This window comes from Pipistrellus kuhlii, unplaced genomic scaffold (genome assembly GCF_014108245.1).
Source record: "Pipistrellus kuhlii isolate mPipKuh1 unplaced genomic scaffold, mPipKuh1.p scaffold_m20_p_23, whole genome shotgun sequence".
Classification (NCBI taxonomy): domain Eukaryota; kingdom Metazoa; phylum Chordata; class Mammalia; order Chiroptera; family Vespertilionidae; genus Pipistrellus; species Pipistrellus kuhlii.
In genome coordinates this window covers 9,449,813-9,521,315 of record NW_023425522.1, presented here as the reverse complement: position 1 = coordinate 9,521,315, position 71,503 = coordinate 9,449,813, and the positions used below count along the sequence as shown (strand labels likewise).

The window sequence follows — 71,503 nt, the reverse complement described above, 5'->3', positions numbered from 1 at the left end:
CCGCATCACCGTGCAGGGCCCGGGAGCCTTGGAGGAGGCCGCCTTCCCCTGCTACCGCTGGGTGCAGGGCGAGGGCCTGCTGACCCTGCCTGAGGGCACCGGTGAGGGGCCGCCTCAGGGAAGTGGGTGCAGGACCTAAGGACTACTGGAGGTGGAGGAGGCAGGGGTAGCATTGAGGAAGGTCCTAAGTGTTGAAATAGTGCGTGCTCAACAGGTTAAAGGTAGCCAAGACGAGAAATGAGGGGAAAGTTATACATACAATTACAAAGGCTGGAAGTGGGACTGGACAGGGAAATGAGTGATGTGTAGATCCCACCTCTCAAAACGGTAATCACAAGGAATGGGAGGGGCAGCCGTGCTGGGAAACAGAAGAGCCAAAATAAAGGGGAAATGAAATCTCCATGTGACTGGGAACAAGTTAGGGCAGGGACAGGTAAGGCTAGCACATGGGACCCCTGAGAGGAAACAGGGGAAAGAAGTAATAAATGATATGAGGTGAAGAGCTGGCTTGACTGTGAAAACATGGAAGACAACTGTGAGGGCAGGGAGCGCACTGACTGAGGTGGGGGTGAAAGAGGACACAGCAAACATCGAATCTGTTACTTTAAGAATTAAGAATAAGGGACAATTGAGGTAAAATGCAGGTAAGAATGGAAACCTGAACTAAATGTCTTTGAGGCACAAGTTAGTATAAGTATAGATGTGGTCAGGATTAAGTCGGGATACCAACTATAAACTATGTGAAGCTGAGGATGAGTGAGATGAAGCCAGGTAAAGTAGCAATGTCAAGCCATTTCTTAGTTTGTCACACATAGAGTATCTTATCCCAGGGGAGTTGCGACAGTGGAGATAGGGAAGGTCAGAGGAGGTAAGTGTACCTAACTGAAATATGTCATTTTGGAGTAGACGCTAAGGCATTGACAGGGGGAAACTAGCACATGGGAAATTAACAAAGTAACAAAGGATATTGTTGGATAGGTGTTGACATTTCAGCTCATTAAGAATGAAATTCATGGATCATGAAGAATAGGGATAGACAGGTAAATTTGAGTTAAATGTTATAATAGTGTCAATAATGGGATTTTCCTCTCAGGACAAATATGTGATCAGAGACTGGTGAAATAAAACAAAAGGTAGTGGGTAGTGAAGATTAATGATGATGGAATTAAGCAGATCCAGAGAAAAAAGCAAAAGAATATGATGCCATATAGTTAAGAAACAAGAGACTGCAATCTCACTTCCAGGAATATATGCTAAGAAGCCCTACACACCAATCAGAAAGAATATATGCACCCCGATGTTCATTGCACTATTATTTAAAATGGCTAAGATTTGGAAATAACCAAAGTGCCCATAGTTAGGTGAGTGGATAAAAATACTGTGGTATATTTATACAATGGAATAATATGCAGCTGTAAAAAAAAAAAAAAAAGGATTTCTTACTCTTTGCAAAAACATAGATGGACCTGGAGAATATTATGCTAAGTGAAATAAGCCACTCAGAGAAAAGCAAATATCTCATGATCTTACATTCAAGTGGAATCTAATGAACACAAAAAAAAAACTGATTAATAAAAAAGGTCAGGAGGCATGGAGGCACAGAACAGACTGACAACTCAGAAATGGGGTGGGGGAGACATGGGAAGAGATCGACCAAAGAATTTATGTAGTACACACATAACCAATGGATATAGCCAATAGTGTGGTGAAGGCCTTAAATGGGTCAGGGGCTCAGAAGAAGGGAGGAAACAGGGAATAATTGGGGGACACCTATAATACTTTCAACCACTTTAAAATAAAAAACATTAAAAAAGAAAAATGGAAAAAGCCAGGGTGTAGCATGAGACTGGAGAAAGCATTGAGGAGAATTGCTTTAATGTCTCCCCAGCCCACCTGGCAGGAAACTCCTTGGATGTCTTCCAGAAGCACCGAGAACAGGAACTGGAGGAAAGACAGCAAATCTACCGGTGACCACCCTATTACAAGCCTCCCAATTGTAACCCCTTCCTCCATCAATGACTTCTATCCCCTTCATTAACCTTTGTCCCCATCTTCTAGCTGGGCCACCTGGAAAGAAGGGTTACCCATGACAATTGCTGCAGACGGTATAGATGACCTGCATCCAAATATGAGATTCCATGAGCAGAAAAGGCTAGACTTTGAGTGGTCAGCAATTGCAGGGTGAGAAAATTGTCAAAGTGGAGTGGGGCTGGTGGATCCAGAAACGGGTGGGATTTGATAAATTGATGGTTTCGTTCTTGATATCTGTTCCAGGATTATGGAGATTGCCCTCAAATATGTTTACACCCTCCCAAGCCCCTGGAAACGCTTGGAAGATTTTGATCAGATCTTCTGGGGACAAAAGACAGCCCTGGCTGGTCAGTAGTTTCCCAGGTCTCCATAACACCTTGATGGCCCTGTTAATGAGCTGTCATACTCCATAGTCCCCAAAATTGCTTGCCAACAAAGAACTTACACCTGGGGATCTCACAGAGGCCTCATGAATGAAAACATGTGGGCTGGGTATGGAGGAGTCATGTGACTAAAGCCCTATAATAGAGCCTAACGGAGAGGAACATCAGGTTGTGGTGAATATCCTCTCCCAACCTCCACTCCGACCCCACAGAGAAGGTTCACCAGCGCTGGCAGGAAGATGAGCTTTTTGGCTACCAGTTGCTCAATGGCGCCAACCCCATGCTGCTGAGACGCTCCACCTCTCTGCCCTCCCGGCTGGTGCTGCCCTCAGGGATGGAGGAGCTTCAGGCCCAGCTGGAGAAAGAACTCCAGGTACAGCCTCCAATCCTTTAATGTCTACTTCTTCTCTATGTGAGGAGGTGAAGTGGTGAAGGGGTGGGACCAAAGTTGAGTCTGGAAAGGGAGGCTATAGTATCCATTGTCCATAGGTGAAGAGTCCTCTTCTAGAAAAACCTAGAGGTAATAATGTAGGAAAAGCATCCATAGTGAATTCTGCCAATAAAGTAGACCATTCAGAGATGTTGGGTAAAGGAGTTTGAGCAGCCTGATAAGGGGAGAGCTTGGCATACCTGTGGTACAGAATTAACTGGCATAGTTAACCCTAAAACTACTTCTGCCAGACATGAGCCACATGTCTCGTGGGAAGACTCCTTTCATGGGGTCTTGGCCCTCTGTGCAAAATAAGGGAACTTGATGCTCTGGTACTTCCTTTAGTTCTACAACTGGTACTTATGTAGGATAATGGCAAGAAAAGAGAGTGAATGTCTTTCCCTTTGCCTTGGCCGTGTAGAAGAATGCTTTCAACTCTAACCATGGGTGCATTCCACTTTCCTTAGAATGGTTCCCTTTTTGAGGCTGACTTCATTCTACTGGATGGAATTCAAGCCAACGTGATCCAAGGAGAGAAGCAGTACCTGGCTGCCCCCCTTGTCATGCTGAAGATGGAGCCCAGTGAAAAGCTGCTACCTATAGTCATCCAGGTGAGGTGTCCTGGGCAACCTCCTCCCAACACTGCTCTGTGTTCATCCCCAACCTCTTCCACTGGACAAAGACAGCTGGTTCTTGTCACCCACCCCTGCATCATTCAGTGATACCTGCCCTTGTATTCAATCTCTCCTTTATACCTTACAGCCTACTCACTACTCACCTGGAATTGCCTTTTTGAGGGTCATAATGGTCTCTGTTGGCTACCAATCTCTTTCTGACCTTTTAGTGTATGGAATACACTTTCTTTCTCAGATGCATTTTCTCCCTTGGTTTGATGTCTTTCATTCTTATTGTTTTCATCAATCAGTTGATGAGAACTGTCAGGATCTCACATGTCTAGCTTCTTCTTCCTATTCTACCATCTTAATCCATACCCTCATCAGGGTTCTCTCAGCCACACTGGAAACCTCTTTCCAATTCCTCCAGCTTTGAACCTGACCATCATGGCACTGACACTTCCCCCACAGCTAGTGAGAGCATGAGTGGAAGGGCTTCATTCCTCTTATTAGTTTATAACCCTCTGGAGACGATAATCTTAGTGTTTCCCTCCAGAATAATAAGCATAGTTTCTAAATAGGATGAAGTCAATTAATGCTTAGTTCCTCTTTGTTTCAGATCCAACCTCCCAGCCCCAGCTGCCCCATCCCACCACTGTTCCTGCCCTCAGATCCTCCACTTGCCTGGCTCCTGGCAAAGATGTGGGTCCGAAGTTCAGATTTCCATGTTCATGAGCTCCAGTATCACTTGCTGAACACTCATTTGCTGGCTGAGGTTATTGCTGTGGCCACCATGAGGTGCCTCCCAGGACTGCACCCTGTCTTCAAGGTACATTCTCTACCTACATGTCCTATCTTTCTGATATCACAGAGAAATGGAAAAAAAAAAAAAATTCAACAGCTACCTAAGATTTTAGAAGCCTGTTGAAACCAGTTTGGCTCAATGGATAGAGTGTCAGCCTGTGGACTGAAAGGTCCCAGGTTCGATTCCAGTCAAGGGCATGTATCTTGGTTGTGGGCACATCCCCAGTAGGAGGTGTGCAAGAGGCAGCTGATCGATGATTCTCTCTCATTGATGTTTCTAACTCTCTATCCCTCTTCCTTCCTCTCTGCAAAAAAATCAATAAAATATATATATATTTTAAAAGATTTTAGAAGCCTAAGCCTTTTAGTTGGTAACATGTTAAGAAAGCTTCTTCTAATTGAATATGCCCATGTTATGGTAATTTAAAAAAAAAACTTATAACAATTTGTGAACAGTGAAGAGAAGATTATTGTGTCAGGATCTTAAGTCTTATGACTTTATTTAATGTTTAAATTATTTTATTTTTAGATAATCATAGATTCTCATACAGTTTTAAGAAATAATATAGAGACATGCCATCTACTGTAATAAGTCACTTAGCATATATTCAGCACTTATTGTAAGGCAGCTCTTATATTCTCCAGCAGAGTCTGTTGTAGAGCAGGAATATAATTTGACAAACAAAACTATTTTTCTGTTTTCATATAGTTAGTATTTAAATGGCAACACAAATGGTACACATAAAAAATGATCAGAAAACAATCTCAAAATAGAGTTTGAAATCAAGAGAGAAAGCAACAAACATCATATTTTTTATGGAGAATGTTAAACCACAACATTGGATCCATTAAGTAGAAGGTCAAAGGAATAAAAAAGCATCCCAAGCAGTTATTTATTCTTCCCAATGAGAGGTGATGGCATGGTACTAAGATAAATGAAAAACAGCCGAGACCATTGTGGTAGATCGTTGGTCTGCGGACTGAAGGGTCCCGGGTTCGATTCCGGTCAGGGGCATGTACATTGGTTGTGGGCAAATCCCGGATAGGGGGTGTGCAGGAGGCAGCTGGTCGATGTTTCTCTCTCATCGACGTTTCTAGCTCTCTCTCTCCCTTCCTCTCTGTAAAAAAATCAATAAAAATATATATATTTAGATAAATGAAAAACAAATGCAAATACTTTGTGATGAGAGGAAATAGTTATTGCAGCATGCTTAGGTACAAGATTGGAGAGAAAGCTCAGAGGTCTAAGCTGCTGAAGCCTCAAGAAGCCTACCAGGTAGATATGGTTGTACTGATCCAAAAATATTGTAATTTTATAAAACAATGAGCCTAGAATATACTGCTAGCTAGAAAGCAGCAAAAATAGCCTTATGCTTGCTTTAAAAATGCATGTTTTATTTTATTTAATTATTTTTAAAATATTTTTTTATTTATTTCAGAGAGGAAGTGAGAAAGAGAGATAGAAACATCAGTGATGAGGGAGAATCATTAATTGGCTGCCTCCTGCACATCCCACACTAAAGATCAAGCCCACAACCCAGGCATATGCCCTGATCAGGAATTCAACTGTGACCTCCTGGTTCATACGTCAGTTCTCAACCATGCCAGCTTCACACATAGCAGCAGGAGCAAAAATGATACAAGTTTATAGACCAGAGCAAAAACAATACAATCAGGAAAAGCCAATCTGAGGTCAAAGACGAGATGTTCAGTTTTAGGTACATGTAGTTGGAAGTAGTAACAAGATATGAGTGCATGATGGGTAAAACATCTGAATTTTATTTCTTCCAGAAGCCCAAACCTTTATCCCCAAACCTGTCCATTGGTAGTGATGACCCCTTTGGGTTCTGGGGTAACATAGACAAGGTAGACACAAACAGAATTCATTGTTGTTGGATTTCATTGATTTTATGATGCCTTTGCATCATCATCTCCTGTGTATCTTAGTAGTTAAATCGACTTTTACACTTCAATATCCCCTCTTCACAGACTCCTTTACACATATCTCCCCTCACCATAACTCCCTCCCCCTGTAAACAGTTGAGTTGTTATCAGGCCACCCAGCAGGGGTAAGCTTGCCCACTCATAAAGGTTACCTGTGCAGGCTCTGCATTCAGACTGCTGGTGTCTGGATCCTGAATCCTGGCCTCAGTTCTTATTAGATGTGCGCTAAGGGTCCTCATCTCTAAATGGTGATAATAGAACAGCATGACACAGGCTAAATGTAGCAAAAAAAAAAAAATATATAGTATTTCTTGCCATTATGAATAGTTCTTTGTCTTCTGATATTTCTCTCCTGAAGAAGACTTCGGGTTCTCTCTGACACTCAGCATCTTTTTCAATCTTTCTAAAGTTGCAGAAATATGAGAGTTGCCTTAATATGTTAATTCCAATGAACTTAGTTGGGTCTTTCCCTCTCTGCAGCATCACCAGCTCACATAAATATCAATATTGCATGAATCCTCCATCTCAGGATAAAACAAAATTATCTAAGACAAAAGGAAATGCACATCAGGATCAGGTGGCCTTTTTTAATGGACAAGGGAAAGCAGGAGAGAGGGGCTCTACGAAACAGTGCCTAACTGGGGATGGGAGGAAGTTTGACAATGGCCCATCAGCTGATAAAGAAGCTAGATCAGTATGGCTCCTTTAATTCTGACTAAAAGTAACCTACCTACCCCAATTCTGAAATTTAAAAAATGCAAGAGAAAAACAACTAGAGATTAAAGGATTAGCTTTGAAAATTAGTATAAACTGTAAGGGTATGCATAATAGAAAAAAATATTTTTACAAAATCAAAAGTTATAGGACTGATTCTTAAAGGACATCTATCCTTAAGGTGGAAATAATAAAGGAAATTATAACAACTATTATTCAAGGGTATCTGTGTGCTAGGCAATTATTAAACACTCTCATACATAATACACACAAGCATCACCACAGCATTTGTGATGAGACCCTATTGTCATTCCCTGTAAACAGATAAAGAGATGGACCCTTAGAGGGTTTATTTTCTTGGTCAAGTATCAAAGTAAGTAATGAAGTGTCAATTAAAATCACGATCATTCAGACTACAAAGCTCAACTGACAGGGCCATATGAGAACATGAGAGTAAGACATCAGAAAGGCAAGAGGGAACCAACCTGCAAAGACTCTAACAGGGATAAAATGGCCAAGAAGAGAGGGAGAGAAGGCTACCATGCTGAGTGCCACTCCCTAATAAAGAAGGATCCATATTTCCTCCATATACCACCCTTCTCCATCCAGCTCCTGATCCCACACACACGCTACACCATGGACATCAACACCCGGGCACGACCTGGACTCGTCTCAGATGGAGGTTTATTTGACAAGGTAAGGAGGTAATGGGGTGGCCACCTAATTATCATCTCCTGTCACTTTCAAGCTGCCATTCCCCTTGTGTGTATGTCCTGACCCTTAAACTCAGGAGCCTTGTCCCTTTATACCAATGTCATTAAATCTGAAAAGTCCACATCTGACCACTTTATATACTATGCCATGTTCTCCAGCTCTGTTTCTCCCCTCAAGATCTTTCATTTCAACTGGCTGGCATGGCTCAGTGGTTGAACATCAACCTATGAACCAAGAGGTCATGGTTCAATTCCCAGTCAGGGCATATGTCTATGTTGCAGGCTCAATCTCCAGTGTGGGGTGTGCAACAGGCAGCTGTTCAATGATTCTCTCTCATAGTTGATGTTTCTACCTTTCACTTCCTCTCTAAAATCAATAATATACATTTCTATTGTCACAGGCATGGAGCACAGGTGGAGGGGGGCATGTGCAGTTGATCCGTCGGGCCACGACTCAGCTGACCTACCGCTCCCTCTGTCCTCCTGATGATCTGGCTGACCGGGGCCTGATGGGAATCCCAAGTGCCCTCTATGCCCATGATGCTTTACGCCTCTGGGACATCATTGCTCGGTGGGTGAGAGTGCTAGCTGAGAAATACAGGGACATTGGGAACAGTGAGAACGGGGCTTTAACCTGAGTTCACCATGTGGGCAAAGGAATACAGAACAAGAAGGTTGAGACAAGAGAAGCAAAGGACTCCATCAAGGAGAAATGAGGAACAGTGAGGAGGTAGTGGGCCAAATCTGAGAATGGGAAAGCTAAAGTAGACAGCAGGCAGCGTTGTGTGGGTGAGTAAAACCAAGGGGTCTGGTAGAATCAGGGTTTTTGTTATGAAGAGTGACTATCAACCATGTGTATGGAATCCTTTTATTTACTTATTTAATATATTGTATTTGTACTGATTTCATAGAGGAAGGGAGAGAGGGAGAAAGAAACATCAGTGATCAGAGAGAATCATTGATTGTCTGCCTCCTGCCTTCCCCCATATCCCCTGTGATCAAGCCCGCAATCCAGATATGTGCCCCAACTTGGAATCAAAAATTAACCACCTGGTTCATAGGTCCACACTCAACCACTGAGCAACATCAGCCCGGTGGAATTATCAAAACTAATAATATAAGTTTTTTCTTTCTAAACTAGTGTGTAGAAAAAACTAAGGGATATCCCAAAGGCAAGTCTTGTAAGATCTGTCCGCAGATACACTGAGAGTCAAATGGATAGACACCACAGAAAAGGAATAGCAGTCAGAGGCTACAGCCTTCTACTCTTACAGAAGCTCAGCTCCCTTCTCTGGGCAGATACGTGGAAGGGATCATCCACCTCTTCTACCATGGGGATGACGTCGTGAGAGGGGACCCTGAGCTGCAGGTCTGGTGTCGGGAGATCACTGAGGTGGGGCTGTGCCAGGCCCAGGACCGAGGTGAGATTCCTCCCTAGACAAGGGAGCTCCTTGCCAGCCTTGCCCTTCTGGAAGCATGACCTCAACTCCTCATCACCCCCTCTCCCTTCACACATGGAGTACCTTAATCCCATTCCCACTTCCTAAATCTCAGGATAATTCTAGAAACTCAAGGACCCCATGCCTTTTCACAGATGCACCTAACATACCATAAGGACTTCTAAGTCCAGAACCACAGTCAGTGAGTCATCTGCCCAGGCCCTGCCAAATACTCTCCGAATGTCTGTTTTCTTACTTAAGGTTAGAAATGGGGAGGTTAATACTACCAAGGCCCATGACAGCCTATACTTGCTTTCCCTCCCCTTTCCTCCTTGTTGCTACTGTCCGGCCCTCTCCAGGGATCCAGACATCCTGTACACCTGCCACGGTGCAGAGTCATTTCTAGATGTAGTCTCAGTACTGCATATATTTTTACTTAAACCCAAACTCATTGCCATGATCCTTGGGACTCAAGTTTCTTAGGCAAACATGCCCTCCTCACAAGTAAACAACATTTAGGTCCTCTACCCCATTTTTTTCCATAGCAAAAAAATAGCCTTTCTTGAGCTCTTCCTAAGTTCATATTCCTCTCTCTAGTACACATAGGCCAAATGGGACTGTTTTGAATCATCCTTTAGCTCCTTGCCACTTCACGCCAATACCTTGCATCCCTTCCATTCCCTCCATGTGATGATTGTAGCCAATAGCTAAGAGCTATTACCTGTAACCAAGCCCTGTGGATGCAAACATCAGTAAACCACAAGCCAACCATGGAGTGTAGTAACACCTCAAAGTAGCTGGGGCTGAACCTTCCGCATTCATCTAACGGCACCTCGTCAGCCCTTCCAAGACCAAAATCTCTGTAGTATGTCTCAGTTCTGTCCATCAGGCTCCACGTGCTCCAAAAGACCCTCTCATTCTCTCTTTCGTGCTTCTCCCCATGAAATACCCACATCAGAGCACTTGTAAAACTTATTTGAGTATGAGCTTTAACCTCTTGCACCCACACTATATCTCTGGCAACTTTCATGGTTCTCTTTGTACCAACCTTCTCTCACCACCCTTATTAAAGGCAGAGTGTTAAGATTTTCTCTTCCAAGACCTATGGCTTGAGGAAAGTTATTTAATCTCTTTGATATACTTTTAATATACTTTAATATTTTATATATAATATAAATATTATATAATATTTAATATTTTAATATACTTTCTCTAAAGTGAATGTATTTCTTGTCCCAAATGAAATAATGAATGTGACAATGTTGTCAATGTAAAATGATTGTGATCATATGCCCCACTCCAAAAAATTACCTCCTCCATATGGTCAGCAACTATAAGAGGTGAGCAGGTGCTTAAGCTTCCTGAGCAGCCTCTCAACTGTAAAGTGAGTGGTTGGGACAGTGGATTTCATGCTGTTTCAGTTCCAACATCAGTCTATAACTTCTTTTTTTTTCTGCATTAGAGCCCAGACCTGAAACTACTTTCCAGGAATGGGAGGGCAATCTCAGTATTCTTAACCACTTTAGGGGAAGGTGGAAATTTTATTAAAATAATATAAACATAGAGAAAAAGTTAATGTTATAAATCATTGGCCTACAAATTGAACTTTTAGTAAGGTGACACACCTATATAATGAGCACAAAGAAAAAAAACATTACCAGCTCCTATAAAGTCCCTTGTATACTATTCCAGTCCTTTCCCATCCAAAAGTAACCACTTCATCTGCACAGGTTCATTTTCCCCATTGGAACTTTATACAAATGAAAACACAAATGTGCATTCATTAATGTCTCCAAATATGTTTGATATATACCCCTGCTGTTGTGACATGCAGCATGTGGTTCATTGTTCTCATGTATGTTATTCTATTTTGTGAATATGACAGGCTTTATTTTTTTCCTTCCTGCCATTGATGGGCATTTGGGTTGTTTCCATTTTGAGGCTATTAATGTCATTGCTGCTGTGAACAATGTTGTGTGTACAGTTCTGTTGGGTGTGTATCTAGAAGTGAAATTGATGGTCATAGGACTTGTGTATGTTCAGCTTTAGTGGTTTCTGACAGTTTTTCAGTGTGCTTGTATACATTTAAACTTCCTCTCCAGAGTATGGGGTAGAGTCAGTATCTTCTCAAATATTTGAAAAATACTTTGGTCATATTGTTAATATGTTATGTTTTCACATTATGAGTTTAAGTTGTATTCTCCCAGTGACTGGTAGAACTGAGGAACTTGTCCTAGGTTTAATAGCCACATGGATATCTTCCTTTGTGTGGAGCGAGCATGTTATTCTTTTGTAACATTTTATTTTGGGTTGTCTACTTCTCTCCTGTTGCTTTTAACTACTTTTGAACACTGGATATTTGACCAACCAACTCTTGGCCCTCTTGGCCCTGCCCACTCTCCACCTTATATACATAGCTACAGTGGACTGAAGGGCTTTACATGAACCATCAATTTATAAAGTAACTTTTATTATAACCTCTATTTTCAGAGTAAAAAAAATATAAACTCAGAGAAACTAGCAATTTATTAGTACAATTAATTAGTCAGGAGTAATCAAAGACTGGTCTGTTGGCTAACTTATTAACTACCCCTCCTCGATTTCTCATAGCTCCTTTTCCTGACTTACTTATATTCTTATCACTAACCTTTTACTTAGTTATTCTGTTTATTATCATTCTTCACTACTACAATCTGTTTTGCCCACAAACATATTCCCAATGCCTATATACTGTGTGATACATACTAGTTCATGACTTTTTAAATAAATGAATGAATGGACACTCACTAATTCTAATATATGGATGGACATGCCAAGATATCAGCATTTGGAAATGCAGTGTCTATGCTTTGTTCTTTTCTCTAGGTTTCCCTGTGTCCTTCCAGTCTCGGGCTCAGCTCTGCCATTTCCTTACCATGTGCATCTTTACATGCTCTGCCCAGCATGCAGCAGTCAACACGGGCCAGGTCTGGATGTCTGAGAGAAAGCTTGGGGGTACTTGAGGAACAGAGCTGGGGTCTAAGTTCCTGAATCAGAGTTTCTGAGTGACTCCAGATTCTTTCTTCCCCAGTTTGACTGGTATGCCTGGGTCCCTAATGCCCCAAGCTCAATGCGGATGCCCCCACCTACCACCAAGGAAGATATCACAATGGACACAGTGATGGGCTCACTACCTAATGTCTGGCAGAGCTGTCTTCAAATGTTTGCCACATGGCTTCTTAGCCAGCCACAGCAAGACATGGTAAGAGGGGACCTCTGGAATTCTGAGGGGACTGATGGCTGACAAGGAGACTTAGGGTGAGGGACTGGAGTTTGGGTTCCTTTGTCTTAGAACTAGAAGATGATTGATCCTTGCTTTCTGCTTCAGGTACCACTGGGGCATCATAAAGAAGAGTATTTCTCAGGTCCTGAGCCCAAGGCTGTTTTAAGGCAGTTTCAGGCTGATCTGGACAAACTGGAAAAGGAAATCGTGGCCCGGAATGAGCAGCTAGACCTTCCCTATGAATACCTGAAGCCCAGCCTCATAGAAAGTAGTGTTGACATCTGAGCCCAAATTGTTCACTATTCAAATACTTGAGGCCACCACCATGATTAACATCCCCCCCTACCCCACTCTTCTCATGCATCTGAGTTGCTAAGGTTCTATTTTCTCCTCTTGGGTTCCCTACCTAAATATCTCACCTGCATGAAGCATTGTCCTTACTTCCAGTTCCCTAATAGGATGATCTTTAACTTGAAACCAACTCACTTAGAGAAATTAAATAGCTACTCATATAATGTTTCCTTTCTTCTGGAAATTTTGCCTTCTGCATTTATCAATAAATCATTATATAATGATATTATATTTTCATTGACATAAGTGATTTAAAACATATGTTTTAATGGTGTACCTAATGTTTAATACAATGAGAGAGAAGTTAATTCCATATTCTTTTTTTTCCTGCTCTGGACAATCAGTTATCACAGCACTGTTCATTGAAAAGCCCATCCTCCCTAATCATCTATGATGCTGACATAGATTAAGTTGCCATCTTAGCTTTCCAGTATTTATACCACACTAACATAACTGTTACAGTTTTATACTTAACATAGCCTGCCTTTTACTTTTATGTTTAAGTTCTTTTTGTCAAGGTTTAAAAAATTTAAATACTGAAACCATTAATTGAGGTGGCATTCAGCTTCAAACAAGAATGACTCCAACAGCAAAAGAAACCATCAACAAAAGAAAACTCACTGTATGGAGAACATATTTGCCAATGTTTCACTGATAAAGGCTTAATCTCCAACATTTACAGGGAACTCATACAACATAACAAAAGGAAGATAAACAACCCAATAAAAAAAATGGGCAATGGACCTAAATAGTTTTCAAAAGAAGACAGAGGGAAGGCCAAGACGCATAAGAAAACATGCTCAAAGTCACTAATTATCCAAGAGATGCAAATTAAAATGGCAATTTGGCTGAAACCAGTTTGGCTCAGTGGATAGAGCATGGGCCCGCAGACTGAAGGTCTTGAGTTTGATTCCGGTCAAGGGCATGTACCTTGATTGCGGGCACATCCCCAGTAGGGGGTGTGCAAGAGGCAGCTGATCGATGTTTCTCTCTCATTGATGTTTCTTACTCTCTATTCCTCTCTCTTCCTCTCCGTAAAAAAATCAATAAAATATATTTTTTTAAATGACAATTCGGTACCATCTCACACCTGTCAGAATGGCTATCATCAACAAATCAACAAACAATAAATGCTGGAGAGGATGTGGAGAAAAAGGAACCCTCGTGCACTGCTGGTGAGAATGCATACTGGTGCAACCACTATGAAAAACATTATGGAGTTTCCTCAAAACTCTAAAAATGGAACTCCCATTTGACCCAGTAATCCCACTTTTAGGAATATACCTCAAGAAACTAGAAACACCAATCAGAAAGGATACATGCACCCCTATGTTCATAGCAGCACAATTCACCATAGCTAAGATTTGGAAACAGTCCAAATGCCCATCAGCAGATGAGTGGATTAGAAAACTATGGTACATCTACACTATGGAATACTATGCTGCTATAAAAAAGAAGGAATTCTTACCATTTGAAGCAGCATGGATAGAACTGGAGAGCATTATGCTAAGTGAAATAAGCCAGGCAATGAAAGAAAAATACCACATAATCGCACTCATTTGTGGAAAATAAGTAACATTATAACCTGATGAATAAAAAGATAGATACATGCCGAAACCGTTTGGCTCAGTGGTAGAGCATCAGTCTGCAGACTGAAAGGTCCCAGGTTCAATTCCGGTCAAGGGCATGTACATTGGTTGCGGGCACATCCTCAGTAGGGGGTGTGCAAGAGGCAGCTGGTCGATGTTTCTCTCTCATCGACATTTCTAGCTCTATCTCTCTCCCTTCCTCTCTGTAAAAAATCAATAAAATATATATTTTTTTAAAAGATAGATACAGAGGCAGAGAAGCATCAAACAGACTGTCAAATTACAGTGGGAAGGCTTGGGAGTATTAGGAAGTGAGGGGGTGGGGAGAGAGAGATCAACCAAAGGACTTGTATGAATGCATATAAACACAACTAATGGACACAAGACACTGAGAGGTGGGATGAGGGCATGTGCCAGTGGGTAGGGGAGGCTGGGGGGAGGTCAATGGGGGAAAAGAGAAGATATATGTACCACTATTTGTAATACTTTAAACAATAAAATAAAATTTAAAATAAATAAAAGAAGAATGACTCCAGTAGGCAAGTGGTTTATTTTTGTTATGTAACCTATCTGCAGTGAGCTGTCCAAGGCGGATGTCATGGCTCCTTCCATCTTACAGATCTATTGTCCTTTGTGGATTTCATCTTCATGATTACAAACGGCTTCTGAATCTCTAGGCAACATGTCCATATTACATGCAACTCTCAATGATTGAGCATCAACCTATGAACCAGGAGATCACTGTTCCCCTGCAGGCCTGGCAGAGGAAGGAAGTTGGGGGCAACTGGGTCTGCAGGAAAGGGCAGTTCTGAGGGACCCAGGCCTGCAGGGGAGAGAAATTTGGGGGGAGGGTGTGAGGGGGGGACCAGGCCTGCAGGGGAGGGCAGTTAGGGTTCACCAGGCCTGCAAGAGAGGGAGTTAGGGGTGACCAGGCCCAATGCACAAATTCATGCACATTGAAATGAAATTAATTAGAAGAAATATTTTAATATCACTATTTGCCCTTTATCTATAATATGTCAACCAAATTCACAATAGATAATGACAGATCAAAACAAACATGTACAATTGGCACCAGCACGAGCTTTACATGTATCGCACATGTGTGAGTCAACTTAGCCTTTTATATATATATAGAATAAACTTGCTTAATTAGGCTTCCTTTCTGATTTAGCTAAACTTTTTCCAGCCCAGTAAATCACTCCAACTTCTCTTTTAGGTAATTTTCAGCAACACAGCAATAAATATCAAGATGAAGCAGATTATTATTGTAGATCATGCAGGGAGAAAAAAGGGTGGAATACTTAACTGCAGCAGTGTTTGACTATATTCTGCACAGTGAGAAAACCTGAAACCATTTTCAAGGTCCACCATTTCTTACTTCTTTTCAGTCAGGTCAAGTTTCTAAGTTTTCTAAATCTCCGTTTTCCAGCTAATGAAAATAGGATTCCACCGAGTCTCCTATCTACCTACTCTAAGACTTCTGTGAAGATCAAATGAGTTTGAGGCACAGGAAAAAGCTTCATAGACATTTGGTTAAAGTGTAAAATATTTGCACCTGGCTATGAAGCAACTGGTTTTCCTGGGCTAAAAAGCTGCAAGGAGGCTAGTAATCACTAGAGAGAGGGAGCTGCCGTTGTAACATAATGTCATTACCAGGCACCCACAGCCACCATTTCTGGGCTGGGCTGGACTGTGGGCCACATTTTGTGCCATGGGGTCTTGGAAGCGATGGCTGCAATTTGGTGGGGTGTTACTCTGGGTTGGTGGCAGGGCCTGTGTCCCACTTGGGGAAAGCCAAGTATTATTTCATGGGCATCACGCCCGTGGTGCTGTTTCTCTGTAAATGGCCAGTGTGCACCATGGCTGCTCCTGCATTGAGTGTCTGCCCCCTGGTGGTCAGTGTGTATCATAGATACCAGTCAGATTGACACTTAGCATATTAGTCTCATATATATAGATAATTGTGACAATCACTCTCTACTTCCTTCTGCTTACAACTGCTGGGAAAGAGGTGATGGCAAAGAATTGTTAATGGACTCTCAAACTCTCTGCTTTTACTTTATGTTGCTCAAACAATAAATGACCAAATGATTTTAATTCTTCTATAAAATAAAATGGGGAGGAGAAACCAAGATGGCGGCATAGGGTAGACACCGGAATGCAGCCTACCACAACAAATTTGAATTTAGAACTGAAAAACAGGGGAGGCATTGCCCTGAAGCGCCAGACGGCTGGCTGAGAGGAGGCTCTGCCATCTGGGAAGGAGAGAGAAGGCACACTGAACCTCAGGAACTGTGAAGGTACAGAGAACTGTGTGCGCGAAAAGGCGCTGGCTTAATCCCGGTGCGGAAAGGAAGGGCCAGACCGAGATTGCTGCTGGCTTACTCCCTGCACGCAGAGAGGGCGGGCTGGGCTGAGTTCGCTACTGGCTTACTCCTGGCGCGGAGAGGGAAAACAGCTAACATGGCTGGCTTTCTTGTCCTAGAGGAAAACAGAATCACCCTATTGCTCTGATAAACGGCCCCAGACAGGGAGAGGCCAGACTGTCAGGCAGTGGGCAGAGATCTCTTGGAGGTGTGTGAAGCCAGAGGCCATTACTGCAGGACTTGGAGAGGAGCCGAAGGGAAAACAAAGTTTGTCTGCACCAACCCGAGACTCAGCCCTACCTGTGGCTGAGCACAGAAGCTCTCCCAGAGGCTGGCTTTCTCTAAGGAGGGACTTGCAGGAATCCAAAGCTTGTCTGCGCCTTTACCAAAGAGGTGCGCGCGCGCCTGCAACCAATCTTCCAAAACTCTCCATGAACAGGACTTTTCTAAGGCGAGACTGACAGGGAACCAAAGATTGTCTGCGCCACCCCGAGACCCCGCCCTATTCAAGCAGAGTACGGAAACCCTCCTAGCTGAGTCACTGCTGATCCTCACAGCCAACTGGCTTGGAGATCAACACTTCCCAGTGATACCAACAATAAGCAAGGCTTAACAACAAGACTGCACACACAGCCCACAAAGGGCTACACCAAGACTGTCCACTGCAGGTAACTGGGAAGGCTGTGCTACTGGGCTCTACCAGAACACCTAGCACACAAAGCTATTCCATCAAATCAGGGAAACAACTAAAATGCAGACAAGAAGAAGGACACAAAGGAAGGAGATGGAGGAAAAGAAAAGATTGGACATTGAATTCAAAACTACAGTTATAAGGTTATCCAACAATATCCTAAAAAAGGCCGATAAAATAAATGAGACCTATGAGGATATGAAAAGGGAGCAACTAGAAATAATAAGGGATCAACAAGAAATGAAGAAAACATTGTCTGAAATAAAAAATATTATACAAAGTCCTAAAAACAGACTGGAAGATCGCAAGAATCAAGACAAAGATTTAGAACACAAAGAGCCAGAGGACACTCCTCTGCAGAAGGGAGAAAATAAAAGAATCCAGAAAGTTGAAGATAGTGTAAGAAACCTCTGGGACAATTTCAAGCGAACCAACATCAGAATTATGGGGATTCCAAAAGAGAGAGAGCAAGATACCGAAAGAGTACTAGAAGAAATAGTGACAGAAAACTTCCCCCACCTGGGGAAAGAAATAGACTTACAAGTCCAGGAAGCCTGCAGAACCCCAAACAAAAGGAATCCAAGGAGGACCACACCAAGACATATCATAATTAAAATTCCAAGAGCAAAAGACAAAGAGAGAATATTAAAAGCAGCAAGAGAAAAGCAGGTAGTGACCTATAAAGGAGCACCCATAAGATTGTCAGCTGATTTCTCAACAGAAACCATGCAGACCAGACGGGAATGGCAAGAAATATTCAAGGTGATGAATAACAAGAACCTACAGCCAAAAATAATCTACCCAGCAAAGCTATCACTCAGAATCAAAGGATAGATAAAGAGCTTCACAAATAAAAAAAAGCTAAAAGAGTTCATCACCACCAAACCAGAATTATATGAATTGCTGAAGGAGGTTATTTAGGAAGAGGAAGAAGATAAAGATAAAAATTATGATCAACAAATACGTAGCTATCAACAAGTGAATCTAAAAACCAAGGGAATTTAAAAATCTGATGAACAATATTAACTGGTGAATATAATATAATCAGAGGAGTGGACTGACGATTTCTCAGGGAAAAGGGGAGTGGGGGTGCGGGAAGAGACTGAACAAAAACTGTGCACCTATGGACAAGGACAATGGGGGATGGGGAAAGGACAGAGGGTGGGGTGGGAACCTGGTGAAGGTGAGCAATTGAGGGGGGGAAGAGGATCACATTTGTAATAATCTGAACAATAAAGATTTATTTAAAAAAAATAAAAAAATAAAATTTCAAAAATAAATAAATAAATAAATAAAATAAAATAAAATAAAATGGGAAGAACCAATAATATTTGAAATAGAAATGTAGAGGCATTGTGAGAGTAACTTAAAATTAAAAAAAGAGTGAGAGACCTGAGCAACATGGCATCTGTGTGTGTGTGTGTGTGTGTGTGTGTGTATGTGTAAGAGAGAGAGAGAGAGAGAGAGAGAGAGGAGGGGTAGAAATACTGACAAAGACAGCAGAGGAAAATCCTGTTATCAGGAATAGCCATAAAACATTTTATAAATACCTTACAAGGTTGTCATCATCCTGGCTTTATTAGATATTGATATAATGCTTCACTCCATTATGCCAACATTTAGAAAACTTGTGTTGTTTGAGTGCATGAGCAACAACATTCTGAAAGGGGAAGTTTCTAAGTCTGGGTCATCACAGCAGAGCAGAGGCCAGCACCAGTAGGCAACTAATGAGTTAGATTGAGAAAATAATGAGGGAAAGATATTAGAACAAGAGCCAATGAATCAATGAAGAGAGTAAGATAAAAATAATAATAATAATAACACCTCATGGAACAGACAACAGTATGGTGATAAACAGAGGAAAAGGGGGGAGGTGAAAGAGAGTAAACATGGATAAATGGTGATGAAAGGAGACTAAATTTTGGATGGTGAATGCACAATGCAATGGGCAGATAATGGATTACAGAATTGTACATTTGAAACCTATATAATTTTACTGACCAATGTAACTACAATAAATTCAATAAAAATGAGCTAATGAAAATAATTATAAATAGAACTTGGAACTATAAACAGAGACTCCTTCCCCAAATTCAGGTAATCTGCCCCCTCTGCAACTTCAGTAGCTCTCTTCTCATTTGGAATTTAACCTTGCCTGTCCAGGATGGAAAGAGAAATCTGAGCAGGTCAGTGCAGCAGTTCTGGGACTGTAAATCCCTGCCTTGATCTTTCATACTTCTCGGTGCATTCTAGCCCCTCCTTTCACTATAACATCAATGTGACCTTATATTTGTCTTGCCTGAAATTCATTTATTATTTATAGTTGTAGGAATTTTTGTGTGATTTTTATGAATCACAACATTATGTTAAAATATCCTGCTGACTCGAAAGATTTGTAGTGAAAAGCAACAATCAATCCCTAGCCAACTCCCAAACATAAGATCAATGTTATGTATGGCTCATGTGTTGCAATTGTTTCTGAAGTCACTTGTATTTCATCTGTATGTCTCATGTTCTCTCTTTTCATTGCTTGCCATGTTTATGATGATGAAAGATTGTTTGTCTCCCCAAATGTATATTGATAATTATTTTCTGATGGTTTAACATGTTTCTTTATTCCCTGTACTTCCTACATGCTGGTGGTTATATCCATATGTTCCAACTCAGCCTCAGGTGGGAACTTCTGCACAGTGACTGGGGTCCCTCAGCCAGAGAACTGGAGTTATACGGGTTGCCCACAGTACTTAACTAAAATTGACCGAGCATAAACTAAATACAGACACAAGAGTTAAAATGCATGAATCCCAAGGTTTATTTACCAGAGTCCTGGTGGTTTCCAGAAGCCTACGCAGGTCACCTGGAGATCCGCGCAGACAGACACGCACACTGGACAGGAACACGTTGCTGCAGCGTCTCTGTCAGGAACGAGGCCTCAGAGGTTCGGCTCACAGGCAGAGTGACAGCTTCACTCAGGCAGAGTCTCATGCAGTATTTCGAACAGGGAGAAGAGAGTGGGAGAGCACGTCGGGTGGAGGAGCCCTTCGTGGTCTCTGCCCAGTGCCTCTAGGTCCCTTCTTTTATGGCCATTTGTGGGTGTTTCTTAATTCCTTCTGGGTGCCACCAATAGATCTTCAGTGTGCCTAATCGGGCGCTCTCCAGGTACCTTTTGTCTCAGTTTCTAACTTTTCAGATAAACACTTGTTAGGGCGTTCACACAGTTACAACTTTCCAGATAAGCACATGTTAGGGCGTTCACACAGTTAGGGGCTCAAAGTCAGTTTTAAAACTCAAGTTTTACAAAATGGATCCAAGTCACATTATATGGAGTTACTTATACTAAGCCTAAAACACATTTCAAATAATTTCTTTTACTTAAAATAAAATCAGAATAAGATCAGAAATACAATTCACACTTAAACTATAAATCACTCATAAAAGTAAATGCTTTCATTCCTATTTTAAATCAGGAATTATTTAATTATTAAATAATTACAAGTAATTATTCTTACAGTTTTAAATCCTTAAATCATCACACTAATATAACTAAACACCATAGATTGGATAAGAAACACTAACAGTTTTATATTTCAAGGTGGCTTCTGAGTTGGTGCTGTTAATGAAAAAAAAAAACATTGAAACCTGACAAGCTCAGGGGAGGCCTGTGTGGCAGTCTTGCAAACTCAGAGACCTAAAATAACCACAAAAGATTGTTTTAAAATTAAATATTTAAACTACGAACAGGTTATAGTGGGTAGTCATGTCCTAGGCAGATATTTTCCCTAACAAAGATCAACTTAGATCTTTTCTGAGCCCATTTGCCTTCTGGCCTCTAAGATAACATATCTGTGAGATGTCTGGGTAACTTGTAACTTCCTTTTTACCCCTGACCCCTCAGGGCACACAAATGGCCTTGAGACATTCCCTCATTGTTATTGTTGTCAAGTTAATTGTCAACTGTTAATTGCGTTAAAGTATTCTGTATCCATTTCTGTAAAAGAAGCACATGTCCATCATTTCACCTTTTACCCTATCCCAGAGGTTTCTCCGCTTTGCTCTGTCCCACCTCCCTAATCTATTGCCAATGAATTTCATGTAATTCACCTAAGTCCCTTTCCTTTGATTGCAAAGTATAAATATAGATGTAGCCCTGCATTCTCCCGTATCTCAATCCATTGAGGTTGTGCTTCCTGGCATATGTCGACAGTTTGGCTCAAATAAACTTACTAAAACTCTTTACAGGTTTCAATGTTTTTTTATGTTAACAGTGCCAACTACCAGAGGCACATAATCATTGGCAATATCTCTTTTTGTGCATTTACTCGTAGCCACAGAACTATTTCTTAGATCAGTGTTTTTCAACCTTTTTTGGGCAAAGGCACACTTGTTTCATGAAAAAAATCACGAGGCACACCACCATTAGAAAAATGTTAAAAAATTTAACTCTGTGCCTATATTGACTATATATAAAGTAATTCTCTTGAATAGGAATCAAATAAACACAAAGAAAGTATTTTATAATTACTTTATTATGAAATATTAAGTAAACAAAATAGTGAAAAATTATAAAATTCTTGTCTTGTCTGCACCTACGGCACACCAGGCAACATCTCGCGGCACACTAGTGTGCCGCGGAACAGCGGTTGAAAAACGCTGTCTTAGATATACTGTATTACTTTATTAAGGTTTGCAAACTGTTGGTATTTTAACTCCATCATTCCTGTGTCATTTATTAATTGGAATATACCTAAGAACTAAAATATTGGATAAAGATGTCTGGATTAGAAGTTGGCAAGAATGTGGAAAATGGGATTGGCTTAAGGTCAGTCTATTGCTGAGTCTGCAAGTATAGGTTTAAGGGACATAGCGAAGATCAGACATAGAGGTCTGGGGGAGTGAAGTAGTTGTGGTTCCACGTTGAGTCCTTTTTCTGATGGAGGCATGTTAGAAGTTCAGTGGCCATGATACTCATGCAGAGTGAAGACCCATCAGGGCAGAGAGCCTGGGATAATAGGGTTGCTGCTACAGCATTTGGTAGATCCATGGAAAAGTGTAGTTCATGCTCATCAAAACTCATGGGTTCACTATCTTAATGTATACAGAACTTTCTTCTGGACACATCTATTACTTCCTTTTTTCTATGTATTTCCTTTTCGTTACACTAAGAGTAGGTTAACCAGTAATTGTGCCAACCACACCTTGGTGAGGACCTCGGGTTTTATTTTCTATTCATTATGAAGCATTAGAATGGGGTTAAGCAGCTAAAACACTTCATTCTATTGGGGTTGGTAATCTCTAGGTCTTCCTGCTGGGTGTGTCAGAAATGCAAAGCCCTGACAGATCATTACTATTTATCTGTCAAGGTTGTTTCAGCAGGGGGGAACTACGAAAATGTTCCTGTAGACAGAGAATGGACATGGATCTGCTTACCACAGTGGCCAGTGACCCAAACTTACGGTCCTTTCCTATTGCAGCCCACTGTGTGTGCTGCCACTCACCTCGGCCCAGCTACATCACTCGCGCTGTACGTGGTAGGGCATGAGGAACTGATGTGAATGTGAACTGTGGTTACTGCTTTGCTCTGACTAATAACATCCCCTTTGTTACCAAACTAGAAGTTTTGTGTCTTCTGCTACCATTCCTCAAATAGCAAGTAGTCAAATCTTACTGGTTTTTAAGTTGGGTGAAATCCCAGACCCTTCACTGATCTTGAAAATTACATTCAACCTATTGACAATTTTTTTTTTATTTTTTTAATTATAGCTTTCTATGCTGGTGGAGATGCAGATAAAAGGGCACTCTGGTACCAGCCTTTGGGGAAGCAATTTGACAATAATAAACATTGGTCTACACTTATTGGCAAATTCATTGACTTTATACATTAATTTGTGTGGACTTCACATGTCAAGCATACCTCAAAATCATGGTTTAAAAGGAATAGCCAATATACAATATATACAAGCATTTTACTCTATGAATCTCATTTCTGGAAATCTATCCTTTGAGGGTACATATACAACAGTGTTCATTAAAGCACTCATCACAATTAATACTGAAAACCATCAAGAGAGTAATCCTTCAAGCTCATGAAGAGAGCAGTTAGACCTCCATCTATTGATTTGAAGATAGTCTCATCATGAATTGTTAACTGTGGAAAACAACTTCTAAGAAAATAAATGTATAGTGTGACCATTTTTGTGGAAGAAATTACATAAATCATATGAAACAATCTGATTAACAGAAAGAAGTGGAGAAGCAGAAACAGTAGATATTGACATTGGTTGTCTATCTAGGATGGGGGTGTGGATAGAAAGCAAAAGGGAGAAAAGTAATGCATTAGCTACTCTAGGTGCATGGGCACTGAAAGCTTATTACAGGAAATGCTCTAACTTATCCCTGACCTCTGAAGTTTCCCAAGAAGGGCTTTCTCTAGCCCGCAATGGCAACCCCAGTGCCCCTTTGGCACACAGACGTGGTAGGTGAATAGAAAGTGAGCACAGTTTCCCAGAGGCACCAGACACTGCAAGAAAGCAAAGGGATAGTACCCAGGACCCCTTCAGAAAAGTAGTACAACCAGACAGAGGGGGGAAGTGGGGTTGGAGGTAATGAGAGCCTAGAAAGAAACTCTGGTGGAATCTCCCTGCCCCTCTCCCTCTCTTGCCCCACCCAGGCTCAGTCCCTCATCTTCCCCTAAGCCCCATTCTCAGCACTTTGCAGAGAAAAGCAGCAGCCTTTCCCCCACCCTCTAACTAATCCCAGGTTCAGGTTTGTGTGGGGTGGGGCCCAGTCCTGCAGTGGGCTGGCACACGGAGTCCTGCTATATTAAGGCAGCAGAAGAAAGCCTGGCCACGGAATCTTTGGTACCAGTAACAGAATCTTTGCCACCCAGAAGAGCCCACCTGCTGCCATGGGCCGCTACCGCATCCACGTGGCCACCGGGGCCTGGCCCTTCTCTGGGTCTTTCAACCGCGTGCAGCTGTGGCTGGTGGGGGAGCGCGGGGAGGCGGAGCTGGAGCTGCAGCTGCGGCCAGCGCGGAGCCAGGTGGGCAAGGGAAGCTGGGATTCAGGACCTGGAAGGGCTGGGCTTGCTGCATAGGTCGGGCAAGAGCGATACAGGAAGCTCAGAGCCAGTAAGGGAGCATCAATGCTGGCTGGGACTCCCAATGAGAAAGGATAACTGCACCTGGATACTTGAGAGGGTCAGAGCCAGAGCCCACTAGGAGCTCAATCCCTTTCTCCCTTCCCCCTCCATTCAGCCTCAACTCCTTTGTCAAGTGACCCCAGACCAATGTCATTATAGGATCAGTGTTCCAAGGGGGAGGGTGCTCTGAGAGCATAGGAGCAGTGAACTAAGTTAATGGACAGTAGTGTAGGTGACAACACTCATTCCCCCATTCAAGACACCACTGGCCCCACCATACGTCCTTCATCCTCCAGTTGCTGTGAGGTGCAGGTGTTGGGGAAGGAAAGTTGTATTTGAAGGCCTTAACCGCAGACTCCACAGAGTACCCCACACCCTCAGTTAAGCTTCCTCTCCCGGATCCCCGCTACTAGTTCTCACCGGGTTCTGGTCCCCACAGGTGGAGGAGTTTGAGCAGGACGTTCCCCAGGACCTGGGGCCACTGCAGTTCGTGAAGTTGCGCAAACACCACTCCCTGGTGGACGACGCCTGGTTCTGCGACCGCATCACCGTGCAGGGCCCGGGAGCCTTGGAGGAGGCCGCCTTCCCCTGCTACCGCTGGGTGCAGGGCCGAGGGCCTGCTGACCCTGCCCGAGGGCACTGGTGAGGGGCCGCCTCAGGGAAGTGGGTGCAGGGCTTAGGGTGTACAGAGAAAGATAGGGGATAACACTGAGGAAGGTCTTAGGGGGTTAAAAAGCACATGCTCAGCAGGTTAAAAGTGGACAAGACAGGAAACAAGGGGAATGTTATACACAGAATGAAAAAGCAGGATGTGTGGATCCCACCTCCCAAGGTGTGCCCTGGGAATGGGAGGAGCAGCCGTGCTGGGAAACAGAAGAGCCAAAGTAAAGGGGAAAGGAGATCTCCATGTGACTGGGAACAAGTTAGGGCAGGGACAGGTAAAGCTAGCACATGGGACCCCTGAAGAGCTGGTTTGGCTGTGACAATATGGAAAGACACCTGAGAGGGCAGGGAGCACACTGACCGGGTGAGGATGAATGAGGACAGCAAAGAGAGAATCCGTTACCTTAGGAAATAAGTATGAGAGACAATTGAGGGAAATGACAGGTAAGAATGGAAACCTGAACTAAAATGTCTTTGAGGCACAAGTAAATACAGGTACGGAGGAGGCAGGATTAAGCCAGGTGACCAACTATGAACTATGTGAAGTTGAGGACAGATGAGGTGAAGCCAGGTAAATGCAGCAACATGGATCCACTATTTCGTTTGGCACACAGAGAATACCTTGTCCCAGGGAACAGGTGACAGTGGGAGTAGGCTGTGGTCAGAGAACGTAAGTGTACCTAACTTGAAATATGTCATTTTGGAAAACAGCTTAAGGTGTGGACAGGGAAGAACCAGAACAGGGGAAAATAACAAAAGAATTTTGGATAATATAGGTAGATGATGACATTTCAGCTGATTAAGAATGAAATTCATAGATAATGAAGAAGATATAGATACATAGAGAGACAGATGGGGATAGATGGGTAAATTTGAGTTAAATATTATGATCGGATGTCAAAATGGGATTTTCCTCTCAGGACAAATATGAGATCAGAGATTGATGAAAACAAGAAAAGGGAGTGGGTGAACTTGAATGACTAGGAAAATAAGCAGGGGAAACAGAGCCAGAGAAAAAGGCAAAAAGGTATGGTGCCATGCAACTCAGAAACAGGATATTGGAAGAAGCCAGAGCATAGAATAAAAGTGCAGAAAGCATTGAAGTCAACTACCTTAATGTCTCCCCAGCCCGCCTAGCAGGAAATAATACTTGGGATGTGTTCCAGAAGCACCGAGAACAGGAACTGGAGGAAAGACAGCAAATCTACTGGTAATTGCCCTATTAAAAGCCTCCCAAATGTACACCCCCTCCCTGACAACTTCCTCCATCAATGACTTCTACCCCCTCCATTAACCTTTTTCCCCCGTCTGCTAGCTGGGCCACCTGGAAGGAAGGGTTACCCTTGACAATAGCTGCTGGCAGTGAGGATGACCTACCTGCAAATATGAGATTCCATGAGCAGAAGAGGCTAGACCATGAGTGGTCAGCAAATGATTACAGGGTGAGGAAATGGTCAGAGTGGAGTGGGGCTGGTGGATCCAGAAACAGGTGGGATTTGGTAAATTGATTATTTCATCCTTGATGTCTGCTCTAGGTTTATGGATATTGCCCTTAAACATGTTTATTCCCTCATGAGATCCTGGAACAGCCTGGAAGATTTTGATCAGATCTTCTGGGGACAAAAGACAGCCCTGGCTGGTCAGTAGTTTCCCAGGTCTCCATAACACCTTGATGGCCATGTTAATGAGCTATCTGTCACACTCTCTAGTCCCCAGAACTGCTTGCCCAAAAAGAACTTATACAAGGGAATCTCACAGAGGCCTCATGAATGAAAATATATGGGCTGGATATCAAGGAGTCATGTGACTAAATCCTTGGGGTAGTAGAGTCTCAAGGAGAGGGACATTGTGCTGTGGTGAATACCCTCCTCCTAACCTTCACTCTGACCCCACAGAGAAGGTTCACCAGCGCTGGCAGGATGATGAGCTTTTTGGCTACCAGTTCCTCAATGGCGCCAACCCCATGCTGCTGAGACGCTCCACCTCTCTGCCCTCCCGGCTGGTGCTGCCCTCGGGGATGGAGGAGCTTCAGGCCCAGCTGGAGAAAGAGCTCCAGGTACACTTCCCAGCCCTTTATTGTCTTCTTATCTATGTGAGGGGGTGAAGAGGAGGGACCAAAGGTGAGTCAGGGAAGGGAGGCTGTAGTAACCATTGCCCTTGGATGCAGAGTTCTCTGCTTGAAAAACCTAGAGGTGATAAAGTATGTAAGGAAAAGCATCGAGGCTTTATATTGCCAATAAAGCCAGCCATTAGGAGATGTTGAGGAAAGAAGCTGACAAGGGGAGAATGTGGCATACCTGTGTTACACACTCAACTGGCATACCCACTTCTAAAACTACCTGACACCAGCAAGCCCCATGTCTCTAGGAAAGACTCCTTTCATGGGGTCTTAGCCTCCCGGTAAAATGGGAGCACTTGAACCTGATGCTCTAGTTCTTCCTTCACTTCTGCCACTGGGACTCTGGTGCTGATGTAGAATAATGGCAAGAAAAGAGAGTGAATGTCTTTACATTTCTGCCCCTTTCTCTTGGCCATGTGGAGGTATACTTTCAACTATAACCATGGATATGGTCCTCTTTTCCTCAGGGTGGTTCCCTGTTTGAGGCTGACTTCATCCTATTGGACGGAATTCCAGCCAATGTGATCCAAGGAGAGAAGCAGTACCTGGCTGCACCTCTTGTCATGCTGAAGATGGATCCCAGTGGGAAGCTGCTGCCCATGGTCATCCAGGTGAGGTGTCCTGGGTATCCCATTCCCAACACTGCTCTGTTCATCCCCCACTCTGCCAAGGGACAAAGACAGCTGGTTCTTGTCATCTATCTCTGCCTCACTCAATAAGACCTGTCCTCATCTCCAGTCTCTCTTTACAACCTTGTGGCCTGCTCAATACTCACCTGAAATTGCCTTTTTCAGAGTCTTTGTTTGTTCTCACCCTAAGGCTACCAATCTCTTCTGACCTTTGAATCTCACCAATCAATTGATGAGAGCTGTCAGGTTTCTCACACGTCCCCACTTCTTCTTTCTATTCTACCATCCTAACTTATACCCTCATCAGGTTTCTCTCAGTTCTACTGGTCACCTCTTTCCAATTCCTCTGGCTTTGAGCCTGGCCAGTAAGGCACTCACACTTCCCCACAGCTATTGTAAGGATGAGTAGATTATAACCCTCTGGGAGATAACAATCTTAGTGACCAGTGTTTCGCCCAGAATACTAAATGTATAACATATACTAAGGTTAATGAATGCTTAATTTATCTTCATTGCAGATCGAGCCTCCCAATCCCAGCAACCCCACCCCACCACTGTTCCTGCCTTCAGATCCTCCACTTGCCTGGCTCCTGGCAAAGACCTGGGTCCGAAGTTCAGATTTCCAACTACATGAGCTCCAGTATCACTTGCTGAACACTCACTTATTGGCTGAGGTCTTCACTGTGGCCACCATGAGGTGCCTCCCAGGACTGCACCCTGTCTTCAAGGTACATTCTCTACCCTCCATGTCCCATCTCTCTCACATCCCAGAGAAAGGAAATGTGCAACAGTTCTCCAGGATTTAAAAAGCCTAAGCTATCTGGTTGGGAACATGTTAACAATGTTTCTTCTCATTGAGCAAGTGTCCATGTTATTGTAACAAAAAAAATCTTTATAGGAATTTGAGAATGGAGAAGAGGAGATGGTAGTGTCAGGACTTTGAGCCTTGTGACTTTATCTCTAGTGTTTAAATTATCTTTATTTTGAGATTGTCATAGATTTTCATGCAGCTTTTTAAAAAAAATGCAGAGAGATGCCAACTATTGTATTAAGTCAGTTCACTTAGCATATATTTAGCATTTATTGTAAGGCAGCTCTGATATTCTCCAACAGAGTCTGGTGTAGAGTAGGAATATAATTTCATTTTCAAAAAGTATTGCTCTGTGTTCAGAAAGTTAGCATTTAACTGGGAAGACAAATGGTACACATAAAAAATAAACAGATGACAGTATCTAGAAATAAACTTTGAAATCAAGAGAGAAAGCAATAAGCACTATAATTTGGATAGAGAATGTTCCACCACAACTTAGGAATCATTAAATAGAAGATGAAAGGGATAAAAGAGTAGCCCAAGAGGTAATTTAACCTGCCAATGAGAGGTTTGTGGCATGTTAGTTAGATAAATGGAAAGGAAAATGCAAAGACCTTGTAATGAGGAAATGGTAGTTGTGGCATGCCTGGGTGCAAGACTGGAGAGAAAGCTCAAAGGTCTGAGCTGCTGCAACAATGAGGAGCCAACTAGGTAGATACTGTTTAACTGATCTAGAAATATTGCTTTTTTGCTTTGTTTTTAAAGTGAGCCTAGAATCTATTGCTAGCCAGAAGGCAGCAAAAATAGCCTTACGCTTGCAAAAAAAAAAAAAAAATGTTTTTGGAATCTTGATGACACTTCACATATAGAGCAGGCGGGAAAATAATACAGGCTCAAGATCAGGACCAATTAATTGTCAGAAATAATACAAACGAGAAAATCCAGTTTGAGATGAAAGATGAGATGCTCAGTTTTAGGTACATGGAGCTTGGTGCTCACTGAGTCTGCCTCTTGAATGCATCACTTATGTATAGAAGGAGTTGAAATCTGGTGTCATCTCACACTGACCACTAGGTACACTGGCTTCTGGATCTCCAATGGGATGCAGGTCAACTACTGTCTGAGGCCACCCAGCAGGAGCTACAGCATGATCTGCAGATTTCTCCTCTTTGGTTGGAGGTTTTGGAGCTGTCTGACCAGAGCTGCAGTTTGTTAGGTTAAGTTGCGATAGAGTAGGCTATTTATATGCAAAAGCCGCTGTGCAGGGCTTGGGTGGGTTTGTAAATTGGGTGGGGTGGGGTCTCAGGGAATCACTAGGTTAGGGCGTGGCAAACAGCAATGGCTGTCAGTCAGCCGTCTTTGAGTCTCCAAGTTTCCACGCCCCAACGCAGTAAACAATGATTTCTGCGCACACCTCTGCAAGAAAGTCAGCCTCACTTTCTGACCTGATGGCAGACAGTCCAGCTTCTCCCCATAGGAGTTTGGGTTCCCAGAGTGTCACCAGAAACTGGAGTCCAGAATAATGGAAGCTTGTGTCTCCCCTCTGGTTGAAAAAAACAAAACAGCATGCCCAGCTGCCAGCTGCCAGCCCAATTTGCAAGATTCACATGCCTCCCGTACCTTAGCTTTTTGGTGCCTGTGCACGTCTCAATGCTCTTTTCTCTTTCCTTCTAGTTGTCTGAATTCTACTCAGGCAGCTTTCAGAAGGTTCTGGGTGATAGATGTTTTGTCTTTTAGTTGTAGTTTTGGTGTGGTTGTGAGAGGCAGCATGTTCAGGTGTATACATTATGCTGCCATCTTGGTTTTTTTCTGGTTCCTTTAATTCTGAAAGTACCCTACCCTCTGCCAGGGCCAGCCTGAGGTGGGAATTGAGAAAAGAAAGAAAGTCAGGAAAGCGGGATCAGGAGGACTGCAGGTAACCATTGACCTACTGCAGCATCTTTATTTACTGTGTAATGCCTTTTATACACAAACACTTGAATAGGAAGTCTGTCAAGAGGAATGTACTCTTTGTTCCTCTTAATCTTTAAGGGAGAGACAGAGCAGAAGGACAAATTCTTGGTATAGCAAATCTCAGTAAATAGTTACAGACTTCTTGGTAAGCCATGAAAGGTTGCTCTCATTCTACTGATAGTCACCATCCAAACAAGTCTGGAAAAACTGTGTGGGTAGTGGGCTAGCTTTGCTAGCCCCATTCAAGTTCAAGGACCCTGTCAGCTTACACGCGGTCTCCAGCAACCCACCCCACCCCTTACCCTAAAATTTAAAAAATTCAAGAGTCTGTCAGCTTACACCCAGTTTCCAACAACCCATCTCACCCCTTACCCTAAAATTTGAAAAATTCAAGAGTAAAATAATTAGAAATTGAAGGAACATATTTGAAAATTAGTAGAAAGACCAGTTGAAACTATAAGGGTATGAATGATAGAAATATTATTTTTTTAAATCAAAAGTTAAACGGCTGATTCCCATAGAACATCTATACTCAAGGGGGAAATAATAAATGTAATGATAACAGCTATTGTTCAATGAGTCTGTGTGTTAGGCAATCTACTGAACACTCTCATATGTTATACAAAGAAGCATCACCACAGCACCTGTGATGAGACCTTATTGTCATCCCCTGTAACGAGATAAAGAGTTGGATGCTTAGAGGGTATATTATCTTGGTCAAGTATCAAAGTTAAGTGGTGAAGCGTATATTAAAATTCAGGTCTCAGATGTCAAAGCTCAACTTACAGGGGAATAGGAGAACATGAGACTGAGAGAACAGAAAGGCAAAAGCAGACCCGCCTGCAAAGGCACTAGCAGGTACGAAAGTATCAAGATGAAAGAAAGTCACCATGCTGAGTGCAACTCCCTAAATAAGAAGGACCCAAGTATTTCCTCCATAAACCACCCCCTCCAACCTTCTCCATCCAGCTCCTGATCCCACACACCCGCTACACCCTGGACATCAACACAAGGGCACGGAACCAACTCATCTCGGATGGAGGTGTGTTTGATAAGGTAAGGAGATAGAGTGTGGGAATACCTAATCATCCAGCTCTGCATGACCTCCTGTCACTTTCAAGATTCCAGGGCCCCTGGGTGAATGTCCTGACCCTTTAACCCAGGAGCCTTGTCCCTTTATCCCAATATCTTTGAATCTGAAAAGGCCACATCTGACCACTTTATATACTATGCCATGTTCTCCAGCTCTGTTTCTCCCCTTAAGACCTCTCATATCTATTGGCACAGGTAACCAGCTCAGGCGGAGGGGGCCATGTGCAATTGATGCGTCAGGCCATGACTCAGCTGACTTACCGCTCCCTCTGTCCTCCTGACGATCTGGCTGACCGAGGCCTGATGGGAATCCCAAGTGCCCTCTATGCCCATGATGCTTTACGGCTCTGGGACATCATTGCTCGGTGGGTGAGAGTGCTAGCTGAGAAATACAGGGACATTGGGAACAGTGAGAATGGGGCTTTAACCTGAGTTCACCATGAGGGCAAAGGAATACAGAACAAGAATGTTGAGACAGGAGAAGCAAAGGACTCCATCAAGAAGAAATGAGGAACAGTGAGGAGGTGGTGGGCTGAATCTGAGAATGGGAAAGCTACAGGAGACAGCAGGCAACGTTGTGTAGGAGAGTAAAACCAAGGGGTCTGGTGGAATTGGGGATTTTGTTAAAGCGACTATCAACCATGTGTTTGGAATTCTAAAAATGAATGATCCACATTTTATTCCTTTATTAACTAGTGTGTACAAAGAACTATGAGATGTCCCAAAAGGCAAGCCTTGTCAGATCTGTCCCCAAATCCAGTGAGAATTAGATGGATAGACACCACAGAAAAGGAATAACAGTCAGAGGCTAGAGCCTTCTCCTCTCAAGGAGCTCAGCTCTCTTCTCCTCTGGGCAGGTACGTGGAGGGAATCATCCACCTCTTCTACCACGGGGATGATGTCGTGAGAGGAGACCCTGAGCTGCAGGCCTGGTGTCGGGAGATCACTGAGGTGGGGCTGTGCCAGGCCCAGGACCGAGGTGAGATACCTCCCCAGACAAGAGAACTCCTTGGACACTCTGCTGAGAACCCCTTCTCAGTCTTGCCCTTCTGGGGACATACCCTAACCCCTCATCATGCCCATCCCTCCATACATGAAACATCTGAATCCTATTCCCATCTCCTAAGACCCAGGACAATTCTAGAAACTCAAGGATTGTCCTCCTCAGAGACCTTCATGCTTTCTCATAGATGCCCCTCACCTGCCAGTGGGAATTATAAGTCAAAAACCACAGGTAAGGAATCTATTGCCCAGGCTCTGCCAGGCTCTCTCCTAATGGTTGTCTATTTTCTTACTTAAGGATAGAAATGGAGAGATTATCCCCTGCCAAAGCCCATGACAGCCCATCCTAGATTTCCCTCCCTTTTCTTCCTTCCTTCTACTGTCCAGCACACAGAAAGAATCCAGACATCACACACACCTGCCACAGTGCAAGGTCATTGCTAAATGTAGTCTCAATACTGTATATATTTTGACTTAACCCCAAACTCAGTGTCATGATCCTTGGGATTCATGTTCCTTAGGCAAAAGTGCCCTACTCACTGGTTAACTACCTTCAGGTTCCCTTCTCCATTTTTTATCCACAATGAAGAAATAGCCTTTCTTGAGCTCTTCCAAGATTAATAGTCCTCTCTCTAGTACACATAGGCAGCTGAAACTTTTTTGAATCAACATTTAACTCTTTTCCCCTTCACACTTCACATCAATACCTTGAATCCCTTCTACCCCCTCCATGCTATGACTGTAGCCAATAGCTTAGAGTGTTTACCAATAACTGGGCCCCAGGATGCTAACATCAGTAAACTACATGCTTACCCTAGAGTGGAGTCTTACCTCAAAGTATTTAAGGCTGTACTTTCACCATTCATCCAACAGCACCTCAACAATCCTTCGTGACCAAAATCTCTGTAGTATGTCCCAGTTCTGGCCATCGGGCTCCACGTGCTACAAAAGACCCTCTCCTTCTCCCCTTCGTGCTTCTCCCCATGAAATATCCACATCAGAGCACTTGTAAAACTTATTTGACTGTGAGTTTTAACCACTTGTACTCACAATCTTCTCCCTGAGCTTTCATGGTTCTCTTTGTGCCATCATTCTCTCATCATTCTCATTAAAGGCAGTGTGTTAATATTTTCTCTTCCCAGACCTATTTATTGAGAAAGCCATTTAATATCTTTGACTGTTAATATCCTTTCTCTGAAGTGAATATAACTCTTATCCCAAATGAAATTGAATGTGAAAAGTAGACACATGTGTAAAGCGATCAATGTAAAATGATTGTGATCATATACCCCGCGCCAAAAACTTACCTCCCCAATTTGACCAGCAAATATAAAAGGTGAGCAGGCCCTTAAACTTCACTCAACTGTAAATTGAGTGAATAGGACAGTGGGTTTGGTGCTGTTCCAGCTCCAACATGACTCTATGACTTCTCTTTTCTTCTGCATTATAGACCAGATACCTGAAACTACTTTCTGGGAATGGGAGGGCAACCTTGGTATTCTTTTGTTTTTGTTGTTAATCCTCACTGGAGGATATTTTTCCATGGACTTTTAGAGAAAGTGGAAGGGATGGGGAGAGACTCAGAAAGAGAAATATCTATGTGAGAGAGACACACTAATTGGTTGACTCACACACATGCCAGGACCTGGGTGGGGATCAAGCCTGCAACTGAGGTACATGTCCTTGAAAGGACTGAACCCAGGACCATTTGGTCCATGGGCCCATGCTCTGTCCACTGAACCAAACCAGCTAGCACAATCTTGGTATTCTTAATGACTTTGGGGAAGAGTAAGACTTTTATTAAAATAAAACAAATATGGAGAAAAGTTAATGTTATAAATCATTGACCTACAAATTGAACTTTTAGTAAGGTGACATACCTATATAATGAGCACAAAGAACAAAAATCATTACCAGCTGCCCAGAAAGCCCCTTGTATGCTATTCTAGTCCTTGCCCATCCAAAGGTAACCACTTCATACTCACAGGTTAGTTTTACCTGTTTGAACTTTACACAAATGAAAATACAAACATGCAATCACTAATGTCTCAAAATATGTTTGAAATTCATCCATGCTGTTGTGACATGCAGCATGTAGTTCATTGTTCTCATTGTATATTATTCTATTTTGTGAATATGACAGGCTTTATTTTTTCCTTTTTGCCATTGATGGGCATTTGGGTTGTTTCCATTTTGAGGCTATTAATGTCATTGCTGCTGTGAACATTGTTGTGTGTACAATTCTGTTGGGGGGGGGGTGTCTAGAAGTGAGCTCACTGGATCGTAGGATAGTGTGTGTATGTTTAGTTTTAGTGGTTTCTGACACTTTCCCAATGTGCTTGTAAACATTTAACTCCTTCTACAGAGTATGAGTTATAATCAACATATTCTCAAATATTTGAAAAAATACTTCAGTCATATTGTGAATATGTTGTCCTAGGTTTAGTAGCCACATGGATATCTTCCTTTAGGTGAAGCCTGTTATTCTTTTGTGCCATTTTATTTGGGGGTGTCTACCTCTCTCTTACTGCTTTTAACCACTTTTTGAATCCTGGATGTTTGACCAAACAGCCTCTCAGGCCGTCCCACTCTCCACCTTATAAACATAGCTACAATGGACTGAGGGACTTTATATGGACTATCTCCATGGACCATACCCTTTATAAGGTAACTATTGTTATCTCTATTCTCAGAGTAAACTAAATAGCAGCTCAAAGAAGCTACGCAGTCAGTCCGAGGTAATGCAGTTAGCAGCAAAGCAAGGACAGGTTCCTTGACTAAATTATGAGCCACCCCACCTTTTATATCTCATATCTCATTTTCCTGCCTTACTTATACAGTATACTTATCACTATATAACAGTGTGTAATTTTACTTAGTTATTCTGTTTATTACCATTCCTCACTACACAGATTCTCTTTTGCCCACACGGATTCCCAATGCCTACATAGTGTCTAGTACATACCCTGTTTCCCCGAAAATAAGACAGTGTCTTATATTAATTTTTGCTCCCAAAGATGTGCTAGGTCTTATTTTCAGGGGATGTCTTATTTTTCCATGAAGAAGAATATGGTACACATTTATTGTTAAATGAACATAAAGGAAATTTATTACCTGTATACAGTAACAGTAGTACGGTAGTTGTCAACACAAACCAGACAACTGTGAATCCTACAGTATCAAGAATTTACTCATTTATTCAATGACAATCATGTCATCATCTTCTGCAACATCATCATAACAAACCAATTCCTGAATTTCCTGGTGAATTTCTTGTGACTCCATTTCTTTCAGAATCAGTGGACCAAATCTCTCATGTTTAGCCTGGGGGGGGCCTTATTTTCAGGGGGATGCCTTATATTTCACTCAGAAGGAAACCTGTACGTAGGTCTTATTTTCAAAGGATGTCTTATTTTCGGGGAAACACGGTAGTAGTCCATTAATTTTGAATAAATGAACATTATCTAGTTCTTAATTTGTGGATATGTCAAGCTATCAGCATTTATTTCCTTATCTCCTTTGGAACTGCAGTGTCTATGCTTTGTTCTTTTCTCTAGGTTTTCCTGTCTCCTTCCAGTCTCGGGCTCAGCTCTGTCATTTCCTTACCATGTGCATCTTCACATGCTCTGCCCAGCATGCAGCAGTCAACACAGGCCAGGTATGGACTGAGACCCTGGGTCTCTGAGAGAAAGCATCTGGTCTAGGGGACACTTGAACAAGAGAGCTTGAGTATAGGGTCCTGAGTCAGAGTTTCTGAGTGACTCCAGTTTCTTCCTCCCCCAGTTTGACTGGTTTGCCTGGGTCCCTAATGCCCCGTGCACAATGCGGATGCCCCCACCCACCACCAAGGAGGATGTCACAATGGACACAGTGATGGGCTCACTACCTAATGTCTGGCAGACCAGTCTTCAAATGTCCATCACATGGCTCCTGGGCCGGCCCCATCTAGACATGGTGAGAGGGGACCTCTGGAGTTCTGAGGGGACTGATGACTAACAAGGAGACATTGGAGTGAGGGACTGGAGTTTGGGTTCCTTTGTCTTAGAACTAGAAGATGATTGGTCCTTTCTTTCTGCTTCAGGTACCACTGGGGCATCACAAAGAAGAGTATTTCTCAGGTCCTGAGCCCAAGGCTGTTTTAAGGCAGTTTCAGGCTGATCTGGACAAACTGGAAAAGGAAATCATGGCCCGGAATGAGCAGTTAGACCTTCCCTATGAATACCTGAAGCCCAGCCTTGTAGAGAGCAGTATCACTATCTGAGCCCAAATTGGTCACCGTTCAAATACTTGAGGCCCCCAACATGCTTACCATTTCCCCCTGATTTTTACTAATTCCATGCATCTGAGTTGCTATGGTTCTGTTTTGCTCCTCTTGAGTTTCCTACCTAAATACTTCACCTGCATGAGGCATTGTCCTTACTTCTAGCTCCCCTAATAGAATGATCTTTACCTTGAAACCAATTCCCTCAGAAATCAAATATCTACTCATCTAACATTTTCTTTCTCCATGAAAGTTTGTCTTCTCCATTTGTCATAAAATCATTATATAATGAAATTACATTATCAATGACATAAGTGATTTAAAATTTGTTTTTATGGTATAATTAATTTTTTTAATATAGTGGGAGTTAAAAGTTAATTTCTCTGCTCTGGATAATCAGTTATCACAGCACTATTCATTGAAAAGCCCAATAATCTATAATTCTGACTAAATCATGTTTGCATCTATGAATGAGTCTAATTCTTAACTGTCCAGTCATTAATTATACCACATTCACCTAACTAATATAGCTTTATACTTAATGTACCTGCAGTTTTATGACAAACTCATCCAAATTGTTCTTTAGAGGTGCTTTGACTTTGCTTGGGCTCCTAGCCTTCCATAAAAATATTAGGATCAGCTTTTCTAATTCCAAAAATAACACTTGTTATGATTTTTATCAGAATTGCTTTGCATCTACATAATTTTTAAAATCTTAAGCCAATTTTGAATTTTTGAAAGATATACACTGTTACCTATAAGCATTGTGAATTGAATTTACTTATTTTGTTTACATACTTCACATTTATGTTCATAAATAAAATTGGGCTATAATTTTCTCTTCAGCTATCCTTGTCATTTTTTTGGTTTAAGAAGGCTGTCATTTCCCCAAAGAGTAAGTAGGGTAGTGTTCCTCATTCTGTGTTATTTGGGGGAAATTTCACCTAAGGGTAGAATTACCTTTTCCTGGAGTGTTTTATACAATTTCACCTATTTCTTTTTTCAATTTCACATTATCTAGATCTGGTGGTGTTTTTCATGGGGGAAAATTTAAACATACAAACTAAGCTCTAGCTGGTTTGGTTCAGTGGGTAGAGCATTGGCTTATGGAATGAAGGTTTCTGGGTTCAATTCCCATCAAGGCACATGTCCAAGTTGTGGGCTCCATCACCACAAGGACGCCTACAAGAGGCAGCTGATCAATAATTCTCTCATCATTAATGTTTCTCCTTCTCCGTTCCTCTCTGAAATCAGTGCAAATATATATATGAAGAATGAAACTTGGGAGAACACAGAGATAATGGAGTAATTAATGGAGAGATCTCTACCATGATCCATCTCAGCACCTTTCAAAACTGCTCAGTCTCACTCTGGCTGGTTTGGCTCAGTGGGAAGAGCATTGGCCTGTGAACTGAAGGGTTGCAGGTTTGATTCCCAGTCAAGAGCACATACCTTGGTTGCAGGTTTGAACCCCCAGAAGCAACCAATTGATATGTCTCTCTCATGTTGAAGTTTCTCTCTCTCTCTCTCTCTCTCTCTCTCTCTCTCTCTCTCTCTCTCTCTCTCTCTCTCTCTCTCTCTCTTTCTCTCTTTCTCTTTCTCTCCTCCCTTCTCCCCCCAATGATAAAAATATCCTCAGAGGATTTAAAAAAGAGCCACACACACAAAAAGAAAATGCACATCCTCTATAGAGCCAAGTATTTCATAGTCCAGATCATGTTCTCCAATGTTGTCCACAGAAAATCCTACAGAAGCAGATTCTCAGAGGCAGATGTTAGAAAATTTCCTAGGGGAGACTAAATGAAGAAAGAGGCTGACAACTCCAGTATTACATCAAGAGTTCATTAAGGGAACTTACATATGAGGCACATCTTAAGTGACAGCATGACAATATGGGTCTCTTCTATACTTATGTCTTTGCTAAAGAATTTGGCAGGAGCTAAAGAATTATGCAGAACAGGGCAAGATGGACAGGGGCCTGGAATGTGACTCATCTGGAATGAGTGAAAATGCTTCATCATGCTTGCCCAGGGTAGGGGGCAGGGCAATGGCCTGTTCCAGGAAGCAGCACACATAGGGCATAGATAGTCTCTGAGGAGATGTACTGCAGGAAGCAATCCCAGTTCTAGCCAGATCTAGTTCAAGGGTCCTGCAGAGGCCACATCATGGAACAGTCTCTCCTCCATAGCAGAGATGAGTCTTCCTTTTTATTTATTTACTTATGTATTATTTTTGTTTGTTTGTTTGTTTGTTTGTTTTTTGAGAGTATGTTCATTAAAGCTGGGGGAAGTGAAACAAGGAGGGGCTTAGGGTAGAAGAGGCAACAGGAGAGAGCATAGGTGGGACTGCTTTGGTCCTCTAGAAACGTTATAAGGAAGAAATGGGTGTAGGGGAGGCTACTTTGAGTCACAGGGAAGTCAGAGAAAAGGGGGCCTTGGAGACAAGATCAGGAGGTTAACCAATGCTCCCTTCATTACAAGTCTTGTGAGGACCCTTAGAACTTGTGAGGAAAGGCACACCTGAAGGGGAAGAAAGGCGTGGTGTGGACATGCTCCCCAGAGGGAGCGTGCCCAGAAATGCTCAACATAAATTATTTTCTCAGTGTGGGAGGTAAAGACGAACAGGTCTAACTCGGATTGGGTACATTCTTCTGTGTTCATGAAAGATAACATTAGATATGCAATACGAAGCCCAGGCTGCTGAGGCTCAGTGGGTTGGAGCGTCATGCCAGGCACCAGAAGATCATGGGTTTGATTCCTGATCAGGGTGCATGCCTAGGTTAGAGGTTTGATCCCATGTCTGAGTGCATACAGGAGGCAACTGATCAATGTTCCTCTCTCTTTCTCTCTCTCTCTCTCTCTCTCTCTCTCTCTCTCTCTCTCTCTCTCTCTCTCTCTCTCATTTTTCTCTCTTTTCCTCCCTCTCTTAAATCAATAAAACATTTAATGCAATACTGAGTGATTAATATGAAGACCTTAACAATTGAGCCATTCCTCTTTTTATGCTTACAGCATGAACTTTTTAAAGTCATTAAATGATAAGTATGAATTATATCAAACACAAAAAAGTATAAGCATTTTATATAAATCTCACAAAATAAATCTCTCATTACTGTCTTATATCTACTTATAGTATATTGAATTACTATTATTTTTTCAATCTAAAAGATTTGACGAGCCAGACAAGACAAATACTGCATGGTTTCACTTATACATGTGGAATCTTAAAAAAAAAAAAAAAAAATTAAAGTCAAACTCCTAGAAACAGAGAATGGAATGGTAGTTGTCAGGGGCTAGAAGTTGGGACAAGTGGGTAAAGATTATAAAAGGGCATATATTCAGTTATAAAGTAAATAAGGTCTGAGGATCTAATATATAATATGTTTATTATAGTTGGTAATACTGTATTGCATAATTAAAATTTACTAAGAAAGTAGAACTTAAGTGTGTACATCAAAAAATAAAAGGTAACTATGGGAAGTTATGGGTATATAAACTTAATTATGGGAATTTGATATATTTGTAAATATATATCAAATCATCATGGTATATACTTTAAATATATTACAATTTTATTTGTTAATTATACCATAATAATGCTTTAAAAAATTGGAAGCCAAAGTACTTTTATGGAGTTAGCCATTTCCCTCTATATCTTACTATACACAACATGTTCACCATTCTTTTTCATTGGCTTATTAAATATAGCCTACTAGCAATTTTTTCTTCATGCCAAAACAACCCATGTCCATTGTAGAAAATGTAGGTAACCTGGATTAACATAAAAGAGTAAAAAAATAATATAAAAATTACCTAAAACTCTACAACCTAGAGATGTTACCTTTATGTACATTTCCTTTCTGTGTAACCAGGGAGAAGGCCTACAGTGCTTATTCCTCCTCCAAAAGGAATTTACCCTTGTATAGCCCCTGTGCCTACTGCTGGCTTAGTTTATGCTATGCAATCCCATTCCACAAATCACTCAGATTAGACCAAAGAAGATGAGCACGCTACTTGTGCTAGTCAGGTTTGGTCAGGTAAAAGGACACTGCCTTGGGTTTTATAAGCCAAATAAAGGGAATTGGTTACACAGGAAATGGAAAAAGCTCAGAAGCCAAATACAAGATGGTGAGGCCGCTGAGAGATTAGAAACCACTCTCATCAAAAGACACTAAAAAGACAAACCACAGACTAGAAGAAAGTATTTATGAAGCATGGAGCATCTAATTAAAAAATTTGTATTCTGGATGTAAAAAGAACTTTTACAACTCCATAATAAGACAAACAGCCCAATAAAACAAAGTAGACCAAATGTTTTAAGAGACACATTACCAAAGAAAATATATGAATGGCAAATAAGCACCTGAAAAGATGTCCAACATCATCAGTCACCAGGGACAAGCACATTAAGACTAGGATGTCTAAAACTTGAAAGACTGTTGATACCACATGTAGATGAGGATGGAGAGAAATTGGAACACTGAGGATCAGAAAATAAAATGGTATAACTACTTTGGAAAACAGTTTGATAGTTTCTTATAAAGTTAAAGGTTTAATTACCATATGATTCAGCTATTCCCCCTCTAAGTGTTTATTCAAGAGAAATAAAAACATCTGTCCACACAGATGTGATGATAGTCAGCCAGTATGGGTATGGTTGAGCATGGTCCTATGAACGAGGAGGTCACAGCTCCTTTCCTGGTCTAGACACATGTGCAGATTGCAGGCTCGATACCCAGGAGGGGGTGTGCAGGAGGCAGCCAATCAATGATTTTCTCTTATCATTGATGTTTCTATCTCTCCCTCTCCCTTCCTCTCTGAAATTAATTTTTAAAAATGTATTTGAAAATATTTTTTAGAATTAAAAGAAAAACTTGATTACATATGTTCATAAAAATAGTGAATCATGTTCAAAGCAGCATTTTTCATAAAGCCAAAATCTGGAAACAAATCCAAATGTTTATAAATAGGTAAGTAAATAAACAAATTGTGGTATTTCTATACAATGAAGTATTATTAGGCAAAAAAAAAACAAACAGTGGACTGAAGAAAAGATGAATACACTTCATCCTATACTATTCACTAAATACAGTTAAAGTTCATGAGCATTACACCTAAAGCAAATATAAGACTCTAAAGGGTGGAGATAAGAAGACCAGCTCAGAAATGACATGACAGTGAGTTCCCAGGGTTTTCTTTTTAGCCTCATATATCTGGCTCTGGGCGCTGGAGAAGCTGCCAACCTAAAACACCAATGGGCGCAAACAAATAAAAATCACCAAATCTCTCTGGCCAAAGGAAGAGGAAAGGGGCCAAGTAGCAAAGCAGAAACTCTTAGATATATAATCACTGTGTCCCAGCCAAAAATCACAGAAGAACCACAGTCCTATCATCCACTCCCTGTCAGCAAATACTGAATGGGATCCTAGCCTTCCACTCCTGCCTGGCTGAACCAAGGCACCTCTCACATTTCCCTCCTGCAGATGGGGGGTGGAGGGGGATATCAAGAAGACTGGGTGTATTTTGCCAACATAAATAAATGACCTTCAAAATTAATTCTCAGGCATCACTTTTTTATTATTAATGTCTATAAAATGAAAAAGAGCAGAGATTGACTTTCTTAATATTCATACACTGCCACCCCCATCTCCAAAAAAAGATTGGCAATTGGCTGACAATCCAGGTTGTGTGTGTGTGTGTGTGTGTGTGTGTGTAAGAGAGAGAGAGAGAGAAAGAGAGAGAGAGAGAGAGAGAGAGGGAGGGAGGGAGGGGGGACAGAATGAATGTGTATACTTTAATCTCATAAACAGAATAGATCTTATCCCTGCTTTATACGTGAGGGGCTAAAGTTGAAGGAGGAGAAGGAGAATGGGTAAACTAGCCCAGAAAGTGTCATGGCCTTGATTTATATTGTTAACACCCATTCTCTGACACTTAGTGTCACCTGTTGTCCTTGTCAGTTCGATGAATCCACTCCCAAGTTTTATTTATGACTTCTTCATTCTTAAAGCACATTCTTAAATTCTTATGTGCTCATTGTTTTAATACTTTCTGTTGCTTTGATTAGGACTCCTCCTAGGATGTACAGGGTCCAAAGCAAATAATTTTTTGCAGGCCCTTTATCTATATAAACAACTCAATTAAAAAAACATAACACAATTAAAATACATAACACAATTAATATATCTTGCATATTTGAAAAAATATCATTATTCAACTCACACAGGCATACTCTTTCAGCCAGCAATTCCATGTAACAGAACTTTTAGCAGCACTTGCCTAGGAGATAGCAAAACTGAATGCTGGTGTTCACAACTGTTTCTAGCAAGCTGGAGATGTTAAACAACCATGAATATCAAGTAACACTGGTATACTTCACCGTTAGGGGAACCAAGACTCTGTCAACTAATGAACAACAGGTCTTGCCAGTCTGGCTCAGTGGATAGAGCATCGACCTGCAGACTCTAGGGTCCTGGGTTCAATTCTGTTCAAGGGCATGTACCTCAGTTTTCCAGTCCGATCCCTGGTTGGAGCACATGCAGGAGGCAGCCAATTGATGTGTTTTTCTCACATCAGTGTTCCTCTCTGTCTTTTCCTCTCCCTTTCATTCTCTCTAAAAAGCAATGGGAAAATATCTGCAGGTATGGATTTAAAAAAAACAAAAGAACAACAGGAGTTGCTTCAACCAACTGTGTATCAACCTGTGTAGTCAATCTGCCCTGCCTGTCATAGTATAAGCTTTCAACTTTAATTAGTGTAGGAGAATCCAAGATGGCTGCTCGGGTAGGCAACTAGCCGCAGCTGCACACAACAATTTCAATAAAATACAACTAAAATATAAAATGGACATTACCCAGAACTACAGGAAAGTCGACTGACTGGAAATCCTACAACAAGAAGCAAGGAGAAAACCAGAAGGAAGCGCGGAGGAGCTGTAAAAGCCCAAGGTACGGAGACCCGCGGCGCGCAGAGAGGACAGAGCCGGAGAGGAGGGAGGCCGAGTGCCTGGCTGGCGTTCCCAAGCGGGAAGCAGAGAAAAGCTCCGATTGTGCTGGGCCCAGCTCCAACTGCTCTGAACCCCAATTCTAGGCCAGACCCCAGGGACCCAGGCTCACCCATAGGGAGCTGGGCTGTAAGGCGGGACTCCGGGGAAGCGGCAAGAGGAGGTCCTGGAGGCGCGCACACTGCGCGCAGAGAAGGGCCGGCCGGCTGTGCCGCAGGATTGCCCTGACGGGAAGGAGACTGGGGCTCCAGACTGCTCTGAACGCCACCTCCAACTCCACTTCCAACTGAACTGAACCCCAATACCGGACTCATTGGGGGAGAGCATAGACAGTTTGGCAGCAGGCGAAAATCGAGGGCACCTTTCTCTCAGAGGCACTTGCAACAAGTACTGAAGGACCCTGAGTCTCAGGAGTCGCATAGGGCGGGGCTGACAGAAGCCAAGGCTGTAGGCTCCACCCTGAAACCCCGCCCCATCAGGAAAGCTGCCTGCGAAAATACCTAAACCAAATAGATCACAAACGAAAGAAATGGAGGACAAAAAGCGACTGGATATAGAGTTCAAAACCACACTTATAAGGTTTTTCAAGAGTCTCCTAGAAAAGGCCGATAAAATAAATGAGACCTATGAGGATATGAAAAGGGATCAACAAGAAATGATAAGGGATCAACAAGAAATAAAGAATACATTGTCTGAAATAAAAAATATTTTACGGAGTCCTAAAAACAGAATGGAAGATCGCAAGAATCAAGTCAAAGATTTGGAACATAAAGAGCCAGAAGACACTCCTCTGCAGAAGCTAGAAGGCAAGAGAATCCAGAAAATTGAAGATGATGTAAGAAACCTCTGGGACAACTTCAAACGATCCAACATCAGAATTATGGGGGGTCCCAGAAGATGAAAGAGAGCAAGATATCGAAAACATACTGAAAGAAATAGTGACAGAAAACTTCCCCCACCTGGTGAAAGAATTGGACTTACAAGTCCAGGAAGCACACAGAACTCCAAATAAAAGGAATCCAAAGAGGACCACACCAAGACAAATCATAATTAAGATTCCAAGAGCAAAAGACAAAGAGAGAATATTAAAAGCAGCAAGAGCTAAGCAGGTAGTTACCTATAAAGGAACACCTATACGATTGTCAGCTGATTTCTCAACAGAAACCATGCATGCCAGACGGGAATGGCAAGAAATATTCAAGGTGATGAATAGTAAGAACCTACAGCCAAAGATAATCTACCCAGCAAAGCTATCACTCAGATTCGAAGGTCAGATAAAGAGCTTCACTAATAAAAAAAAGCTAAAGGAGTTCATCACCACCAAACCAGAATTATATGAATTGCTGAAGGGGGTTCTTTCAGAAGAGAAAGTAAATAAAGATAAAAATTATCAACTTTAATTAGTGTAAACATTAGGAACACCTTTTTTTAAAATGCTTGACTTACTCCTCTCCAAACTCAGCCAATGTCTTTTGTGGTCCATTCCTCTGTCTGAAAAGTAAAGACAGCTGTGTTGCTTTTCAGGGGAGGGGGGGGGGGGAAGGGGGGTGTTTGTTTTTTCGGGTTTTTTCCTTTGTTTTTTTTTTGTTTGTTTGTTTTTTTATTGTTTGAAGGATCACAAATAGTAGTACATATGTCTCTTTTTTCCCTCTCTTGACCCCTCCCCTACCCCCCCCCCCCCCCCCCCCGCATATGCCTTCACCTACGAGTCTTGTATCCATTGGTCATGTTTATAGGCATGCTTACAAGTCCTTCGGTTGATATCTTACAGCCCCCCCTCCCCCAAACCTCCCTTGTCTTCCCGCTATAGTTTGACAGTCTGTTCAATGGTTCTTTATCTCTATAACTATTTTTCCCCATTTCTTTTCTTTGAAAAATCTTACAACTGCAGACTAGAAATAAACATATAATAACAAAAAAGTTTGAGTCCCAATTTCAGTGTCCTTGTTCTTCTTTTGTTTGTTTGTTTTGCTTTGTTCCTGGGTAGTTTTCTATTATGGTAGCCCATATGCTTTGCATCCTTTCCTTGGGCTCTAACCCAGAGAAGTAAAATTGTCAAATACATAAGGATGTTAAATACAATCAAGCCCATTGTAGCCTTCAGTGGAGGCCAGAGCTGGCCAGGAAGCTTGGCTTCCTCCATCACTGAGGAAACCCAAGCCTCCTGCTCATTCCGTGGCCACAGCCATCTTGGTTGGGTTAATTTGCATACCTGCTCCTGATTGGCTTATGGGCATGGCTTGTGGGTGTAGTAAAGGCATGGTTAATTTGCATGTTTCTCTTTTATTAGTGAAGATGTAGTTTTGCAACTTAGAGTAAGGATCCCATCTCAATTAGGCTCCCACCTTCTCACAGAAACTGGGAGATAGTGCTGCTGTCTTCCTAGATTTAAAAGAGTTGGTTCCCAGGTCCTTAGGAAAGACATTCTTTTGGCACAAAACTGACAAGAAACTTATTTAGATCTATACACATTTCAAAGAGACAAAGAACTTACAATTACAAGTTTGCTAAAGTAAATGCTCTAAAAAAAGGGAGGTGGGGAAAATCTATGTTTAACAGGGAAAATCAAGCCTCCTATTTACCATGTTTGATTTGTCCTTACAGTTAGTGTTTTTCCTTATGTGAGCCACAGGAAGGACTGAGGGCTTGACTTTCCTGGGCCTTTTGCAGCAGGGAAGCCCACATCTGCCACATGTGCAAGCCAAAGCTAAACCCCTTTTCTGCATACTCTCAGGGCCCTGGTCTCTGTGCCAGTAACTGACTCCCATGTTCTTATTACCTCTCTTTGCAGAACAAGTTAGCTTCTTGATCAAAGTTGCTCTCACTGTTATTCCCCAGAGGGTATGGGTGAGAGGGATGGATCTTACATTTCATAGGCAAAAAAGATTGTTTAAAAAAGGAGTTAAAAAAGATTGTTCAAAAAAATATATACGCTGCACGGTATACATTTTCTGGAAGCTTGCTTTTCTCACTCAAGAGATAGATATCTTGGAAAGCTCTACAGTTCAGTAGTTATGCGTCTGACTCATTCTTTTAAATGGCTGCATGGTGCTCCCCAGTGCACCCAGCCATTCCTCTGTTGATGAGCATTCAGTGGTTTCTACTGTTATGACCAATGCTGAATGCTACAAAAGGGTGTACTTGTTTCAATTATAGAAGATAAATAAATCCCAGATACCAGGGCCTCCACTTGGGTTGCTGGGGGGCATGGCTGGCCTGCAAACCACTGCAAGCCCCTCTTCAGGGCAAACCAGGACACCCTTCGGGGCAAACTAGTCAACCGCCATCCATGCACCAGGCCTCTATCCTATCTAATAAAAGAGTAATATGCAAATTGACCATCACTCCAACACATAAGATGGCTGCCCCCATGTCGTCAAAGATGGCTGCCCCCATGTGGACACAGATGGCTACCACAAGATGGCCAGCAGGTGAGGGCAGTTGGGAGGAACCAGGCCTGCAAGGGAGGGCAATTGGGGGTGATCAAGCCTGCAGGGAAGGGCTGTAGGGGTGACCAGGCCAGCAGAAGAGGGAATTTGGGGGCAACCGGGCCTACAGGGAAGGGTAAGGACAATTGGGGGAGACAAGGCCTGCATTGAACAGCAATCAGGCTAGCAGGGGAGTGGTTAGGGGGTGATCAGACTGGCCGTCAGTTGGGAGCCAGCAGTCCTGGATCCCAATAGGATTGGGTCTAAATGGGCAGTCGGACATCCCTTCAGGGGTCCCAGATTAGAGAGGGTTGCAGGCTGGGCCGAGAGAGACACACCCCGTGCACGAATTTTGTGCACTAGGCCTCCAGTCTATATATATAAAAGGCTAATATGCCAAGTGTCTGTCTGGGTAATGATGACATGTAGCAATGCCTAGATTCCTCTCTCTAGCTACCACTAGCCTTCTTGCAGTGTCTTCAGCTCTGGAATATGACTTGCTTTCTAGCCAGGTGCAAATATTTTACATGTTAACAAAATGTTTTTGAGGCATTTTCTCATACCTCATCTCATTTGATACTCACAGAAGTCCCAGAATAGGTAGATAGGGTACTCAGTAGAATCCTATTTTCTTCCCATTAGCCAGAAAATGGAGATTTAGTAAGTTTAGAAACTTGACCTGACTGAAAAGAAGTAAGAATGGTGGGCCTTGAAAATGACTTCAGGTTTTCTCACTGTGCAGAATATAGTCAAACACTGCTGCAAATATTTCACCCTTTGTTCTCCTTGCATGATTTACAATAATAATCTGCTTCTTGTTGATATTTATTGCTGTGTTGCTAACAATTACTTGAAAGAGAAGTTGAGGTACTTCACTGGGCTGGAAAAAGTTTAGCTAAATCAGAAAGCAGGTCCAATTAAGCAAGTTTATTCTAAACTTATAAAAGGCTAAATTGACTTGTGCATACACGATATATATATATAAAGCTTCTCACTGGCACCAATCACACACTTGAGTTTCAATCTGTCATTGTCAATTGTGAATTTGGTTGACACTTCTACTATAGAGTAAGGGCAAATAGTGATATTAAAATATTTCTTCTAATTAATAATTAATTTTCCTTTCAATATGCATGAATCCATGCACTGGACCACTAATTTTGTCATAAATATATAAAAAAACTTCCCAGCCAGTGTGGCTCAGTGGTTGAGCATCAACCTACAAACCAGGAGATCTAGGTTCAATTACCGGTGGGGCGAGTGCAAGAGGCAGTCAATCAATAATTCTCTCTCATCATTGCTGTTTCTATCTCTCTGTCCTTCTCTGTTCTTCTCTGAAATCAATAAAAATGTGTATTTTAAAAAAGATATAAGAACTTCACTTTTTCTGTAATTAAGCCTATTAATTATGCAGATGGTCACCAATTACCAGGTGAAGTTAGAATAAACCATGTGTGACAAATGGTAGTATCAAGCCCCTTGAGGAGCAGTTTTTGTCTATCTTGAGAACATGTGTGCAATGTTGTATCTGCTTGGCTACCTAAAAGGATGAGATGTCTCTATCTTTACAATCTCATTGATTAATGCTTATTCAATAGTAAGTCCAGTCGGACTGGTATGGCTCAGTGGTTGAACATTGACTTGTGAACCAGAAGGTCGGGGTTTGATTCCTGATCAGGGCATATGCCCAAGGTTGTGGGCTCAATCCCCAATGTGGGTTATGCAGGAGACAGCCAATCAATGATTCTCTCTCATCATTGATGTTTCCATCTTTCTCTCCCTCTCCCTTCCCTTCTAAATAAATAAAATTAAGTAAATAAAAATATTTTTTAAGTAATAAGTCCATTCTCTTTCTTTACTACTGTTATGCCCAGACTTCGTGATCCCCAAGGACCACCAGGGAGCCAAGTCCGATGCAATAAGCAAGAGAGCCTTCACCATGCTAGCATGTGCTCCCCCACTCATGCCGGCAGCATGGCGGAAGAGAGCGAATTTCTCCCGGTCCAGGCGTTTTGAGGGCTAGGGATAACTCCGCCCTACGGGGCAGAGTTGGGAGCTCATCCTCGCCCCGCCCTACCCTTTCATTCCCCCCTTGTCTAATGTGCCTAGTCAAATCATTGACTCAGCAGCCTACTTCCTTTTAGCATAAACAACAAATACAGTTATCAAGACCCTTAGTACCACAGTTCCCATCAGTATTGTCCTCACTGAAGTCCAGTTCCCCTCCTGCAGGCATCAGTTCTCCTCCTGGCCTGTAGTTGCCAGGATCCAGGCCATGCAGGAGCTGGGAGTCATGTAGTCAGGTCTGGGTGCCATCTACTTCAACAGCAGTGGGCGTGCTCAGGATAACAGTGCAGCATCCCTTTGAGTCCTTGGGCAGCAAATTTCTTTACCCACATTGAGTTCCAGGGCTACAGGGTCTGCGGTGGGCACTGGCAGTGCATCTGGAACAAGCAAACTGCAGAGCCTGTAAGGACTTGAGCAAGGAAATGGTTACCATACATGATCCCCTCCCAAAAAGGGGAAACTTGTCCCAATAAGGGGTACACCTGGCCCTCAAGAGGGCAAAGGACAGGGTGTTGGTCCAATTTTTACCGAATCTAAGACACATTTAGTTAAACCCCCTTTTCAAGAGTCTCGCCTGTCCTAAGGCTAGAGCTATGAGATACCTTAGCTACCAAGGGGAGGGCTGTTATCTGATAGTGGGGTATACCTCAACCTAATCTGAAGTGTCTATAAAAACTAGACCTTAATGCTGGTGGTTTAATCTCTGAAATCCACCTACCAATGCTCTCCTGGGGAGGTTCCCTGGGACCTGAATTCCCAGGGGGGATCCCCTTACCTTGCTTAGCATTTACCTGTGCACAGACAGTACTTCTAGCAACTCTGCCTCACAGAAGTTCAGAAGTCTTGGTGACACTTAACCTGGTGTCACCGGGCAACTCTGACCTAGAGCCTCTGGGACCAATAGTCTTGTCATCTGGAGGGTCTATCAACCATCTGGTCCTTCAGTGGCTTGCTTCTAGTCAGCCAATTCCTTCTGGCTGCAGTTGGTAACCCTCTTTTCTTTGTGGATGGCACAGTGTCTCCATCAAAGGGCCTGGATTAAGGCCAAAAGTTCTGGAACTGTGCCCAAATGGTGTGGTCCAAGGTGACTACCACTGCCCCTGCATATCAGGTCCCATCCTGAACATAACTGCTCCCATCCGTGAACAGTACCTTGTCGTCTGTTACCTCTGTGCAGTCATGAATGGGTTCCATCATCATCATCTGGAAGCAGGCTGGCAGGGTTGATGGCCAGAGTTTTCTGAATCTGGACACAGGGCTGGTCCAGGAGAAAAGCCTGGCCCATCCAGGTTAGCTCCTGGTCCAGAGTCCACTTATCTGCCTCCTTCACCAACAATGCTGTGGCTGCCACAGGGTCTAGTCTCTTAGACAGATAGGCAACAGGTCTCTTCCAGGTACCTAGAGTCTGAGTGAGAATCCCTTTGGCAATGTTTCTTACCTCACTTACGTAGGGGTGGAAGGGCTCCGCGTCGTCCGGCAAGGCTAGGGCAGCTGCTGAGATGAGAGCCTTCTTTAGCTCCTCAAAGATCCGTTGTTCCACTTTGGACCAGTTCAACAGCTGCATTCCCCCAGTACGTGTTCCTTCCGAGGACCACAGTCCTTCTTGATGTCCAAGGAAAACAGGCAGTTTGTCCGGTGGCTTCCTGGGCTGATGTACTGGTCCTATTGGCTCTCTCAAGACTAAATAGGGTGCCCCCATGCCCATCAGGAAACTAAAAGGCTTGCCTCTCTTAGCTAACCTGTCAGGACATACTCTTTATAATTTCTATAAAAATCTTATCTTCCAAAAATACATAACCATGCCTCAAATTTTAAAAGGCAAGGGAGGAGGGAGCAGGTCCAGTACCTGTTCCCAGGCCTCTAACAGCCACCTGAAATGTAAAATGTCACATTTTCCCTACAGATATAGATTTATCTATCAATACATTTCTAAGCCCCTCTACTCCCCACTGCAGAACATCGGTGAAAATTGTCCAAGCAGTCTCGGGGGGTTAATCATACAAATAATTGTTTTCATATTGTTTTAACATAATTCTAAATAAATTATAAACCTTTGTGATGAAGTCTACTTAAATCTATAAAGTAGATACACATGACTGAAATCAAAAATTATTCCCAAAGTTTAAACAAAATACAAGATGCAGGTACAAGCCCAAATTTAACAACAATGGCATATGAGAAAAGCAAAATAAAACAAATCAAATATAAAAGTTTCATATGTTACATTAAACATTACTTTAGAAAAACTGACTTAAAAAAATACTGCATCACTGACTTAAAATAATTTTTTAAGTGTAAGCATTACATACTTTTTCATCTGACAAATGAGAATAAATCAATCCTTGAGATCTTAGATCATTACTGCTTATTCTTAACATATATAATACAGTTTAGCCTGCCATATTCTAGGCATCTAGTTACTGCAATTAACTTTTCCTAATTCAATTTATACTTTGAACTTTTAAAGCTGGCAAGTCAAATAAATTTGGCATTTCTTAGATTAATAACATTATATTTCTAATACATCCTGCTTATTCAGGGTAAAGTTTCAGCAACAGATCTAATCATACAGTTTTTTCAGATCTCAAAATTTTTTTTCTGAAGTTCAAACAAAGCACTGAATAATCTCTTTGTAGGAGAGCTAATAGTCTTGCGCTCTCCGGCCTCCCCTAGACCTCTCCACACCAGAGGCAGTTTACTAGGATTTAAGACAATGTCAGAAAATCATAGGTCAATCACAATTCATACTTAAGTAGCTATATGACTCTGCTTAGCTGATACCAATGACAAGGAAGACTAACCATTGTGACCTGCCACTCCCTGAAGCTGGAGCAGCATTCAAATGCAAATGAACACATTCTTTACCTAAAGACTCCTGGCCATTCAGGGCCATTCACCACCATTCACATAAATTTGTTACCATTACCATCTAGTTTCCGCCTCATGGCGGGGAATTTCAAAAGCTACTTACAATGACTTGGGAAACCAGTTTTAATTTATCTCCACCACTTTTAAAACTTATTCTGTACCCAGAAAAGTGTTTTTAAGCACAGCCCAAAACTATGCGCACTCGTTTTGAACTGGCCTTTTCTCTTTACTGAGTACAGAGATTTGCCCTTGAGCTCTTCTCCGGCACCTGATGTCTCCAGGGACCAATGTCTCTACGCTGGCCCAGGCCCCTATGGCCCAGGCCCCTGGGGTGAGGCTGCTTTGGCCACCCCAGCCACACTACTCAGGCAGCCCCCGAGGAGAAAGCGCGGGTCGCCCCAGCGGCTTCCCGGCTCCACTTCCCAGGCAGCCAGCAAATTAACCCAGGTGCCTGCTCCCCGAGCGAGGCCACCACTGCCCAGCCGCGCTCCAACGCGCAGACTGAGCCCCGCGGGAGCCCCCCCTCCGACCCAACGCCGCCAGGGGGCCCCGAACCACCATGCCGGCCACGCTTCGCCGGCTCCATCCTGGGGCACCATGTCGCCCACAGATACCAAACTCAGACCTGGGAAAGGTTCACTTTCCGCAGGTGAGGCAACGGCTCACGCCATTCCTCTCCCCATATGAGGGTCCCTCTCGGGCCCTCCCGGGAGGTCAGAACGTCTTCTGATCCTCCTGCCCGTAGCCTTCACGGTGCGTCCACCAGGCGTCTTCGGGCACCAATTCCATGAGGGGTTTTATGTCCCTCCAGAGCGCGCACACACCTACCGCGGCCAGTCAGACTCTCCGGATCGGGTTTTCCCTAATGGTCCCGGGGATCCCGGACGACGCCCCCATCTGTTATGCCCAGACTTCGTGATCCCCAAGGACCACCAGGGAGCCAAGTCCGATGCAATAAGCAAGAGAGCCTTCACCATGCTAGCATGTGCTCCCCCACTCATGCCGGCAGCATGGCGGAAGAGAGCGAATTTCTCCCGGTCCAGGCGTTTTGAGGGCTAGGGATAACTCCGCCCTACGGGGCAGAGTTGGGAGCTCATCCTCGCCCCGCCCTACCCTTTCAACTACCATCATGGAGAGGTTTTTCAGGATTGGGAAACTGTTTTTGATTATTTTCCCCACAGCATAATGTGTGAACTTAAAAAGGAAAAGAGAAAAAGTGGGAGGAAGGGTCTGAAGTAGTGAGACCTGGGACCTGGAGGGACATGGAGAAACAGTATATGGTGGCAAAGGCAAAGGCAGAGGCATTTCTGGAGGAGTGAAGCTGGCATTCAGTTGGAAATTGTTTCCACTCTGCAAATAACAGAATACTAGCAGCTAATTCACACCGGGACTGTGTGCCAGGCACTGTTCTAAGGGTTTAAACATGAACTCATTTAGCTCATGCAGTAGCTTGGATTACTGTTCTTGGGTATTCACCCCCCAATGCCGTGTGACCTCATAGCACAGTAGAGTGCTGAGGAAGTACCACCAGCACCGGGCCTCAGAGGCAACCCTCTACCCTTACCCCACCTCTGCCCAGCTGCTCTGGTTAACAAAACCCTCCATTGCAGCAGCGGGGGAGGGGGGGCAGCCAAGAGGCCAAGGTGGTGACAGCGGCAGGTGGTTCAGCTTTGTTTTGTTTTGTTTTTTTCTCTCATTTTTTATTAAGGTATTATATGTGTACATACCTTACCAATCCCCACCCCACCCCCACTTTCATACAAGCCCTCCCTCCCCAGAGTTTTTCATCCTTTGGTTAAGCTTATCTGCATGCATACAAGTCCTTAATATGGGGGAGATAAGGGATGAGCTTTGTTTTGAATAGATAAAAGAGGCCACCTACACAGGAATCCCAATTATCAGATCTCCCTCCTCCCTATCTCTCCAAATCAAGAGAAGGGAGATGGGCATGGGGGGCGGGGGGCGGAGGAGGAAAAGAATGAGGAAGGGGACCCACTTTCACAATGGGAAAGTGAAACACACTAGCCGCACCCAATCTCTCCAGTCCTCCCCCTCTCCCTGCTTAGCTCCGCCCACTTCTCCTCCTCGGGCCCTCCCCGGGATGCCAGCTCCGCACAGAAGCGCTCTCCTGAAAAGGAGGGCCAGGAGAAGCAATGCCAGAGCGCACGGGGCTTGTCTCCGCTGCCTCCTCGCTGCACCGGCTGCTGGAGCGAGCCCGCCTCGTGCTGGCCATCAGGGGAAGGAAGGCCTATTCTTGCACGAAACTTCGTGCATCTGGCTTCTAGTCTTTAAAGACCCAAACTGACCCTAGAGCTTCTGCACTCCCGCCCTGCGTGATCCCGAGAATCGCAGGACGCGGCTCCCATCACTTGGCTACTAGAGTCCCGCCATGGGCCGCTACCTCATCCGCGTGGCCACCGGGGCCTGGCTCTTCTCCGGGTCCTTCAACCGCGTGCAGCTGTGGCTGGTCGGGGAGCGCGGGGAGGCGGAGCTGGAGCTGCAGCTGCTGCCGGCGCGGGGCCAGGTCAGCGCGGGAAGCCGGGACCCCAATCCCCGCGGGGCTCACGGCAGGAGGCCGGGGGCGAGTAACGGCGCGAACGCGCCCACTGGGACTTCCAGGAGTTGGGACGCTGGCCCCTAAGCGGGGAGAGGGCCGGGCTGGGCTCAACCCCTTTCTCCCTCCCGCACCCACCGTGGTCCTCGCAGCATCCGCTACTTCCCCAGTTGACCCTAGGCCAGTGTCCTGGGATGAATGGTCAACGGAAGGGCCTCCAAGGGCGAGAGCTGTGAGTGGACGGGGTCGGTGATGATGCCCCGCGTTCCATTAAAGTCACTCAGGGCCTCGCCCTGTCTCCCAGGTCTTCCCTGGGAGATGGGGCATCTGAGACCCACCGCGCAGGTGTTGGGAGGAGGCAATGCTGTCCCTGGAGGCCATGTCACCGGACTCCACAGAGGACCCCGCACCCTCAATTATACGTCCTCTCCCGGATCCTCGCTACTAGTTCTCACTGGGTTCTGGTCCCCACAGGTGGAGGAGTTTGAGCAGGACGTTCCCCAGGACCTGGGGCCACTGCAGTTCGTGAAGTTGCGCAAACACCACTCCCTGGTGGACAACGCCTGGTTCTGCGACCGCATCACCGTGCAGGGCCCGGGAGCCTTGGAGGAGGCCGCCTTTCCCTGCTACCGCTGGGTGCCGGGCGAGGGCCTGCTGACCCTGCCCGAGGGCACTGGTGAGGGGCCGCCTGGGGAAGTGGGAGCAGGGCCCAGGGATTAGAGAGGGGTTTGGGGGGGAGGAGAATTGCATTGAGGCTTGAAAAAGTGCATCCTCAGGAGGTTAAGGATGGCCAAGGCAGGCAATGAGGGGAAATGTACACATGAAATGAAAAAGACTGGAAGTGGGACTGGACAGGGAAGTGAGTGATGTGTGGATCCCACCCCCAAGAATGTGAGCAGAGGGAATGGGAGGGGCAGCCATGCTGGGAAACAGAAAAGCCAAAGTAAAGTGGAAGGGAGATCTCTGTGTGACTGGGAATAAGTTAGGGCAGGGACAGGTAAGGCTAGCACATGGAACCCCTGAGAGGAGGCAGGTAAGAGATATGACCATGAAGAGCTGGTTTGGCTGTGACAACATGGAAAGACACCTGTGAGGGCAGGGAGCACTCTGATTGGGATGGGGGTGAATGAGGACAGCAAATATTGAATTAGTTGCTGTGGGAAATGAGAGAGGACTACAGAGACAATGAGGGCAAGAACAAATAAGGTTGGAAATATAAAATATATGATTTTGATATAGGTGTAAGTAGTGATAAGAGTAGGAAGAATCCAGTAACTATAGAAGCACTCAGGGCTTCTGAGGTGTGGCAGGTGAGGTTCAAGAAGTGAATATTTACCAAATATATAGTAGAAAAAAAGATATGGGCATAGGAGTGATTAAGATTTTATCACCATAATCCAGGTAATTTACCCAATCATAGATATTGATGAAATAGAATCAGGTAGGGAAAGATGAATTAAGGGACAAGAAAATGGTGGCAAACATGACACTTTGGCCTCAAGGCAAGAGATGAGGGCTGAGGTAAGTGAGACCAGGCAGGAAAAGCTGGGATAAAAGTTTGTTAGGACTCAGTGAACTGAGGCACAGCCAGGGATAAAAGTGACAGGGCACAATTGAGCACATAGACTACGATACGAAAAGGACGGTGAGGACAAGCAGCACAGGACCACACAAAACTGTGGCCGATTGCCTTCATGTCTCCCCAGCCCGCCTGCCAGGAGACAATGCATCGGATGTGTTCCAGAAACATCGAGAGAAGGAACTAAAGGAAAGACAGCAAATATACCGGTGACCACCCACCCATATTAGACCCCAAGTTTCACCCCCTATCCCCTGACCCTGCCCACATCACTGACCCAAACCCTGTCCCCATGTCCTAGCTGGGCCACCTGGAAGGAGGGCTTACCTCTGACAATAGCGGCAGGCAGTGAGGATGATCTACCTCCAAATACGAGATTCCACGAGGACAAGAGGCTGGACTTTGAGTGGACACTGAAGGCTGGGTGAGGAAAAGCTGGAGCTCAGTAGAATAAGGGCTGGGAGACCCAGGAATGGTGGTAAATAGTGAGGGGCTGAGGAATCAGCTAACGGGTTCATGCCTCAATGCCTGTCCTAGGACACTGGAGATAGCCCTCAAGCGTGTTTACACCCTCCTGAGCTCCTGGAATCATCTGGAGGATTTTGATCAGATCTTCTGGGGTCAGAGGAGCTCCCTGGCTGGTCAGTGATTCCCCTAGGTGTCTATAACCCCTTGATTGGCTGGAGGAGGGACATTGAGTTATGGTGAACATACTCCTCCTCTTTGGGGTGATGAACATACAATATATAGATGAAGTATTATAGAATTATACACCTGAAACCTATATAATTTTATTAACCAATAAAATATATCAATTTTTTTAAATCCTCCTCCTTACCCCACTCCGACCCCACAGAGAAGGTTCACCAGCGCTGGCAGGAAGATGAGCTTTTTGGCTACCAGTTCCTCAATGGCGCCAACCCCATGCTGCTGAGACGCTCCACCTCTCTGCCCTCCCGGCTGGTGCTGCCCTCAGGGATGGAGGAGCTTCGGGCCCAGCTGGAGAAAGAACTCCAGGTACAGCCTCCAGCCCTTTAATGTCTTCTTGTCTGTGTGGGAAGAAGTGGTAAAGAGGAGGGACTAAAGCAAGGAGGCTCTGGCAACCCACTGTCCCTGAATGCAGAATCCTGTGCAGGAAAAAAAGCCAGAGATGATAAAATATGTAGGAGAAACTAAGAGGAACTCCTAGCATAGATGTCTAAGGCACATACAGGTGGGGCCAGAGATGTGATCTGGGACAATGACATTCCCTGGCTGATGCCAGTACTCCCAATACCAAGGATGAAGAATGCACTGCCAGGTGGGGAGAACTGAGGAGTTTCAGGGAGGAGGAAAGCTGGATACAGAAAAGATGAGTTGGTGGCAAGGCAGACGTACAAAGCAGGATGTGAGCATGTCCGTGTGCCTGTGTCTGGATTCCATGGCAATGGTGGTCAGGGAACCTCTGTGGATTACTTGGCAGAGAAGGTGAGATTTGGACAGCGAGTGAAACAGTGTTTGCTGAGCTGATGGGCGCCCAACATGAGAGCAGAGCACTGGGGACACTGGGGAAGAGGCACAGCCATCTTGACAACGGGAGAGTTTGCAATGCCTACAATGCAGACTGGACTGAGAGGCCAGGTTTTAAACCCAGACCTGCCACCACAAAGCCTGCACAAGCCATCAACCCACACTACGTTGTTTCTTCATTTGTATAAAATGAGAGGAATTGAAAACCTGGCTGGTTTGGCTCAGTGGATAGAGCATCTGCTCACAGACTCAAGATCCCAGGTTCGAGTGCAGTCAAGGGCACGTACCTCAGTTGCAGGTTCCCTCGCTCTGGTTAGGGTGTATGCAGGAAGCAGCCAATCAATGTGTCTTTCTCACATCGATGTTTCTCTCTGTGTCTTCCCCACTCCCTTCCACTCTCTCTAAAAATTAATGGAAAAATATCCCTAGGTGAGGGTTAATAAACATAAAATGAGAGGAATTGGACAAGAAGCTCTGGTTCTGCCAATAGAACTCTGGTACTGAATAGGATAATGGCAAGAAGTATGCAAATATCTTTATTTTTAATTAAATTTATTGGGATGATATTAGTTAAAAAAAGATAAATGTCTTTATCGTTCCCCCTTTGCCCTGTTCCTCTGGAAGTGGATCTTGAACTCTAACCATGGATATGTTCCTCTGTTCCCCAGAATGGTTCCCTGTTTGAGGCTGACTTCATCCTTCTGGATGGAATTCCAGCCAATGTGATCCGAGGAGAGCAGCAGTACCTGGCTGCCCCCCTCGTCATGCTGAAGATGGAGCCCAGTGGGAAGCTGCTGCCCATGGTCATCCAGGTGAGGCACCTGGGGCATCTGCCTCCCAACACTGCCCTCTGTTTACCCAACCTCTGCTCCCAGGGATCCAGCCCTGGCTCTGGGCTCCCAAATGCCATCCTCACACAGTGAGACGTGTCCTCCTGTCAGTCTTTGCTTACAGCCTGGTTTTCCCTGACTCACCCAACTGGAAGTACTTGTTCAAGAGTCATAATGGCTTCTTGGAGTTCTCACCCTGTACTCAGTGGTTCTCAAACTTTAGTGTGCCTTAGTTAGAACCACCAGCAGGGCTAGTTAAAACACAGGTTCTGGGCCCACCACCAGGTTTTCTGATTCAGTAGATCTCGGGTGGGGACTGAGAATTTGCCTTGCTAACAAATTCCAAAATGATGCTGCTGCTGGTGGTTTGGGAACACACTCTGAGAATCACTGGTTACTCTCTCGGTAGCCTTGACTCTAAATATACATTGTTTCCTGAATATCTTTTCTCCCAAAGTTCTCAACATTCAGCAAATATTGTCAACTATCTAACACATCCAGCTTCTCCTTTCAGTGCCCCCACCCTAACTCAGAACCTGACCACATTTCTCCCAAACCACTGTTAAAATTTCTTTACTGGGCTCCTGCTTCTGACTCTCCTGCCTTCAACCTGACCATCATGGCTCGGGGACTCATATGGCCACACAGCCAGTGAGAAGCTGGGTGGAAAGGTCCTTGTTCCTCCTACTAGATTACAACTTCCTGGATAAGAATAACCTTACTCAGTCCTCTTTGTTTCCCCAGTAAGGTGACCATAATGTCATTCATAAAGTAGAAGTTCAACAAATGTTCAATTACTTTTTTCCAGATCCAGCCTCCCAGCCCCAGCTCCCCCACCCCACCACTGTTCCTGCCTTCAGATCCTCCACTTGCCTGGCTCCTGGCAAAGTCCTGGGTTCGAAATTCAGATTTCCAATTGCATGAGCTCCAGTATCATTTGTTGAACACTCATCTGCTGGCTGAAGTCATTGCTGTGGCCACCATGAGGTGTCTCCCAGGACTGCACCCTGTCTTCAAGGTACATCCTCTACCCTCCATGTCTGATCTTGCTGGCCAATATCAAATGATATTACAGCAGAAAAAAAAAATGTTTATACCAACTTGTGAAAGAAAGAGAGAAGAGTAGAAGGAAGACTGTATCTGTATTTTAAGACATATTTAAATTGCATCAAGTCACCTACTGTTTCTTCAGGACATGTTATAAGGGAACCCTCTGAAATTCCAGAGACCTGGCAATCTAGCAATGAGCCTGGAGTATTGCTGGACTGTTGTTAGGAAAACAAACCCTTGTTCCTGTCATAGGAGATTTATTGTTTATCCAGGAAGACAAGTGATGCCTATAAGAACCAACCAGTGAATAACATCGGGAACTAGAATTTAAAATCATGAGACAGCCTATAAACACCATCGTATTGACGGAAAATACCCCACCCCAACTGAGGAGTCTGTAGTAGGAATGAATCAAAAGACAAGGAGAGCAGTCCAGTGGGTTACTTATACCTGCCCAGGAAATAGGTGGAGAAAGACATGCAAGGTGGTTTCAGGAATGACAAGAAAACAGATTAAAGACTTAGAGGAAACAGCAGGTGCACATGCCTGTGAATAAGAGTGAAAAGGGAAAGGTCACAGGTCTAAGCTGTAACTCCTAAGAGTCCACAGGATGGGTGGGTTATAATTTTTTAAAACAGGATTTCAGTGTCTACTGCTACGCAGAAGGCAGCAAAGTAAGACTTGTGCTTGCTTGAAAGTATTCTCAAAATCTTGATGACGCCTTAGATACAGGGAACATGGCAGAGAAGGGACAAAGCTTGTGAACCAGAGTAACTGTCAAAAACAGCAAAGTCATGAGAGGAAGCCAGTTTGGAAGCAAACACAAAGCAAACACAAGGTTTTCAGAGTCAGGTCTCCGGTGTTTGAGGTGTGGGCAAAATATTCAAATGAGTATCTGGGTAAGGAGAACTGAACTGTTTCAAGCTGAACTGTGTTTACACCCTGACCCCAAAACCTGCTCAATAGTAGCTATGGCCTCAGTAAGTCTGGGGTAAAATAGACGAGATGGAATCCAGTGTGATTAATAGAATCTTGGATTTCACTGACCTCATGGTGCTCCTCCCTCACAATCTGCTGCTCACCCCCCTTTACTAGTTCATCCCTCTCCACACCCGCATCTGCTCACCAAAACAGCTTCATCTCCTGGCAAACTGCTGAGCTGTCATCAGGACACAGGAGAACTAACCTATATATGTAGGCAGGCTCTGGATTCAGACTGCCAACATCAAATCTTGAATCCTGGCCTCAGAACTGACCAGAGGCTTGCTCCAGTGTCCTGGTCTCTAAATGAGGACAACAGGAGCCTCACCGTGGTGAAGGATAAAATGACATAACAATGTAACACAGGCTGAAAGCTAGAAAAACCACTAGTTCTTGCACTTGGAATTATTATTACTCTTATTAGGAATTGATTGTCCTCAGGTATCTTCTCTTCTCGTGTGGATTTGAACTTTCTATGGTACTCAACCTCTTATATCAACTTTCTGAAAAATTTCAGACCGTGAGCTGTTTGACACCAGAGATATCACTTGGGTCATTCAACTCAAATATAAACTCTACCAGAGACCTGTATATAAACTGGGTTGAAATGAACACAAAATATTCTGAGAAAAAAGAATTGTATGTGAGTGCAAAAGAATGAAACTAGATCACCAACTTACACCATACACAAAAATAAACTCAAAATGGATACAGGACTTAAACATCAGACAGGAAACCATAAAAATACTAGAAGCATCCACAGGCAGCAAAATCTCAGACATATGCCAAAAGAACTTCTTCACTGATACTGCCCCTAGGGCAATGGAAGCTAAAGAGAAAATAAACAAATGGGACTACATCAAAATAAAAAGCTTTTTTACAGCAAAAGAAACCATCAACAAAACAACAAGAAAGCCCACGGTGTGGGAGAACATATTTGCAAATAACACCACTGATAAAGGTTTAATCTCTAACATCTACAGACAGCTGATACAACTAAATAAAAGGAAGATGAATGATCCAATTAAGAAATGGGCAACGGACCTAAATAGAATATTTTCAAAAGAAGACAGAAGGAAGGCCAAAAGGCACATGAAAACATGCTCAAAGTCACTAATTATACAAGAGATGCAAATCAAAACAACAATGCGGTACCATCTCACACCTGTCAGAATAGCCAACATCAACAAATCAACAAGTGACAAGTGTTGGCGAGGTTGCGGAGAAAAAGGAACCCTCGTGCACTGCTGGTGGGAATACAGACTGGTGCAACCACTGTGGAGAACAGTGTGAAGTTTCCTCAAAAAACTGAAAATGGAACTCCCATTTGACCCAGTAATCCCACTCCTAGGAATATATCCCAAGAAACTAGAAACACCAATCTGAAAGGATATATGCACCCTTATGTTCATAGCAGCACAATCTACAATAGCCAGAATTTGGAAACAGCCTAGGTGCCCGTCAGCAGATGATTGGATCCAAAAACTATGGTACATCTACACAATGGAATACTATGCTGCCATAAAAAAGAAGGAATTCTCATCATTTGCAGCAACCTGGATGGAATTGGAGAACATCATGCTGAGTGAAATAAGCCAATCAATGAAAGAGAAACACCACATGACCCCACTCATTTGTGGATAATAAAGATCATTCATTATAAACTGATGAACCAAAAGATAGATATAGAGACAGTAAAGCAACAAGCAGATTGTCAAATTACAGTGGGGAGAGGAGGAGGATCTGGGGGAGATAATAGATCAACCGAAGGACTTGTATACATGCATATAAGTACAACCAATGGACATAAAACTCTGGGGAGGGAGGGGATACGTGGGAGGGAGGGAGGGGGCAAAAAAAATCATTAAAATATGTAAAAAAATAAATTAATTAATTTTTTTTAAAAAAAGAATTGTATGTGAGGATCAGGGGGCCTTACCTAAGGAAAGCTATTTTTTAAAAAGCTATTAAAGCCCTAGCTGGTTTGGCTCAGTGGGTCCCAGGTTGGATTTTGGCCAAGGGCATGTGCCCAGGTTGCAGGCTCAATCCCAGTAAGGGGCATGCAGGAGGCAGCCAATCAATGGTTCTCTCTCTTTATTGACGTGTCTATCTCTCTTCCTCTCCCTTCCTCTCTGAAGTCAATTAAAAACTAAGAATTTTTAAAAGCTGTTAAAGATAGATGGGACCTAACTGCCTAACTGGGGGTTGGGCAGATTTGACGACAGCCCCTCTGCTGCTTAAATAAGTAGCTCAGAATGGTCCCTCTCATTCTGAGGAGAGATGTTCACCCCCTAAAAGCCAACAGTGAAGCGGCCAGCGGATAAGGGTGTGGCTTTGATAATGAGTAGAGGGGTAATTATAAACTATGAGGATACAAATGATAGAACAAAAGAAAATCAAAAGGGCTGTGCTGATTCTTTAAAATCAAACACTCAAGGTAGAAATTATGAAAACAAATGATACAGCTGAGACTTGAGGACTTCTGTGTGTACTAAACCCTCTTCATACATCACTCACCTAAGCATCACCACTGCCTCCTGAAATAAGAAACCCTATTATCACCCCCTGTTGGCAGATGAAGTCATAGGTAGGGAATGAGACAGATTATTATTAGAGAGTCCATTACCTTGGACAGGGATCAAAGTGTAGATTGAAACCCAGGTCAGTCTAGCTCTAGAGCCTGACTCATAGGGGAATAAAGAGCATGAGAATGAGTGACCAGAGAAGTATTGGGGACCAGCCTGCAAAGACACTAGCAAAAAGGAAAGCATCATGGACAGGAGGCCACTATGCTGCGCGCCACTCCCTGATAAAGAAGGACCCTAGCAGCCAAAACCGGTTTGACTCAGTGGATAGAGCCTGTGGACTGAAAGGTCCCAGGTTCAATTCCGGTCAAGGGCATGTACCTTGGTTGCAGGCACATTCCCAGCAGGGGTGTGCAAGAAGCAGCTGATCAATGATTCTCTCTCATTGATGTTTCTAACTCTCTATCTCTCTCTCTTCCTCTCTGTAAAAAGTCATAAAATATATATATTTTTTTAAAAAGAAGGCGGTCCCAAGCATGTCCCCCATAAACCATCCCTCCATCCTTCTCCCTCCAGCTCCTGATCCCACACACCCGCTACACCATGGAGATCAACACACGGGGACGAGGCCAACTCATCTCACATGAAGGTGTGTTTGATAAGGTAAGGAGGTAATGGAATATGGGGCTACCCAATCATCCAGCTCTGCATGATCTCCTATCACTTTTAAGATCTCAGACTGACCTGGCTGGTGTGGCTCATTTGGTTGAGCATTGTCCCATGGACTGGGAAGTGACTAATTGATTGCTGGTCGGGGCACATGCCCAGATTGTAGGCTCAATCAAGAGTAGGGGGCATGCAGGAGGCAGCTGATAGATGTATCTCTCCCTCTCCCTTTTTCTCTCTTTATTTTTTAAAATATATTTTATTGATTTTTTAAAGAGAGAAAGGGTGAGAAGTAGAGACTTAGAAATATCAATGAGAGAGAAACATCAATCAGCTGACTCCTGCACACTACCTACTGGGGATGTGCTTGCAACCAAGGTACATGCCCTTGACCGGAATTGAACCTGGGACACTTCAGTCCATAGGCAGATGCTCTATCTACCTAGCCAAACCAGTTAGGGCCCCTTTTCTCTCTTTAAAATCAATTAAAAAAAACATTTGTTTTTAAATCCCAGACCAATCTGTGTAAATGCCCTGACCCTTAAACCCAGGGGCCTGTCCCTTTATACTGATGTCATTAAATGTGAGAACCTCACATATGAACCTCCTGTACACTATGCTCTGTCTTCTTCCTCAAGGCCTCTCCTCTCTTTGTTCCAGGCTATGAGCACAGGCAGAGGGGGCCATGTGCAGTTGATGCATCAGGCCATGGCTAAGTTGACCTACCGCTCCCTCTGTCCTCCTGACGATCTGGCTGACCGGGGCCTGCTGGGAATCCCAAGTGCTCTCTATGCCCATGATGCTTTACGGCTCTGGGACATCATTGCTCGGTGGGTGAGAGTGGGAGCTGAGAAAGGAAGGACCATTGGCAACAATGAGAATGGGGCTCTGGCGTTAGGTCAGCATGGGGCACAGGAAACATGAAAAAAGAAGAGTCAGACATGAGGAGCAGAAGACTTATTCCTGGGAGAGAAGAGGAAGAATGAGGAGAGAGTGAGTACGGTTTGATAGAAATAGACTAGGATGGGGGTAGAGAGCATCAGCTGGGATAGCTATGAATGAGGAAAGAGATCTGGACAAATCAGGGTTTTTGTCAGGAAAAATGACTATACCAATTATATATATATATATAATTTCTAGAAGTAATGACCCACATTTTCATTCTTTTCTACACTAATGTGTAGAAAGAGCTGGGGAATGTCCCAAAAGACAAGTCTTGAAGGATCTACACTCAGACACAGTAAGAGTGTGTTGGACAGAGGCCACAGAAAAGAATTAATGGTCAGAGGCTAGAGCCTTGTACTCTCAAGGAGCTCAGCTCCCTTCTCTGGGCAGGTACGTGGAGGGGATCGTCCACCTCTTCTACCACAGGGATGACATCGTGAGAGGGGACCCTGAGCTGCAGGCCTGGTGTCGGGAGATCACTGAGGTGGGGCTGTGCCAGGCCCAGGACCGAGGTGAGATCCCTCCCCAGAGAAGGAAGCTCCTCAGACACTCTGCTTGGAGCCTCTTATCAGCCATGCCCTTCTGGGGACATGATCTCAACCTCTCATTACCCTCTCTCCCTCCAAACATGAAGCATCTCATTCCCACCTCCTAGGAGTTAGGACCATCCTAGAAACCCAAGGATTAATCCCCTCAGAGACCCTGACCATAACTTTTATGTCCCTCCCCTTTGCCTAGTCACATATGCCTCCAACCTGCCACAGCATTAGCCCCAGTGGGTCCAGAACAGCCATGGGGGAGGGGATCTGCCCAGGCCCTACTAGAGTCATCTCTCCCATGGTGTCTATTTTCCTGCCTGAGGATATGAATGGGAAGATTTTTCCATCATGACCCATGCTGGTTTTCCTCTCTTATCCTATCTGCTACTATCCAGGCATGCAAGGTCATTCTAGGTGCAAGCTCACTATTATACCTTTTGGTTCAAATCTAAACTCAGTTCCCTGTCCCTTGGGACTCATATTCCTTTGCCAATCTGTCCTCTCTCAGCCACCTCACCCCTGCTAGGATCTAGCCACTGGCTTAAGATCTAGTCATTAGCTGTAGCATACCCTAATCACACTTAACTGCTGGGGAAGAAATTGCCTTTCTTGGGTTCTCCTAGTTCATCCTCCTCTCTCCAGCACGCGTGGACCAACCTGGACCGCTTCAAATCGTCCTTCAGTCCCTGCTCCTCACACTTCACACCAGCATCTGCCTCTGTAGGACACCTACTGACATTTATTGGGGGGAGGGGGCATCGTGGCCATACCCTGGAGGTGCAGTCAGCAATAAACCAACACCTGCGCTCTGGAGGGGCCTCTCCCTGCGGAACCTGAGGCTGCACCATCCCCACCCTCCCAGGACCAACTCTCTAAGACATCTCCATACTGTTCCTTAGGCTCCACTTGCCCCCAAAAGTCTCTACTTCCTCTGCCTGGCCATCTTTTCCTCAACTCGTATCAATAACAACTTTCACATGTTAACTTTAACCTCCATCTAACTGCCTCTCATTCTCTCCCCCTAGTTCTCATACCTGACTTTTACCCAATTTTTCCAACAGACTTGTGGAGGAAATGTGCTAAGATTAAAAACTATCAGCAATTAGCAGTCAGAATCCCAAGTTCAAGGTCAGCCTCTGCCTTTTCCCAACTGTGTCCATTTTATCTATAAAAAGAGAGTGATTATACTTGTTTCACTTGACTGATAGAATTATTAGGTGGCTTGGGACAACTTTTGGAAAGCCTCTCTTGGCTGTGACACTAGGAATCCATGACTTCTCTTATTCCTCACCTTATAATTCAGGCACTTATAATTCCCTATCTGGGAATAGGGGAAGCAACCCTAAATTCTTAACCATTTTTTAAGGCAGAAGATATTCAATTAGTCAATATTTTCAGCCTCCAACCCTTCCATAAATACAAGAATTATTATTTACTAAACACTTGTATCCATTTTTATACAGTATCTCATTTATAAGGTAAGTATCATCTACACTTTACAGGTGAAGAAATTAAGGTCAGAGAAGTTAATTGGCCTAAGGTATCCAAATTAGATTGCTTGAGCTTGAACTGAAAATCATGTCTGATGTAAATATATTTGAATAAATGAACCAACACCCATCAATTCCAATAGGCAGACATCCCAAGACATCAACCTTTATTTCTCTCCTCTCATGCTATAGCCTCTGAATCCTGTTTCTTTCCTCCCCAGGTTTCCCTGTCTCCTTCCAGTCTCGGAATCAACTCTGCCATTTCCTTACCATGTGTGTGTTCACATGCAGTGCCCAGCATGGGGCCATCAACAAGGGCCAGGTATAGACACATGAAAGCCCAGGGCCCTGAAAGCAAGTGGATACCCAAGGGAGAGATAGGGGTTTAAACCCTAAGTGCCAGGATCCTAAGGTTGTACTTTCTTTCCCCAGCTGGACTGGTATGCCTGGGTCCCCAATGCCCCATGCACAATGCGAATGCCCCCACCCACCACCAAGGAAGATGTGACAATGGCCACAGTGATGGGCTCACTCCCTGATGTCCAACAGGCCTGTTTTCAAATGACCATCACATGGCATCTGGGTCGACGCCAGCCAGACATGGTAAGTGAGGACTCCAGGGAAAGAGAAATGATGATGGAAGGGAAACATCAGAGTAAGGGGCTAGGCTCAAGGTGCTTCAGCCTTCAGACTAGAAACTGGTTGATCCTTTGTTCTTTCTTAGGTTCCTCTGGGGCATCACAAAGAAAAGTATTTCTCAGGCTCCAAGACCAAAGCTGTACTGGACCAATTCCAAGCAGACCTGGAAAACTGGGAAAAGGAAATGACAGCCCGGAATGAGCAGCTTGACCTTGCCTACGAATACTTAAAGCCCAGCAACATAGAGAACAGTATCACTATCTGAGCTCTATGGCACCCCCACCTGGAGACCTTCAGCTCTCCCAAATAAATTCTCTACTTCAGTATCCCACAGGCAGGCCACACAGTCTCTGTCACACTACTCATCTTCTATTGTAGCAAAAATCAGCCAATATCTGCCCTAGCCAGTCAGCCTACAGATTGAAGGGTCCCTGGTTCAATTCTGATCAAAGGCATATGCCCAGGTTGCAAGCTTGATCCCCAGTAAGGAGCATGTTGGAAGCAGCTGATCAATGATTCTCTCTCATTATTGATGTTTCTATCTCTCACTCTCCCTTCCTCTCTGAAATCAATAAAAAATATATATTTTTAAAAAAACAGTCAATATAAAAAATGAATGAGTATGAATGTGGTCTAATAAAACTTTATTCATAGTTGGTGAAATGTAAACTTCAGGTGTCACAAAATATTCTTCTTTTGGTTTACAACATGTAAAAATACAAAAACCTGGCCTGAGGCACTGACACTACTTGCAAACGTCCAGAGGATGCTCTCAGGGGTGAGTGGAAAGATTTATTGGAGAAATGAACTACCTCAACAAATTCTTCTTTCTCAGGAGCTAGACTTCATGTTTGGTGGCCAACTTAAAAATTCCTGATTCTGTTCCTTTGCAACTTTCCCTCCACCTCTACTTCTCCTATTCAGGCACCTACAATGGAATAAAAAAGGTGCTCCTAGAGCAGACTAAAATCTTTTTGCTTCCTTCCCCAAAGAGTCTCAAACAAAAGAGACATGAAATGTCATTTTCCCAGTCCCTTTAGTACACTGGAGTCACTATATGTGATCCAGGTTCCATGTTTTCTTTCACCACCCTTTTTAGAACAATATGCACAAAATAAATGGAAAAGTACCACAAAATTATGCTGTTTGTCTAGTTTCAGGGTCTTGGGTTCAAAATGACCCCTCTCCATTATGCCTTGATCACTGTCTTCACTAGACTGGGTACAAGCTCAGAACAGAACTGTGTTCTTCAAACATGCATTTCCCTGAATGATTATTAAAAACCAGTCTCTTGCCAGGGAAGCATACAAACTTTTTCTTTGGAGTGAATGACTTACTCATATTCTTAAAATCATGTCCCCTACCATATTCAAAGGGCCTAAAATCCACTCCCTTAGTTTACAGCAGGGAAGCAAAGTGACTTTTTGTGCACTATTTCTTTCTCCAGTGCATTTAGCAGGACCACACACCTTCACATCCTATTCAGAGTCTACTTTCCCTAGACTTTTCCCAACAGCCCATATTTTTCCTGGATTTGGCATTCAAAACCACTTAGTATTTTCCATGTTTGGAAACAAAATGTTACTTAATTATTCCCAATGCCAAGAACGCTCCGCAATTTTATTCATTTTTTCATCTTAGTATTTTAATTCAATTTTCTATAATAATAAAAGCATAATATGAAAATCGACCAAACAGCAGAATGACCATCCGGACGACCACACTATGACATGCACTGGCACCAGACCAGCCAAGGTGGCTGTGATGACAGGTCGGGGGGCCCGCCATTGCCCCACGAGGTCCACAGAGGGGGGCTCAGGCCAGTGGGACAATTAATGGGGGTGGCTCCATGATCACCCCAAAGAGGGAGGCCCAGGTCATCAACCGTTGGTGCTGCAGATGGGCAGGGCTTCCCTCTGAGGAGCAATTGATCTCAAGGCTTCTAGACTGCGAAAGAGTGTCAGCCAACCAAAATCATTTCACTTAAAATCAGTACTAGGACAGAGATCACTATTATCACCTCCATTATTCTCCATTCTCAGGGAGAATTCAATTAGGACCATAAGAAAGGAAAAGAAGTACAGTTCACCTAGAACCATGGTCGACCAACTGCAGCTCACAAGCCACATGTGGCTCTTTGGCCCCTTGAGTGTGGCTCTTCCACAAAATACCATGGCCTAGGTGAGTCTACTTTGAAGAAGTGGCGTTAGGGGAGGCCAAGATGGCGGCCTAGGTAAACACACCTAAACTGCTGCCAGGCACAACAATTTCAAAACTACAACTAAAGACAAAATGTTTATCACCCAGAACCACAGGAAAGCTGGCTGAAAGGAACCTCTACAACTATCGGGTCTAGTAATAATTAATGTCGTTTTTAAACATTCGTTTAAAATCTTGCTTGGCGTTGACTTGTATTGACATAACCTTCAAACACGTGGTATCTACAGAACGTGTGAAGTGCAATTAACAAGTTTTGCTTGAAAAAGTTTGTGTTTGGTTTGGTTTTTGTTGCAAAACTAGGGCTAAGAAGATGGCGGATGAAGAGCATATTCGGCACTGCATGCTTTACGAGTTCCAATTAGGAAGAAAAACAAGTGAGGCTGCAAAAAACATCTGTAGTGCTCTTGGTCAAGATGCAGTTAGTGCCAGAAAATGCCAGCGTTGGTTTGAGAAATTTCGCGAGGAAAATTTTTCATTAGATGACAAGAGTGGTCGAGGCTGTGTGTCCAATTTTGATCAAGAAGCTCTTCAAGCTCTTTTGTTGCAAAATCCTCAAATTACCCAACAAGAGCTTGCGACAACTTTAAATTGTTCACAAAAAACAATTTCCAATCAATTGCGTGCACTTGGCAAAGTCCAAAAGTTTGGAAAATGGGTTCCTCATGAGTTGACCGACAACAACCGTAATCAAAGAGTCACAATTTGCAGTTCGCTCCTCTCTCATCAAAACCGTTTGCCGTTTTTAGAGCAAATTGTTACCGGAGATGAAAAACGGGTGCTCTATGTTAATTTGAAAAGGCGGCATCAATGGTTGGACAAAAATGAGGCTCCGCAGCCCACGCCAAAACCTGACTTGCATGCGAAAAAAGTGATGTTGTGTGTTTGGTGGAATTTTAAAGGAATTCTTCATTATGAGCTTTTACCATCTAACCAAACCATTACAAGTGCAGTGTATAGTGCCCAATTGGAAAGGTTAGCCCAAGCTTTAAGAGAAAAAGAACCCGCGCTGATTAATCGGAAGGGCGTAATTCTTCACCACGATAACGCACGACCGCATACTGCAAGAATCACTGCTGAAAAACTGCGCCAGTTGGAATGGGAAGTTCTCCCTCAACCTGCATATTCTCCTGATATTGCCCCTTCCGATTACCATTTGTTTCGTTCTTTGCAAAACTTTCTTCTTGGAAAAAAATTTAATAATGAAGAATGCCTCAAAAATGCATTGACCGAATTTTTTGCATCAAAATCACAAGAATTTTACAACAGAGGGATTAAAATGCTTCCTGAGCGTTGGGCACAAGTAGTAGAAAACAACGGCAACTATATTGTTGATTAAATTTTTTGTATTGTTTAAATAAATTCGATTTAAAAAGTATTAGAAAACGACATTAATTATTACTAGACCTAATAGAGTGAGAGAGAAGAGCATTCAGGGCACAGCGTGAAAAAACTGAGGTACAGGGGCGCACACGCGATATGGACAGGAGGCGGATCCCAGCTGGCGGAGGGCGTAGCTTTCTTCAACCCAAAGAGAGACAATCTCCCAATCTATCTGAAATCCAGTTTCTGGGGAGAAGCTAGACTGTCTGCCATCAGGTCGGAAAATGAA

At 43.5% G+C, this 71,503-nt stretch overlaps 3 protein-coding genes across 5 annotated transcripts in view; all 3 read left to right on the top strand.

The window, feature by feature from the left end:
• LOC118726721 (polyunsaturated fatty acid lipoxygenase ALOX12-like) overlaps positions 1-13,060 on the top strand; it is a 13,865-nt gene extending 805 nt beyond the window's left edge. The window contains exons 2-13 of the mRNA XM_045586683.1: positions 1-101; positions 1,889-1,967; positions 2,059-2,181; positions 2,275-2,378; positions 2,627-2,787; positions 3,312-3,455; positions 4,078-4,287; positions 7,530-7,616; positions 8,035-8,204; positions 8,933-9,054; positions 11,938-12,038; positions 12,143-13,060. The exon at positions 1-101 is cut by the window's left edge and continues 101 nt beyond it. Of these exons, the coding sequence (XP_045442639.1) occupies positions 1-101; positions 1,889-1,967; positions 2,059-2,181; positions 2,275-2,378; positions 2,627-2,787; positions 3,312-3,455; positions 4,078-4,287; positions 7,530-7,616; positions 8,035-8,204; positions 8,933-9,054; positions 11,938-12,038; positions 12,143-12,355 (1,615 nt within the window). The 3' untranslated portion in view covers positions 12,356-13,060. The remainder of the gene's footprint in view (positions 102-1,888; positions 1,968-2,058; positions 2,182-2,274; positions 2,379-2,626; positions 2,788-3,311; positions 3,456-4,077; positions 4,288-7,529; positions 7,617-8,034; positions 8,205-8,932; positions 9,055-11,937; positions 12,039-12,142) is intronic.
• Positions 13,061-24,168: 11,108 nt separating this feature from the next.
• Positions 24,169-37,002, top strand: LOC118727042 (polyunsaturated fatty acid lipoxygenase ALOX12-like). The gene is given in 15 exon segments (XM_036452495.2): positions 24,169-24,373; positions 24,912-25,082; positions 25,084-25,114; positions 26,264-26,345; positions 26,451-26,588; positions 26,671-26,774; positions 27,031-27,191; positions 27,722-27,865; positions 28,402-28,611; positions 31,617-31,703; positions 31,935-32,104; positions 32,597-32,718; positions 36,299-36,399; positions 36,525-36,695; positions 36,823-37,002. Coding segments are annotated over 15 exon segments (2,007 nt in total). The 5' UTR covers positions 24,169-24,238.
• Positions 37,003-54,679: 17,677 nt separating this feature from the next.
• On the top strand, positions 54,680-68,006 carry LOC118726717 (polyunsaturated fatty acid lipoxygenase ALOX12). Of its 3 annotated transcripts, XM_036451787.2 has the most exons (14): positions 54,681-54,891; positions 55,396-55,597; positions 56,628-56,709; positions 56,802-56,924; positions 57,038-57,141; positions 57,357-57,517; positions 58,678-58,821; positions 59,648-59,857; positions 63,972-64,058; positions 64,722-64,891; positions 65,397-65,518; positions 67,257-67,357; positions 67,468-67,638; positions 67,760-68,006. In XM_036451787.2, exons 1-14 carry the CDS (start codon positions 54,757-54,759, stop codon positions 67,937-67,939), a joined length of 1,992 nt encoding a protein of 663 aa, XP_036307680.1. In that variant the 5' UTR covers positions 54,681-54,756; the 3' UTR covers positions 67,940-68,006. The 3 variants fall into 3 exon arrangements, 2 of the variants coding, with proteins under 2 accessions (XP_036307680.1, XP_045442550.1); XR_006742538.1 differs by lacking the exon at positions 67,257-67,357 and having other exon boundaries at positions 54,680-54,891; positions 67,760-67,902; XM_045586594.1 differs by lacking the exon at positions 56,802-56,924.
• Positions 68,007-71,503: the final 3,497 nt, after the last annotated feature.

What these genes read in the sequence shown, in the direction of transcription:
- LOC118726717 (XM_036451787.2), top strand. Translation starts at nt 54,757, where the DNA reads ATGGGCCGCTACCTCATCCGCGTGGCCACCGGGGCCTGGCTCTTCTCC. An exon ending in TGCTGCCGGCGCGGGGCCAG is followed by an intron (nt 54,892 to 55,395) that starts GTCAGCGCGGGA and finishes TGGTCCCCACAG; the next exon opens with GTGGAGGAGTTTGAGCAGGA. An exon ending in GAAAGACAGCAAATATACCG is followed by an intron (nt 56,710 to 56,801) that starts GTGACCACCCAC and finishes CCCATGTCCTAG; the next exon opens with CTGGGCCACCTGGAAGGAGG.